The sequence below is a fragment of the Mobula birostris genome, chromosome 4, assembly GCF_030028105.1.
Source record: "Mobula birostris isolate sMobBir1 chromosome 4, sMobBir1.hap1, whole genome shotgun sequence".
Lineage (NCBI taxonomy): Eukaryota > Metazoa > Chordata > Chondrichthyes > Myliobatiformes > Myliobatidae > Mobula > Mobula birostris.
In genome coordinates, this window is record NC_092373.1 from 27151156 (window position 1) to 27223244 (window position 72089).

The following is a 72089-nucleotide window of genomic DNA, read 5'->3' on the forward strand; positions in this document are numbered from 1 at the left end:
TATTAGAAACATAGAAAATAGGTGCAGGAGTAGGCCATTCGGCCCTTCAAGCCTGCACTGCCATTCAGTATGATCATGGCTGATCATCCAACTCAGAACCCTGCACCAGCCTTCCCTCCATACCCCCTGATCCCTTTAGCCACAAGGGCCATATCTAACTCCCTCTTAAATATAGCCAATGAACTGGCCTCAACTGTTTCCTGTGGCAGAGAATTCCACAGATTCACCACTCTCTGTGTGAAGAAGATTTTCCCTAATCTCGGTCCTAAAAGGCTTCCCCTTTATCCTCAAACTGTGATATTAATCTTTGTTTTCCCAAAATTCTTTCCCTTCTCTGCTATCCCCTCAAACCCTTCCCAATCTTTCTGTACCAGTGTTTGAGATTGATGCTGAAGCCATTTTCTTCCTGATATCAAAAATGATTGATTTGGTTTATGACTTCCTTTGAACTGATTTCTTACAAGTTCCCAGTCATTTATTGTGTATAGTGATCACTTATGCATCCTTGACTCTTAGTGACAATTGCTCATGCCTTCTGTCAGTAATTTTATTACTACAGTGTTGGATTTCAGTTTATGCTTTCTGGGAAAGAGGAAATAAATATTGTTGAACATTAAGTATTGAGTTGAGATCACCTGTTCACCAAAGTTACTGGATCTTCACTGCAATACACCATTCTGAAAGTCATGCATTTTAATTTCAACTTGCAATGGCCATGTTTTACTGTGAAAATCAGGGGTAAGTTTTGTTTTTTACAAATTGTTCAATGATATTGTAACAGTACAGTAATTTGCACAGATCACCCTTGACTGAGCACAACATTTGATATAAATTTCTTGTTCATGGATTGTTCAGTAACCAAGAAAATAACCAACCCTAAACAAACTACAGCAGACATTTATTGGTAATTGTTAGTCATTGGATTTTTGTCCATTTGACTTGTTTCTGTTGTTAAACATGTTGTTAATCCTTTCAACTAATACAGGACTGTCTTAATAAAATCCTCAATAAATTGTTGAATGTTATCTAAAGATACCCAGAAAGTTTTTTATTTGAATGAAGGGTCTTTGACCTGAAAGCATTAAATCCGTTATTCTTTCCCCAGAGCATTTTCAGCATTTCCTGTTTTTAATTTCAGTCTTCCATTTTTTAAAAATTCTCAGACAATATTCCCTGTAGCTTGCTTTAATAAAAGTCCTTTTTTTCTGATTAGAATGGCAAAGTTCAAATCTAATTCATTCATTCTGCTACTTCAAAAAAGAAATAGACTGACCAAGAAAACAATATAAAGGAAATCAGGAGTGATACAGAAAATAATTTCTGATGCACTGTATTATTATAAGTACTGCAGGACCTTGGCAAGAAACCAAAAGCTAATGTTTATGCTGTAGTTTGATTTCTTCTCTGCTCAAGTGATTGAGGTGCAGGCTGTGTGGACATATAGCTCACAATGAATAGTAGGACAAAGAAAGAAGGAGGTCTTATTAAAATGTGCAGTTTTAATGTATTATACATTTATTTAGTCCAACATTGTTTTGTCCCCTCATTTTTCAGCATGAAATGCAATGCCAAAATGAAGATGGGGGTTAGACAGTGAAATTCCACTGGAAAGCAGGTCTGATATACGCGAGTCTGTGACTGCAAGTCTGAGAGTCCTGAACCAAGGACTCTGGAGGCGGCTTGTCCAGGGGTTGGAGGCCTGTATGAGGAGGGGGGAGGGGGTTGAGGATGGAAAGGGGATTGTTTTTGCTGTTGTTTTGATTTATTGCAGCCGGTGTTGCTTGTGTTGTTTTGCTGAACACTATATTGGTGGCAGATTGTGTGGAGCCACTTGCAGGCTGCTCCCAGCACATCCTTGTGTTGTGTTGGTTGTTAACATAAATGACACGTTTTGCTGCATGTGTCGATGTACATATGACAGATAAATGAATCTGAATTCAATTTTGATTGTAATAAGTGAAAAACAATTACAATTTCCATGAGCCACCCAAAGTAGGTGTGAGAAGATTAGTTTCAGCAGATCCACAAACTGCGTCTGAGCCAGGTTTGCTTTTGGCTCTAGCCACTGCCTCCAAAATACGCATTCCTTGTATCTTTTGATATTGGAAATGTAGTTTGAACATATTCAATATTCCATTTGCACAAACACCACTTCATAATTATAGCCGTGAAATCAGCTGTTGTAAAGTTTGAATGATCTAGTAATGTCTGTTGTTATAGAAACATAGAAAATAGGTGCAGGCGTAGGCCACTCGGCCCCTCGAGCCCGCACCGCCACCCACTATGATCATGGCCGACCATCCAACTCAGAACCCTGCACCAGCCCTCCCCCCATACCCCCCGATCCCCGCAGCCACAAGGGCCATATCCAACTCCCTCTTAAATATAGCCAATGAACTGGCCTCAACTGCTTCCGCGGCAGAGAACTCCACAGACCCACCACTCTCTGTGTGAAGAAGTCTTTTCTAATCTCGGTCCTAAAAGGCTTCCCCTTTATCCTCAAACTGTGACCCCCCGCTCCGGACCTCCCCAACATCGGGAACAATCCCCCCACATCTAGCCTGTCCAATCCCTTAAGGATTCTACACGTTTCAATCAGATCCCCCTCCAATCCCCCAAATTCCAACGAGTACAAGCCCAGTTCATCCAGTCCTGCCATCCCAGGAATCAATCTGGTGAACCTTCCCTGCACTCCCTCCATGGCAAGGATGTCTTTCCTCAGATTAGGGGACCAAAAAGTCCTTTGCCTAAAAAGTCCCACCACACCATCTCTTTGCCTAACAAGTCCCACCACACCATCTCTTTGCCTAACAAGTCCCACCTTGCCATCTCTTTTCCTAATTTGTTGACTATTGAATGAGCACTTGCCTTTGACACCATAATTTTTTAAGCTGATTGCAGAGACTTAATTTAAATTAACTCTCTTTTGTTGCTGTCAATTTAACTGGAGGCCATCCCTTTGCCTAACAAGTCCCACCACCCCATTCCTTTGCCTAACAAGTCCCACCACCCCATTCCTTTGCCTAACAAGTCCCACCACCCCATCTCTTTGCCTAACAAGTCCCACCACCCCATCCCTTTGCCTAAAAAGTCCCACCATGCCAACTCTTTGCCTAACAAGTCCCACCACCCCATCCCTTTGCCTAACAAGTCCCACCACACCATCTCTTTGCCTAACAAGTCCCACCACGCCATCTCTTTGCCTAAAAAGTCCCACCATGCCAACTCTTTGCCTAACAAGTCCCACCACCCCATCCCTTTGCCTAAAAAGTCCCACCATGCCATCTCTTTGCCTAACAAGTCCCACCACCCCATCTCTTTGCCTAACAAGTCCCACCACCCCATCTCTTTGCCTAAAAAGTCCCACCATGCCAACTCTTTGCCTAACAAGTCCCACCACCCCATCCCTTTGCCTAACAAGTCCCACCATGCCAACTCTTTGCCTAACAAGTCCCACCACCCCATCCCTTTGCCTAACAAGTCCCACCACCCCATCCCTTTGCCTAACAAGTCCCACCATGCCAACTCTTTGCCTAACAAGTCCCACCACCCCATCCCTTTGCCTAACAAGTCCCACCACGCCATCTCTTTGCCTAACAAGTCCCACCTTGCCATCTCTTTTCCTAATTTGTTGACTATTGAATGAGCACTTGCCTTTGACAACATAATTTTTTAAGCAGGTGAGGGATGCAGTCATTATAACAATCATGTGGGTACTTTTGCCTTTGGGCAATGATGGGAGATTGGTCAGCTATATCTTATACGCTGCATCCACATCACTGGAGAGCTGTATGATACAGATGTGAGAGGGGAGGGGAGGCGGCAGTGGAGGGAGGAGTGGGAGAGGGGACTCAGGGGGGGGGTGTGGGAGGGGTGTTGGGGGGAGTGAAAGCAGGGATTGGGAGGTGTGTGTTGGAGGGCATGCATGGGGGATTGGGAGCGGGGGAGTGCAAGAGCAGAGTGGCAGGTGAGTGGGGGGAGTATTGGGAGAGAGTGGGTATGAGTGGGAAGAGGAAGTGATGGAGAGTGGGAGGGGGTGAGGGTGGGTACATGGGAGGAGAGGCTTTTATAAAATTATATAAAAGAGTTGGGCATTTTTAATAGCAATAAGAAGTAGAATTATAAAGTGTTCTAGAACAGATGTAAAAGGAACACATCTGTGGTAAAGAGTTGCATGCTAATTAGTTTAGTATGAGAGGCAGTTCACTTAAGTTAAAGAAATCTACGGCGGAAACTTCATGTGGTAAACTGCAATTTTATCATAGGTCTGGTTTGGCTTTGCTAGAGAAGTCTCCCTGCACGATGCCCACAATAGATCGGCAGGCACATGAATGAGGACATGCAGGCGGAACTCAGCAGGTCAGGCAGCATTTTATAGAGGGAAATGTACGGTGCATATTTCATGTCATCTTGACAGTTCCAGTGTTCCATGAGATAGGCTCGTGGGCACTCAGTTGCGTAATATATTTAAGGCAGCGACTAGTTGTTTCTGGGGCATTAGAGGAATCAAGGGATATAGGATTCGTGCGGGAAAGCACACTGAAATTAAAGATCATCCACAATTGCTATCGCCAGGGAGGAGGTACAGAGGCCTGAAGATGCACACTCATCAATTCAAGAACAGCTTCTCCCCCTCTACTTTTATTCTTTAATTTCTGTTTTACACTACTTAAGTTAATTCATTTTTTTCTACATTTATCATGTATTGCATTGTACTGCTGCTGCAAAGTTAAGAAATTTCACATGTGTGGTGATATTAAACCTGATTCAGATCTGCGATTCAGATTCAGAATATGTAAATCTAAAAAGAAATTGCCAATGCTGTATATCTGAAATGATGGAAACACAGCAGATTAGACAGCAATAGGAAGAGATACAGAATTAGGATTTCAGGCCATGTTCCCTTCATCAGGACAGGCAGAGAGAGATAGAAGTAATTTGTTTTAAGTTGCACCTTGTCAGGAAAGCATTAGCAACCTGAAACATCAACCCTCTTTCATTTCCCAAAGGTAGTACCTGACTTGTTGAGTGTCTCCAGCTTTTTCAGATAATGTGAATATGCTTTGATAAATTTTGCATGCATTAATCCTCCACATGCAACAAGTTGCTAAATTTGAGTAATACATATAATATTTTAATAGTTAAATTGTAATTTACTTGAAAAGAAATAATGAATCTAGTTCCCAAGTAGAAGATGTCTGTATCCCAGATATTCCTTGTGTTCCATTTGAGTCAACTCCAACCTGATGGCATGAATATCAATTTCTCCTGGTAAAAAACATTCTCCCACCCGACCCCCCCCCTTCACCTATTCCCCACTGTAATATTTTACCTCATCTCAGCTGATTATTACCTTGTCCTGGGTCCCCTCCTCCTTCCCTTTCTCATACTGTCATCTCTGCTCTCCTATCAGATTCCTTCTTCTCCAGCCCTTGACCTTTTTCACCCACCTGGCTTCACCTATCACCTTCCGGCTAGCCCCCTTCCCCTTGCCCCACCTTTTCATTCTGGCATCTTCCTCCTTCCTTCTCAGTCCTGAGGAGGGGTCTCGGCCTGAGATGTCGACTGTCTGTTCATTTTCATGGATGCTGCCTCACATCCTGAGTTCCTCCGGCATTCTGTGTGTTGTTGTGAATTTCTAGCATCTTGCTGTCTCCCAAGTGCTGGTATATATGTAGAGGCATAAATCAGGCACTTCTAATCTGGGAAGAAGCTGTACTTAATGAATCACGGTAAGTGTTATATCAATATACACAAGGTAGAGTTCCCCGCATTAATGCATTTTCTTTCAAACTAAGTGCATATGGTTAAAGTGCTATCTGTGCAGCTCTCCCACTCATTCAATGATTTCTGTTAGATCGACTGAACTACTTTTAAGAGTCCATGCTCAGAAAAGATAATATTTTGCAAAGTTTTCAAAATAATGATGCCAAACTGCACCCTAAAAAAATTTAAAATCCAGTTTTCTTTTATTTTATTTTATTCATACAGGTTTTAAGGCATCTGCACGAAAGACATAATTCTGCAAAGGTTATAAAATCATTTATGGTCAGCCTGTGTTATCTCTGATCTTGCTTCCTAAATGTTTCATTCGTATTCTACGTGAACGTTAACCTGTGTTAAATCCATTAAATATGTACACAGCAACAGCACATTAAGCTTTAGACATTCACTTGGAGCAAAAATCACAGCACAAAAACGACAAAGACCGCCATTATTCAAAGTTAAGTAGAGCTATTTACAGGTCCCTTATTATGGCATGATGTCTTATATGTGCATAAACTGGTCCAACAGGGGGCTGGGCAGGGGCAAGGCAGGCAGCTATGTATTTAGGATTTATTTTAATACTTGATATCTGGAAGCACATGATGCCACCATAGAATGCCATCTAGCTCATACCCCCCTTCAAAGTGGTCACACATCTAAAATGGCAGGTCCAGCGCATTATAACAAAACAAGACAACAGAGTAGTCATCGTGCAAGCTCGTCCATTCATGCTATTCTGTTACATGAACTCTGAAAGCTACCCGGCCCAAGAACCTGTCTCGATCATCATTATTCTTCAGATTGGTACCAGTTATCTTGCATTCAATCATTAAATCCTTGTTGGTGTCATTGGCGCCCAGCATTAGTTTTACAGCAACCAGAGGCTGGGAATAGTTAACCTACAAAGCAGAACACAAAAGCAAAGATCAGACATTTCAGTACTTGCATGTCCCCTCTTCAGGGTACTTCCCACTGGATTTGAGGTGGTGATAGAATTCTCCTAATTCAGAGGAAGCAAACCAGCTACTTTTCATTTATCATGAGAGCAACAATAATCACTGACATGGTACCATAACATCGAGCATTAACGCTTTAGAACGGCAGCGACCTGGGTTCAATTCCCACCGCTGTCTGTCAGAAGTCTGTACGTTTGCCTTGTGACCATGTGGGTTTCCTCTGGGTGCTCCGATTTCCTCCCACATTCCAAAGATGTACTAGTCAGGAAGGATTAGTTAGTACTAGGCATGCCAGAAACGTGGCAACACTTGCGGGCTTCTCCTGCACAAACGACGCATTTCACTGCATTTTTCAATGTATATGTGACAAATAATGCTAATCTATCTTAAGTACAAGACAGGAACAGTTGCTTTGACCCTTCACATCCACACACAGTGTTTTGCCCATCTATGTAAAGCCAATTTGCCCACAATAGGTCACTGCCTTGCCTGCCTAAACATCTCTTCCCCCCACCCCCCACACTTTAAACATATGACCTCTTGTGTTTGATATCATTACCGGCGACAACAGGATTCTATCCTAACTGGGTGACAAAGATGATAGCTCAGGATAGGGCATTGAATATCCTGTCCTGATCCAGATTTTCAATCCATCTCATCCTTTCCTCCCTTAGATACCACTCACCCCACCAAGCTCTTGCAGCATATTGTTGCGGTAGGGTATTGGATGTTTTCTACGTGAAATTCAGTAAGGCATCTGACAAGGTCAACATGGTCAGCTGATTCAGAAAATTAAAATCACATGGGATCCATGGCGAGTTGGTAAATTGGGTACAAAACTGGTCACAGTAGATACAAGTGGTAGAGGTGTGTTTCATTATGATTAATGGTGTTCCATAAGAATTAGTATACAGTATAATGATCTAGATGACAATGCAAGTGACTTCATTCATAAGTTAGCACGTGACATAAAAATTAGTGGAGATACGGGAAGTGAGGGTGGTTATCAAAGCATATAGCAGGATATAGATTAGTTGGAAACGTGGGTGAGGAAATAGCAAATGGAGTTTAACAAAGACACAAGGAACTGCAAATGATGGAAATCTGGAGTGATGGATAAAGCTGGAGAAACCGAGCAGGTCAGGCAGCAACTACAAAGGGAAATATACAGTCAATATTTCACCCTGAGACCCTTCATCAGGACTGGATGAGTGTGAAATGTTGCATCTTGGAAGGTCAAATAGAGGAGGGAAGTATACAGTAAAAAGAGGCATTGATGTTCAGAAAGATCTTGTGGTGCAAAAAGATCTTGTGGTGCAAGTCCATTGTTCCTTACATGAATACAACAGTAATGAAGGTATACAGCATTTATTGATCAGGGCAATGAGTATGAAAGTCATATTGCATACTATCATTGCGTCAAATTTAGAATATTCTGTGCAATTCCGGTCGCTAAACAGGCAGGATGTGGAAATTTTGGAAAAGGTGCAGAAGGTACCATAGATTTGGACAGGGAAAGGAGAAGACCATGGAAAATATTTAATTGGGACAGAGGTAATTATGATGCTATTAGGTACGAACTAGGGAGCATAAATTGGAACTAGAAATGAACAACTGAACATGGAGGTTGTTTAGGAGCACGTGAATGGGGTTCTAGATAGATGTGTCCCATTGAGGCAAAGAAAGGATGGTAGGGGTGAAGGAATGATGGTTGACAAAAGATGTGAAACATCTAGTCAAGATGAAGAAAGAAGCATACTTAACAATTAAGAAGCAAGAGAGAGAAAATGTCACCTGGAAGGAGATTAAGATGGGAATTGGAGAGCTAGAAGGGGAACATAAGGCCTTGGCAAGTAGGATTAAGGAAAACCTAAGGCTTTCCACACATACAGGAAGAACAGAAGGATGTCTAGAGAGAGGGTAGGATGAATCAGGGATTTTAAAAAAAAGGAAATGTGCCTGGAGTCAGAGTAGGCAGGGGAAGTGCTCAATGAATATTTTGCTTCAGTGCTCACCAGTGAGAGGGACCTTGAAAAATTGGAGGTCAGCATACTACAGGCTAATATGCTGGAACATGTCAACTTTTTTTTTAAAAAAAGGACATGCTGGAGGTTTTGAAAATCATCTGGAAAGACAAGTCCCTGGGGCCAGATGGGATATGCCCCAAGTTACTACAAACAACAATGGAAGAGATTGCTGCGCCTTTGGTGATGTTTTTTGCAGCCTCTCTGGCCACAGGAGTAGTACCAGAAGTTTGGAGAATGGCAAGTTATCCCTTATTCAAGAAAGGTAATAGGGAGTATCCTGGGAAGTACAGACCAGACAGTCTTACATCAGTGGTGGGCAAAGTATTGCAGAGGATTCTTAGAGATGGGATTTGCGGGTATTTGGAGAAGCATAGTCTGACTGGGGATAGTCAACTTGGCTTGGTGAGGGGCAGTTATGCCTCACAAGCTTGATTAAATTCTTTTGAAGAAGTGAGAAAACAAATCGATGAAGATAAAGCAGTGGATGTAGTATATATGGATTTTAGGAATGTGTTTGACAAGGCTCCCCATAGTAGGCTCACTCAGAAAGTCAGGAAACATGGGATACAGGGAGATTTGGCTGTGTGGATTCAGAAATGGCTTGCTCACAGAAAGCGGAGGATGGTAATGGATGGAGCGTATTCTGCCTGTATGTAGGTCAGTGACCAGTAGTGGATCTGTCTTGCTTTTTGAGATTGTTATAAACGACTTGGATAAGGAATTGGAAGGGTAGGTTACTAAGTTTGTAAATGACACGGAGGTTGGTGGTGTTGTGGATAGTGTAGAAAGTCGTAAGTTACAATGGGACACTGATAGGATGCAGTGCTGAGATGAGAAGTGTCAGATGGAGTTCAATCTGGAAAAGAGTGTTAAGTGATTCACTTTGGAAGGTCAAACCTGAAGGTAGAATACAAGGTTGATGGCAGGATTCTTGGCAGTGTGGAGGAATGGAAGGATCTTGTGGTCCATGTCCACAGATCCCTCAAAGTTGCCGCTCAAATTGAAAGGGTGGTTAAGGAAGCATATTCTGTTGACCTTCATTAGGTGGGAAATTGAGCCATGAGATAATGTTGCAGCACCATAAAACTGATTAGATCACACTGGGACACAATGTTCAGTTCTGCTCACCTCATTATAGGAAGGATGTGGAAGCTTTAGAGAAGGAGCAGATTAGATTTACCTGGATGCTGTCTGGATTAGAGAGCATGTATTAGAAAGAAAGTTTGAGCGAGCTAGGGGTTTTCTCTTAGAAGCAAAGGAGGTTGAGTGGAACTTGATACAAGATGATATACTTGGTATACAAGATGATAAGAAGCATAGAGTGGACAGCCAGTGCTTTTACCCCAGGACAGAAGTGTTCCTCTCCCCCCCCCCCAACCCAGAGCTTGGTAAGTGCTTTGAATGCACTGCCAGGGGTGATGGTAGAGTCAGATTCATTAATGACATTTAAGAGTCTCTTGGGTACATGGATGAAAAGATAAATGGAGGGCTATGTGGGAGGGGAGGTGATTTAAATTGATCTTGGATTAGGTTAAAAGGCCAGCACAAAATCATGCACCATGGTGCCCATACTGTGCTTTACTATTGTATGTTCTATACTCTAAGAGGTTTACCAGGATGCTGCCTGGATTCAAGTGAATGAACTACAGGGAAAGACTGGATAAGCTTGAATAGTTTGGAGAGGTTGAGGAATCAGCTGATGATGTATATAAAACTAGAAGTATAGACAGGGTAGATCAGGGATTCCCAACCCAAGGTCCACAGACCCCTTGCTTAAGGGCATTGGTCCATGGCACCTAAAAGGTTGGGAACTCCTGGGATATATAGAGTCTTTTTACCAGGGTGGAAATATCAAGTACCAGGAACACAGGCTTAATTTGAGAGAGGAATGTTTAAAGGAGATATGTGAGGCAATTTTTTAAATTTAAATAGTGAGGAGGTGCCTGTACTGTATTGTTAAGGATATGGTAAAATCAGATATGATAGCAATATTAAAAAGGTATTTAGATAGACACATGGCCAGGCAGGGAATAGAGCAATGTGTAGGGAAGTGGGTTAATTAGACTAGAATCATATTCAGCACAGACATAGTGAGCTAAAGGATGTGTTCCTGTGCTACACTGTTCTATGCCTCTTATAGTTTTAATTCAGGTCACCCCTCTGCTTTATTTGCTCCAGGAGAAGCAAATATTGCCTACCCAATCTCTTCCCATAACCAAAGTCCTTCCATCCAGGCAACATCTTGGCGTTTCTCCTCTGCACTCACTCCAGCACAACCACATCCTTCCTATAATGAGGCAACTAGAACTGTGACAGTGTTCCAGAGTAAAATCTCTGCAAAAAGGAGTCCCTTGGTCCATTGGAGCAGTCATTCAGATGACTTGCAGATTTGTCACATAAAACACTTAGCTAATAAAAACATGATTAATGGACTTCAAATATAGATTTGAAGTCAAGAGAACTGCAAAAATTATACTGATAACTTAACAAGTCTCAAAAAACAACAGAACATTCAAAAATAACAGTAAAGTTGAAGTGAACTTACGTGGGCTTTTTTGCCATAATATGGAAAGTACATTTTATCAAATGATCCGAAGTACTGCATATCCACGTTTGGTTCTTTCTGCATAAAGACAAAATAGTTGTTTAGATCTCTCATTATAGTCAGTTACAATCACCCTATTGTTCAGGGCACCTTCAACACAAAGACAACAGTTCATAACTTATTACACACTGGAAGAAATAACACATTCAGGACTTACCAGCAGTGCTGCCATCCACGTGAATGAGTGAATATTTTATCCATTCTTTAAAATTCATTACAGATACTCTGATCCAAAAATAAAACCTACTTCTTTTTCCATTACAGATTCATACAGGTCAACTGCACTTTTAATGTAGTTATGTACATGTATTGAACTCGCATGTGCAAAAATCATAACTACCTGAAACCTGTCCACTAGCCTTGTTACTAAAGATTAGTACATGGACTGAAGAGCTATGTTGTAGAGGACTTATGTAAATTAATGTTGCTCTGTAAGCCATTCCAAAAGCAGGACAGGAGAAGAGGAGTCATCATTGAGGAAAGCAAAGTGTTAAACAACTCTGGATTGAGGCAAAGAGAAAGATTATTTCTGCTAACTTTAACTTATGGTCTTTGCAGAAGAAAATAGTCTCCCTAAAGTTATGCTTCTTTTGTGTGGAACATTAAAACCTGGACTTGCTGCAAATTTTGAAGTTATTACTTATTGAGTGCAAGACCCTGAAAGTACAAGTGATTTTACTTGATTGAAAGTTTACAGTGTAGAAATAAAAAAAAGTATTTAAAAAGCAATATACAATAACTCAATGTTATATTCAGCAAATATCGATAAGTATGTTAAAATTTTAAAAGCCAAATACATACAGTATTTGGAACTAAAATTGTGCAAGGTTATCAGGAACAGAATACTTGAAACTAGCTTTACAAAATGGACAAAATTTCTAATTTAATGGTTTTAGAATCCACCTATAATGAGTTACCCAACAGGCAGCAATGTAACTGGAATGCTAGATACAGATATTTTTAATTGGAGGATACAGATTCAAAACATTTAAATTTGCCATCCTAACTATTTAAAATATTCCTTAAACCAAAATATTTTCTGAAGCATTTTGAAAGAGTTGGGCATTTTCTGTGGAGAGCCAGAGATTTATATGTAGTTGTTGATGTGAAAACAAACCTCCTAATTCAGTGATTTCATGCTACTTAAGTTTAACTTCAACTATAGTTTCCAAGCAGTCACTTAGGGTTAGCTCAGAAAGGACTATACGAGCAAACATTTATGTTGTGTATTTAATATCTCAATAATATGTGAATAATTTTGCATATATATTGATTAAGCATTCTTGTTTGTTTAACTAATTCATCATGGATTATATGTATAAATGCATGAAGCACATGTCATCACGCTACCACGTGATACGTATGCGCCTTGCTTAAAGTAAACGTGAAGTTAGACTTACATTCCGGACTCCCATGTCTTCATTTGAATTAGTTTAATGTTTTGAATTTACAAAACATAACATTGGCGATGAGGTATTTTAAAAATGAACCTGAGGTGGCTAGTGACCTGTTGAAGCGCAGTGAGACGTTCAAACTTAAAAAAAATGCAGCCCAGCATGTGTTCTTTGGAAGGGAAGACACAATTGAGTTTAAAAAAGTAAGAAAACAGAAGAATTCGTGAGTTCATAAAGAGTGAGTACTGGGTGATAATAATTATAAAATAAAAAAGAGCAGAAATGGCTGGCTACAGCAGAAAAACAGACATATTTCATTACACAACAGATAACTGGACTTTATATACTGAGCAAATTGACAAGTATTTTGAAGCAAATTAAATTGCCAGCGATAAATGAGTACCAATTTTGCAGAGTGCATTGGGTTTAAAGGCATACAGTCTTCTTCAAAGTTTACCGACTCCAGCCACACTAGCAGAAATGAGCTTTGATGATATTGTCAAAGTAATGCAGGAACATTTAGAACTGAAACCATTGCTGATTACAGAAGACTTTAGGTTTCATAAATGAAATCAAAAAGATTGGGAATCCATTTCAGCGAACAAGGCTGAATTAAGGAAGCTGTCTGAGCATTGTCAGTTCGGATGCATTGAGAGATTATTTAGTTTCTGGAATCTTAAAAGAAAGCATTCAAAAAAATGGCTCATAAATGAAGCACACCTTACATTTAAAAGTGCAGTGTTTCAATGGAAACTGCAGAGATGCAATTGAGTTGCAGTCAGGAATGAAAACGAGAATGAACAAAATTGTATCCTCTAAACAGAAACCAGTCTGGCCAAACAAATTGTGTTACCATTGGGGCAGGGGCTTGCATACACCAGACCAATGCAGGTTTAAAGGCAAAACTTGTACAAAATGAGACAAAGTAGGACACATACAAAGAGATGTCGGGCAGACAAAAATAAATGGACTACACAGGGAAAAAAAAAGTCAAGTTGCATTTTCAATAAGAGCACTAATTTGTATACTGTTGATGAAAAATCTGATAATGTTGAGAGTGAAACAGAACTGGGTACCCTTGAGATTTATAACGTGAAAACCAACAACAGACAAGCAATATGACTTACACCAGAAGTGAAAGGCAAATTAATTAAAATGGAATTAGACTCTGCTTCAGCTGTTTCAGTCATTTCACAAAATCAGTTTGAGGGGCATTTCAAAAATACCAAATTGAAGCCTACAGATATTCAGCTAAGAACTTATACGGGAGAAAAGACAACTCCTGTGGGAATGACATTCGTAACTGTGAAATACAACAACCAACAAGCCACATTGAGCTTGCATGTGGTAAATACAGGAGGACCAGCATAGTGGGGATGTGAGTGGTTCAGGCAACTAAAACTTGATTGGAGATCCATCCAGTATTTGCATGCAATATTCCCTGCAATGAAGGCAATTGAAAGTGAATTAAGAAAGGTACTAGATGATGCCACAACTGTCTCCATGCTGAACACTATGAATTATTTCCCAACAGAGGACAACTAAGTGTTGGTACTAAACTCTGTGCCTCTGTTTGGAAAGGATATTGGACCAAGGGAGGACCATTATGCTCCGAGGAATTGTGGAACTGACGAAAGCAGTGTTCTGACTACAATAGGTTTTGTAGGTAACCTATCTGAGAAAGCCTCTGATACATTAATCAGGCAGTTATTTGTGAAATGTGTCTTGGTTTTAAGCTGGATGAGAGTTCAAAGAGATTCAGGAAGGTTGCAGACATTTGTCTTTTGTGAGTACAAAGAACCAGAATCGACTCTGCATGACTTCATGGGAGACAAAAAGCTGCTTGTAACAGTGGATGCAAAGACCAAGGCCCAACTGACAAATGGAAGGCCAAAAAGCAAGGAGTCAATAGAGATATGAAAACAGAGGATCCGTCAGATGGGGAAACCAGGAGGAGAGATTAAATTGTAAAGGGAGCAAACGAAAGATTAATAAGAGAAACTCCAGTGAACTAAATGCACCTTCCCAAGATCAAAATGCACAAACTAGAAGAGAAAAGGAAGAAGAAAGGTGGCTACCACTGTCAGGAGCACTTCCTGCAGTCTCAGAGACAACTCCTGTTAACCACCATGGAGGAGCCCAGAAAATGAGATTGTTCTCACTGGCCAGGCAGTGTGATTCCCTAGTCAGGAAAGGCATTATCAACACAAGAACAAGAAATCCTCCACATTGATAAAATGGGACAATTTAAAATTTACTATGCTGTGGATGTCTGTATATAGTAGTTGTATTATAAAATATACGGCGTATATAGTTGAGATGCATTCTCTATTGAGTTGGAGTTTATAGCTAAGCAGGGAGGTGTTGTGTACTTAATATTCCAATAATATGATTAATTATATATATATATATATATATATACACAATTACACATTCTTGTTCATTTAAATAATGCATTACCGGTTACATATATAAATATGTGAATTGCATACATCATCATGCTACCACGTGATTCGTTCTCTTTGGGCCTCTTCTACACATTGTGATTAACTGTTGAAGCAGTCAATTTGCCTTTGACAATCTTCCCCTTAAAGAGGTAGCAACACCAGCCTTTGCATCTTTTCAGCAGAAGTTTGGGTTGGGCGAGGGGGCAAGGGAGGTTGGCAGGGGATGCATCCTGTATATTGATGAAGTAGGGTATGGGAGTCTGGGTGGGGAGAGAGAAAGGAGAATCAAATGCAAGCCCTGAAAATTCGAAGGAAAGTACTTGTTCCTCCAGGCTCAATAGACAAGTGATGAGCTGAAAAACAAATTCCAAACCACTTGCCTAGGTTAAGGAAAAGCAGTATGGCAGGAATACTAGGGTACATACCTTTGCATTTGCATCATCAAATTTACACTCCACCCCTGTACCACTTTACCGAGGCTTGGCCTATAGATATGTTATCCATTTGAGTTTAAAGAGAGGATATAATTGGAAAAAGTTGAATCCAAAGCATATATCAGGATTGTACTAAATGGTATTCCTAGCTGGAGGGAGGTGGAGACAGTTTATGGAATATGCACCCACAGTTCCCACTTCCATCCCACTTTCCTCCAGTGTCACTAAAGACACTGGTTACTATAGATTCACAGTCCAAACCAAAGAGCAGGCTTCAGGTTTCACAACAGACATTCAGAGGCTACAGAAACGTTCCTGGAAAGTCTTAATGCTGCACTTTCTGTATTAACAATTTCCGCCTCAAAGATGCTGCCTGGCCCAAGTACTTATAACCCTGTGTCCTTATACTCAGCATGAACCATCTGACCACTTTATTGCTAGGAGGGAAACAGGGAGAGAGGAATCGCAAGGTCTTGTCAACCTCTATTAACCAGCAGCTCAATCAAGTACAGCAAAACCTGAATCCTACAAAGATAATGGCCTAAAAAGAGTGAAGCAAGAATTACTTTTTTTTGAGTGACAATGCTTAATGTAGGTGGGATAGACCTAAAGTAAGTGAATATGAAGAAACTAATGCAAGTTAATCTGTGTATGCTAAAATTGATTGTATTTTGAAAAATTAAATAACATTTCATTCATTTTAAAGGTAAAATATAATTTTACTTACCACAATATTCCTGTGGCAGGGGAACTGCTTACCTCTTCTGGTACATCTTACTTTCATTCTTTCTTGATCTGCCTCAGTCTTTCTATTTCTGATCTATTATTTACTATAGACACCTGTATCTCCAAATCTACCAATGCTGCTCACTGCTTAAGCAAATACTTGCACACTTCTGCACCCTTACTGTGTCCTTCTCATAATCATTTAACTCCCAGATGGCATGGAAAGACTTGAAGGTCCAACTCTTTAATAAGTTCAGGAGGAATCTTGATTCCTTATTACTGGGCAGCTGAGACAGATGCTCAGTATGAAGCAAAACTAGAAGCTAATTTAACCAAGAGAGCAGGGACTGATAACCATACAAGCATTATCGGTCAACTAATTGAAATGAATTAAAGCAGATCTACAGGACATGAATGGACAACTATAGAAAAGAAAAACCTCTTGATAGCTAGATGCAAATTCAAATTGATTTTATTCCAATATATACAAATATCCACATATGAAATTATATTAATACTAAATTATAATTGCATATTAGCTAACCAAATTTTCTCCGTCAGTTAACCAAAAATTAAGGAATTTTAATGTAATATAAGATCATAAGACATAGGAACAGAATTAAGCCATTCTGCCCATTGAGTCTGTTCCGCCATTCCATCATGGCTGAATTATTATTTCTCTCAACCCCATTCTTCTGCCTTCTCCCTGTAACCTTCGACACCCTGATTAACCAAGAAACTAATCAGCCTCTGCCTGAAATATCACAAATTCTAAAATAAAATTCCAGCATTATAAATCTCTCTGATATTAAGATATTTTATACAAATTACATATACAGTATACATATACATAAAATATATGTGCCAATCTCTAATACTGTTAAACACAAACCATTTCAGGACTGTAGGAAAGACTGCAGAACATGGCTGCATCTGGTCCTGGACAATGCAAAGTCTTCAGCTTGTGGTCATGCCAGGAGGCTTTAGGTCAGGCAGATCAGAAAATAAGAGCATTAAAATTAAAAGTTCAAAAATACCAAAAAAAGAGAAATAATTTAAGTTTTGGATGTAGCGTTTAAAACTGGAAGCAGTGGGCATACTAGCAAAGCTGCTTCTAAAAGTGGCAATTCTGAATCAATTTGCCAAGTTCATATTGCTAAAGTTCTGAAGTTTAACATCTAAAAGATTCTTCCGCATACTTAATCCTATATTAAGTTCATGTTGCCAATGTAGTGAATTTCTGAAGTTAAAGATTTGAAAAATTCTTCCACAAACTTAGTCCTATATTAAAAATGAAAACAGTTTCACTGGATTTGCTGGGGGAAAAGGGTTGGCGGGATTAGGTGTTGGCATTCAGGGGGAAAAAGGTGAACAACCACAGGTGTCTAACCAATTATGTCCAATTTTAGCCAAGACACGGAAGGCACACCTAAAGTTACAAAAAGATTTAACAAGAAGAGAACCCAACACACAATCAGTTTACAACTAACCTTAGACGTACAGTTCACTGTAGGATTACTTCCTGCACCTACTTCTAGTCCAATTATCTAGAACAGAACAGATCACAGCAATGAGCTCCCAAAAGCAGATGGTTCAACAACATTTCCAAGCAGATACTTGAGAGGTACTTACCCTATTCATTTTAACAAGGACACATGGTTTTCCCTCACTATAGCCAAAACTCCCATTATTTGTTCCAGAACATTCACCAAGCACCGTGCGGTTAAATTGACAGGCCTTTTTCTCCAATATATTTTCAGGCTGTGTAAGATACTTTCCAGGATGGCAAAAAATATTCTTTTGTGCTTGTATCAAATCATCATAAGCTATTTAAAAAGAAGTATCTCAGTAAATGTGAACAATGCACAAAAAAAACATTGGAAACATTTTAACTCAATCAATACTTACGCTTTAGAAAGCCGTCAAGAGCTGCCACATATTTTTCATAAGATTTAGAGTCAGATTTGTTAAATACAATTTCTAGGGAGGATCCTACTTTTGGCCTAATCATAAGACCTGTAAGTAAAGGAAATATTTCAATAAGCATATCTGATTATACAATAAATTACATATTGGAAACTTCTTTAACATTCAATTGCATTCCTTATGGGAAAGATTTGAACGTCTTCTATGCCCGCTTTGAAAGGGAGAACACAGCTACAGCTGTGAAGATCCCTGCTGCACCGGATGACCCTGTGATCTCTGTCTCAGAGGCCGATGTTAGACTGTATTTAAAGAGAGTGAACCCTCGCAAGGCAGAAGGTCCCAATGGAGTACCTGGTAAGGCTCTGAAAACCCGTGCCAACCAACTAGCAGGAGTATTCAAGGACATTTTCAACCTCTCACTGCTCTGGGCAGAAGTTCCCACTTGCTTCAAAAAGGCAACAATTATACCAGTGCCAAAGAAGAATAATGTGGGCTACCTTAACAACTATCGTCTGGTTGCACTCACATCAACAGTGCTGAAATGCTTTGAGAGGTTGGTTATGACTAGATGAACTCCTGCCTCAGCAAGGACCTGGACCCACTGCAATTTGCCTGTTGTGCCTATGGTCACAATAGGTCAACGGCAGACACAATCTCCATGGCTCTTCACATGGCTTTAGACCACCTAGACAACACAAACACCTATGTCAGAATGCTGTTCATCGACTATAGCTCAGCATTTAATACCATCATTCCCAAAATCCTGATTGAGAAGTTGCAGAACCTGGGCCTCTGTACCTCCCTCTGTAATTGGATCCTCAACTTCCTAACTTGAAGACCACAATCTGTGCGGATTGGTGATAACATACCCTCTTCACTGACAATCAACACTGGCGCACCTCAGGAGTGTGTGCTTAGCCCACTGCTCTACTCTCTGTATACACATGACTGTGTGGCTAGGCATAGCTCAAATAACATCTACAAATTTGTTGACGATACAGCCATTGTTGATAGAATCTCAGGTGGTGACGAGAGGGTGTACAGGAGGGAGATACGCCAACTAGTGGAATGATGCCGCAGCAACAACCTGGCACTCAACGTCAGTAAGACGGAAGAGCTGATTGTGGACTTCAGGTAAGATGAAGGAACACATACCAATCCTCATAGAGGGATCAGAAGGAGAGAGTGTGAGCAGCTTCAAGTTCCTGGCTGTCAAGATCTCTGAGGATCTAACCTGGTCCCAACATATTGATGTAGTCATAAAGGCGGCAAGACAGCAGCTAAACTTTATTAGAAGTTTGAAGCTATTTGGCATATCAACAAATACGCTCAAAAACTTCTATAGTTGTACTGTGGAGAGCATTCTGACAGGCTGCATCACTGTCTGGTATAGAGGGGCTACTGCACAGGACCCAAAGAAGCTGTAGAAGGTTGTAAATCTAGTCAGCACCATCTTGGGCACAGGCCTACAAAGTACCCAGGACATTTTTAGGGAGCAGTGTCTCAGAAAGGCAGCGTCCATTATGAAAGACCTCCAGCACCCAGGGCATGCCCTTTTCTCACTGTTACCATCAGGTAGGAGATACAGAAGCCTGAAGGCACACACTCAGCGATTCAGGAACAGCTTCTTCCCCTCTGCCCTCCGATTCCTAAATGGACTTTGAAGCTTTGGACACTACCTCACTTTTTTAAAATATACAGTATTTGTATTTTTGTACATTTTAAAATAATATTCAATATACATAATTAATTTACTTGTTTATTATGTTTTATTATATTTACTATTATTTTTTCTCTCTGCCAGATTATGTATTGCATTGAACTGCTGCTGCTGCTGCTGCTGCTGCTAAGTTAACAAATTTCACGTCACATGCCAGTGATAATAAACCTGATTCTGATTCTAATGTCAGAAGTTTCTTAACTGTTATGAACTGTACATTTGATGTTTGTTTTGCACTGTATAAACTTCTTTTTTTTTACTGTTTTTTTTGTTGTTGCATTGTAGAAATTTATTTAAAAATTAATAAAAAAAAGTTTAAGGTTTCACCAAAACTAAGCATTTTTAAAGATTGTTTATTGTCATACTGGTTGGTAACCATTTAATAAAAAAATAATACTTTTTATAAGATTTGTGATTTTTAAACAAACATGTATTTTCACACTCACTGGCAGGAAGTGGTATAGCAGCTAAACTAACGGTTTATCACCTTTTTCACTTTTCATTGGCCAAGTACTAGCTTATTACCCACATGATGTAATTGTTCTAATTATGTAGCCTATTCACTAATTTATCTCTATCTAAGGAAATTCTTTATCTAATCTATAAAATTGATAGATTTTTCAGAGGCATCATTTATACCCCTTTGCATTAATTCCCCTCTTGGCATCGTTTCTCAGCTGTTTATTTAGTTTGCTTAGTATTTGTATGTCTGTAGTCTACAATAAATTGAAATCTTGGAATTAAGTCTGTTCGCCATTTTTTGACTCTTGGAAGAACCCTAAGGATCAGAAATTAAGCAGAGATCCAATATACTTCAGTACAAGAGTGTAAAGAAAATCAAATGACTGTTACTCCAGATCCGATGCAGCATAAAAAATGCACAATAAGCATAAAGAACACAAATATAAGTATAAAAGTAAACCTGTAAAACGCAATGTGCAAGCAACTTTAATACATAGACTGCTTGTATGTATGTACATAAAGTGACATTAGGTGATGTGTATGTAGTGGTGGTGTATGTAAATGTATCTAAGTGTTGCTCAGCCTGACGGCTTGGGGGAAGTAACAGTTTTTGAATAGAGTGGTTCTGCATGGATGCTGTGTAGCCTCTTCCCTGATGGGAGAGGGGCAACAGTCTGCCAGCAGGGTGGGCAAGATCCTTCGTGATATTACCAGTCATTTTCCACCAGCTTTCTGTATATTTGCTGGTAAGTAGACTGGTGCTGGTAATGCATTGCCTTAGAAAGTTAAAATCCATAATATTGCTTTTTACAGCAGGAGCTGAAACACAATAACCATGATTTCCACATTATTTTGAAACATTCTGGGAATTTGACTGGGCACCTTGTGACAGAAGTCACCCCTGCACCTTGACACAATTTCTGCCTCAAGGTGCACAGTATGATGTCCTTCATGTGGGAGGTTTCTTTTGGAACACCGATTCAAATTATAGGTAGAACCCGAAACCAAATCAATGCTAGATAGGGGTCCATTTTAGGCAAGTTCCTTTACTCTCAGCTTTCCAGCTGCACATTATCTCGGACCGACCCCAATGACCACTACCCATTGTTACTGCTGGCCACCTAGTGCTTAGACCTCGGTATCCTAATTCCAAAGGGGCAATGATTACTGAATCCTCATTACTTCACATCCACCAGCACTGCAGATAGGCCCTCATTCTTTCCCAGCCTCCACAAATAAATTTCTAGAGCTGTGTCAATCACACTGAGATCACCGTAGTCACGTCTTGAAATGAAAGTGAACATACAGTGAAAAGTTGTCACAGTAAAATGTAGAAATCATTTTAAGGTGGGATAAATCTTCAAACTGCTGGCAACCTTCCATGTATGCAAGATAATTTATAGGCACCCTTCAACCTTCAGTTGAAGTGAATTAACAGATTCTGGAAAGAGTCTGCCATAAATGTCACAAATGAAAATATCGCAGGCCATGACAAAGTATGATCTATAGTTTGGTGGCCTTTCGGTGCTGACCTCCACTTTAGAATTGTTGGAATTATGTTCATCCCATTTCACAACCAATGTTGTGATTTGCTTCTGTCATAGCTACAGTATAATCAGCATCGAAGAGTTCCATGTCTCTTTTACCAACATCCTTAAAGTGGATGCTTTGGACACCCCGCTAGTCATTTGGCTTGACTGCCTTTCCAAGTAGTTTATTGCTGAGGATGTGGCCATCTTTCATCCACTGCACATGCCTGAGCCAGTGAAGACCTCGAACTCAATGAACGCTGGGGTACTTGGCTTTTTAACTCCTGAAAGGACAGCTGTGTTGGAAACATTTTCCTTCAGTGAGATGCTAAGAACACTGCAAAGACTGAGGATGGACATTGTTGACCTCTCTTTTTGATTTGGCGGCTGTACATAGTCCATGCTTACCACCGTACCTCAAGATTCTTTGACTGCAGACCTTATTGAACAGTATGTCAATCCCAAGAAGGTGCATCTTATTCTTGAAAGATACACTACGATATTTATTGTCTAGCGAGCTACAGTATTTCAAAATTCAAAAGAAAAGGGTATGAGAATACACCAGTGCAGACATCCCTAATTTCTCCTGTGGTCTAAAATAAAGTTAATGGCTTGCACACAGTAGAGGCTGTCTCACTTAAGTTTTAGTGCTACAGAGAAATTCTTAATCTACAAGCAGTGATGCTGACCCTCTTAGTCTCCAATTTCCAACCTGGTCATCTGTACTTCATTCTGCTCACTGATCAACCTCACTATTGAACGCCAATCTTGTTCTACTCTAACAAAAAACTTTGGTGTTAATTTTTTTGGATAATTTAATTATTATTGTATTAATAAATACCTACAGGAGAGTTAAGAAACCCCAGTGAACATAGTAAACCATTAATCTTTCATACCTGGTCATTCAGGAAGATGGGCTGATGTCAGAGCAAGGCTTTCTACATAATGCCGCACTGAAAACACGGTAAAAGCTTTGAATAGTTTCTAACCAACAGACATTAATTTATTTCATCAACACGAATGCTGATTTTGTTAAACATTGCAGGTGAGAAATTAAATTTTTTTGGAAAAACATTACAAGAATAAAATTGATGGACAAGGGTTTTTTTTTTAAGTTTTATTTTAGAGATACAACACAACCCTTCCAACCCTACAAGCCACACTGCCCAGCAGCCCTCCTATTTGATAGTAACCCAATCACAGGACAATTTTCAATGATCAATTAACCTCCTAACTGGTATATCTTTGGACTGTAGGAGGAAACCCATGCAGTTCACGAGGAGAACATACCTTACAGACGCCACCAGAATTGAACTCCAAAATGCCCTGAGCTGTAACTGTGTCGCAAGAACCACTACACTACCATGTCGTCAAACCCTTGAAACACAATTAACTTTAAATTAGACAGATCACACCCACAGTATTGCGTGTAAACTGCAGAAAATGCTCACTATCCTGCAAACTATCAACAGTACAACTGTGCTACCTCCTATCTGTCCATCTGTGAAAGATTATGCAGTTCTCACATTGGTCTAATTAGGCTCCTCAAAATCCACAAAGCCAAGTTTGTCATCTTATTCCAAAGGAACACTTAAACCATCAGTATCCTAATTTTCTGAGACAGTTGAAAATGAATCACCAAAGGCATGAATAAAAGATGAGGTCTTGCTCATTTTAATCCAGATTGAATATATTGTAATGATTTAACTTTGCTGACTGCTCAAGTCAAAATGACAACTTTGATTAGAAGTAGCCTTAGTTTACATAAACCTACAGGCTTAACTGTTTTTTCAGAACCTGGACCGGTCAAAACAGCATAGAAATCTGCAGCACTGTACTTTAAAGCATTTTTTAATGCAAGAATACATATTTTTTATTTCACTTGTCCAAGGATAGTCCAAATGGCAGCAACATGAGCTTTAAAAAATTCTTTTAGCAACACAAAATGTTAAGAACTTCTGACACATCGCTCTCCCCTCCCCCAACAACCTAAAGGAGTGCTCTTGACATCAGTGGATAAAGAGTTTTTAAACTAGTGTTACATAACAAATAAATTCAGTTCACACTGAAAAAATAAAAAGCACCAAGACAACTAATTTTTATTGTGCTCTCCAGGAGGATAAACAAGCCGATAATAACTGCATTTTTCAGAGTCACCCTGTCAAATCATACATTGAAAACATCTGACCTTCCACTGGAAATTAGACACATCGTGCCATTATTCCTGACTAGGCAGTCACGCCACAATTTATCTTGTATTTCACAGCTGCTGCTATTACAATCATTTAGGAGCAGTTTCCAACGATGGCAATTCAACGTTAAATTGCATGATTACATAATCCAAAGGTTATTTGAATGAAGTATCTTAAATTTCTTATTATAAATTAAGGCAATAAAACTACAAAGATTCAAAATACCCAAGACATCTTCAGAGTCATGGAATGGTACCTAGCCTTGTGCGATGCTGCATATCTGATGTGATGTGCCTGCAAGTTTCTCATTGCACCTGTGCATTTGAGTATTTCTGCACATGACAATAAACTCAACTGTTGACTTTTAAACCACAAGACACAGAAGCCAAATTAGGCTGTTTGGCTCATCAAATCTGTTCCGCCATTCCATCATGGCTGATTTATTATCTCTCAACCCCATTCTCTTGCCTTCCCCCCACAACTTTTGATGCCTGACTAATCAAGAACCTATCAACCTCCACCGTTAATTATACCCAATGACTTGGCCTGCACAACTGTCTGCAGAAGAGAATTCCACAAATTCACCACCCTCTGGCTAAAGAAATTTTCCTCATCAAAATTCAGAGGCTGTTCCCTCTGGTCCTAAACTCCCCCCACAAAAGGAAACATCCTCTCCACATCCATTCTATCCAGACCTTTCCATATTCAATAGGTTTCAATGAGATCCCCCCTCATTCTTCTAACTCCAACAAGTAAAGCCCCAAGCAATCAAGATCTCCTCATAGATTAACCTTTTCATTCCTACGATCATTCTCATGAACCTCTTCTGGACCCTCTCCAATGCCAGCTCATCTTTTTTTTTAGATAAGGAGCTGAAAACTGCTCACAATTTTGCCGTCTGACTAATGCCTTATAAACCCTCAGCATCACATCCCTGCTTTTGTATTTTAGTCCTCTCGGAATGAATGTTAACATTGCATTTGCCTTCCTTACCACTGACTCAACCTGCTATTTAACCTTTAAAGAATCCTGCACAAGGACTCCCAAGTCCCTCTGCACCACTGATTCCCCTCCATTTAGAAAATATTCCACACCTTTATTCCTTCTACCAAAGTGCACGACCATGCACTTCCCTACACTGTATTCCATATGCCGCTTCTTTGCCCATTCTCCAAATCCAAGTCCTTCTTCCTCAACATTGTCTACCCCTCCACTTTACCTCTGCATTGTCTACACACCTGGTCACAAAGCCATTAATTCCTGCACCCCTGACATACAACATGAAAAGAAGTGGTCCCAACACTGACCCCTGCGGCACACCACTAGTCACTGTCAGCCAACCAAAAAGGCCTCCTTTATTCTCATTCTTTCCCTCCTGCCAATCAGCCAATGCTCCGTCCATGCTAGTACATTTCCTGTAATACTAACAGCTCCTAACTCGTTAAGCAGCCTCATGTGTGGCACCTTGTGAAAGGCCTTCTGAAAATCCAAATAAACATCCACTGACTCTATTTTGTCTACTCTTCCTGCTTTTTCCTCCAAGAATTCCAACAGATTTGTCAGGTAAGATTTCCACTTTAGAAAACCATGATGACTTTGGTCTATTTTATCACATGCCTCCAAGTACTCCAGTACCTTATCCTTAATAAAAGACTCCAACATCTTTCCAACCACCGAAGTCAGGCTAACTGGCCTATAACTTCCTTTCTTCTGCCTTCCTCCCTTCTCAAAGTGGAGTGACATTTGCAATTTTGATATTTTCAATAGTTAATACAAGTAATATGAAGCTTGTGTACAGAATAGACAGCACAGACCTTTTGTCAAATCCATGTTTTGGAGAGGTTCTCCAAGTGGAAAGCAGAGATTACACTTAGTCTGTACTATACTGTAGCCAAACGGACAGCTGTCTAATCACCACACAATGCCATTTGCAAACCCTTCCTGAATGAGCATTGCACTGAATTATGGCTGGGCAAACAAGATAAAACACCAAGAAGTAGCAACAGGCTCTCTTTCTGAGCTTGCTTGCCCCATTAAAAGACAGATTTGTTATCCAATTATATTTATTCCTGAGAACTAAAGGGGCAACTTCAGAATATTATCGATTTTAATCAACCAAGCTGAATTTGAAAACAAAAAGAGTTGTTTTTGTGCTTTTTAGTTTTTTTCAATTTGAACTGAATTTGTCTGATGTAAAATTCTCATCCAGGTATAAAATTTAAATTAGAAAATATTGTAAACTCTAATACGCATTATCATGTAGCAAATTTAAAGTTGATTTCCTCCCCCCCCAGGCAATTTCAAATAAGAAATAATTCAAAATCCTTTGTTCCAAGTTATTTTCCAAGGAAATTATTCAAAGTTATACAGTGTCCTTAATAACCTCAATATATCCCAAAACAATTTGATCTCCAAGGTTTAATTATTGATGCAGTTATCTCTAGACTACAAATTGTTTATGGGGAAACATCGTCTTTTAAAAATTGGAGTTACTGACATCCTCATCAGTCAGATAAAAACTTGGGAAGTGGTTGTCAACAAGGATCTGGCCTGAGACCACTGTGGCCAAAACAATGTGGATTCAGGAGTCAAAATACGTTATCAAAATTTGCAGACAATGTGTTGCAAAGATAGTGAATGGAAAAGCTGAACAAAATACAACAAGGTATGCAATTAGAAAATTTAATAAAGATTAATGGGACAACAGATACAAAATAAATGAGGCATTGGAGCAGAGATCTAGTTTTAATTCCTCAATACAGGAATCAGAAAACTTATATTAAACTTGGAGTTTGGAGTACTGTGTATGTTTTGGTCTTCATATTTTAAAATAGGATATAATGCCATGTAAGATGCAAACATGTTTTACAAGAATACCACTGTTTTGTGTGTGAACTGGGGGTTGTGCTCCAGGGTAGGTTGAAGTATGACTTGATCCTAAACTTTAACTGTATGTCATGTTTGCACTTACAGGGCAAACTAGAAACAGAGGTGGGGAGAACTAAACATTAGTATAGCTTATGGACACCAGAGAATAAGACAAGCTTCGTTGTTCAGGGATTTAGATAGAATATAAAACATATTAATAAAAAACTAGGGCTTTTTAAGCATAACAACATGACTGAAAAATGGTACAAAATTATACTTTAGGTGGTTACAAAGAGATTTGTATGGAGCATAAACATGACAAGGACCTGGTGAGCAAATGTCCTCCACCGTAATGCAGCAACTTACTTTTCTTCAGGAATGTACTTCTCATAATTGACCATTTAATTATGGTCAGATCGACCATTCAATCTCTACGTCACCCTCTTTCATTAAGATATATAGTTTCAATCAGCTAATGAAATCACCAACACAGTGAGGACACCCATTTAAAAAAATCAAGTATTGATCTCTCATTATTTGGCAAAATGAGCACTGGCTTTGCACCTGGCCAAAGAATGTTATCTCAAAAAACGTTAACACCATTGCAGCAAGAGGGCAGGAGCACAAAAAGGAGAAAGCCAATCAAAAAGATGAATTAAACTATCAAATATTCGGAAGGTAATATGTTCAGCAAACAAAGCACATGATTAGAAAGCAAGAGACTCTCCATGAGACGAGGCTAACTGAAGAACACCCATAGAGAAAGAAGATTCCTGCAGTTTCACCAGGAACACACATCAAAGTTGCTGGTGAACGCAGCAGGCCAGGCAGCATCTCTAGGAAGAGGTACAGCCGACGTTTCAGGCTGAGACCCTTCGTCAGGACTAACTGAAGGAAGAGTTAGTAAGAGATTTGAAAGTGGGAGGGGGAGGGGGAGATCCAAAATGATAGGAGAAGACAGGAGGGGGAGGGATGGAGCCAAGAGCTGGACAGGTGATTGGCAAAGGGGATATGAGAGGATCATTGGACAGGAGGACCGGGGAGAAAGACAAAGGTGGGGGGGAACCCAGAGGATGGGTAAGGGGTATAGTCAGAGGGAGAAAAAGGAGAGTGAGAGAAAGAATGTGTGTATAAAAATAAATAACGGATGGGGTATGAGGGGGAGATGGGGCATTAGCGGAAGTTAGAGAAGACAATGTTCATGCCATCAGGTTGGAGGCTACCCAGACGGAATATAAGGTGTTGTTCCTCCAACCTGAGTGTGGCTTCATCTTTACAGTAGAGGGGGCCGTGGATAGACATGTCAGAATGGGAATGGGATGTGGAATTAAAATGTGTGGCCACCGGGAGATCCTGCTTTCTCTGGCAGACAGAGCGTAGGTGCTCAGCAAAGCGGTCTCCCAGTCTGCGTCGAGTCTCACCAATATATAGTAGGCCACATCGGGAGCACCGGAAATCTGCTTGAGAAACCCTCACCAGTTTAGATTTGGAACAGGAGTCCAAAAGCAAAAGTATAGATGCAGAAAATTTGAAAGCAAAACAGAAAAATCAGGATAAAAGGTCGTTAACCTGAAACAATAGCTCTGTTTCTCTCTCCACAGATGTTGCCTGAGCTGCTAAGTATTTCCAGCATTTACTGTTTTCATTTTAGATTTGGAGCAGGCTTGGGGACTCCATTTATTTCAACGGAGAGGAACAGCTGCAAGGTATATATAGGCAAGTTATGGCTAATGTATATCTTGTTACAATTAATTGAGTTAAATGTATTTTAAAACTTCTTAAGTATTTCCTAGTGTTAAAAAGATTTATTTTATTAATTAATATCTAAACTTCAATAGTGTTGAAAGTTTGTGAGTATCAGAGGCATTTATAAATATTCGAACTGTCATTTTTGAATGGCTTTGAATCTCAAAATGTGGCTTCAGAGAAAATACATCAACTTAGTTCATACAATAAACCCATTAAACCATAAGACATAGGAGCAGTATCAAGCCACTTGGTCCATCGAGTCTGCTCCACCATTCCATCATGGCTGATTTATTCTCAACCTCATTCACTTGCCTTCTCCCCACAACCCTTGACATCCTTACTAATCAAGAATCTATCAACCTGAATTTAAATATACCCAATCACTTCGCCTCCACAGGTGCATGTGGCAATGAGTTCTACAGATTCACCATCCTCTGGCTAAAGCTATTCTTCCTCATCACTGTTCTAAAGGGACATCTTTGTACTCTGACGCTGTGCCCTCTGGTCCTAGACTCCCCTACTATAGGAAACATCTTCTCCACATTCACTCTAGGCCTTTCAACTTTGATGTGTGTTCCTTTCAATATTCGATAGGTTTCAATAGGATCTCACCTCATTTTTCTAAACTCCAGCGGGTAGAGGCCCAGAGCAATCAAACGCTCCTCATACATTATCATTTGTATTCCTGGAGTCATTTTCATGAACCTGTCCAATGCCCAAAGGTGCCCAAAACTGCTCACAATACTCCAAGTACGGTCTGGTCAATGCCTTATGAAGCCTCAGCATTAAATTCTTGCATTTATCTTCTAAGCCTCTTGTAATGAATGCTAACATTGCATTTGCATTCTCAGAGCCAATTTCTGTATAGTATCATTCTGATTCCTTACCTGTACTGAAAGATCATCAGTTCAACAGTGTCTTAAAATAGCAAGACTCAATCAATAACAAGATAGTTGCCATTCCATTTGTGTATTTGAATCCTAGGATGTTCTTTTACCATAATTAGATGCAAATATCCTGCTATTAGTCCACATAATGTAGTGGGCTGCATCTCAAATAATGGTGAGTCAGAGTATGGGAAGGAGGTAGAAAGCTTAGTGATATGGTGTCAAGACCACAACCTCTTCCTCCATGTCAATGAACAAAAGAACTGGTTATTGACTTCAGAAAGGGGGCAGTGCACATCCTCCTGTCTACATAAATGGTGCTGAGGTTGAGAGTGTCAAGTTCCAGGGTGTGAACATCAGCAATAGCCTGACTTGGTCCAATCATGTTGATGTCACGGCCAAGAAAGCTCACCAATCCCTCTACTTCCTCAGAAAGGTACAGAAATTTGCTACATTCCCATCGACCCTTACCAGTTTTTCTTGATGCACCATAGAAAGCATTCTGTCTGGATGCATTAAAGGTTGGTATTGCAACAGTTCTGCACATGACCATAAGGAACTGAAGAGCTGTGGACACAGCTCATCACATCATGGGAACCAGACGCCCCTTCATGGACTCTGCCCACACTTCTCACTGCCTCAATAGAGTAGCCAGCATAATCAAAGACTCCAGCCAACCCAAGCATTCTCTCTTTCTCCCCTGTCCCATTGGGCAGAAGAATCAAAAGCCTGAAAGCACAAACCACTAGGTTCAAGGACAGCTTCTATCCCACTTATTGGACTCTTAAACAGACTTCTTGTACAATGAGGTGGACTATTAACTTTACAATTGACTTCATTATAATCTTGCACTTTATCATTTACCTGCACGACACTTTCCCAGTAGTGCTTACACTTGATTCTAGTTCAATGCACAGTAATAACTTGATCAGTATGAACACTACGCAAGACAAGCTTAGTATATTTTGAATAATAAAACAATATACCAATGCCAAAACCAAACTGATGCTTTAAAAAAAGTGATATCTGTTCTTCAATTAAAAATAGAAAAATCTAAGTATCAACAAGGCAATATATGGGAGAGTTACCTGGACTGGAAACTCTATCACGATACTTGGGTGTGTATTCATCCAGCATCTGGAGCATTACCCACATGGTGAAGCTGAACAGACCAGCTAGGAAGCCGTAAAAGACCAGATAGAAGAGAAAAATCAAAGCTGTATGAAAGGAATTAAAACAAAAGTTAAATTGTGTTTCCAAAATGCCTCTATTGAACATCACCGATGGCATTTTATAGCTCATACTTGGAAATTTTATACAACAAGCAGCAGTCTGTGAGTGGCTGAAAAATTTCACTAGTGCTAACTTACCTGTCAACCAGCCTACATAACAGAGTGCCATTTCACATAGCACCACAGCTGTAAGAAGCCTAAACCAGCTGTGGCACCCGTTTGGAGTGTGAACTGGGAAAAGTGGATGATGGAAGAGAACAGATAAGCACTTTGAATAAATGCTGAAGCCCTTTGTGCCAGGAATCATTTCAAAGGATTTGATATGGATATTAAAACAAAGGTTTTTGAGACTATCTCTGTACCAATTCTTTGCCAGAACAACCTCAAATCTAATTACCTCTTCTGTTTATTCCACCAAATCATGTACATTCTGCTTCTTCAGATATTCCTGAAATACAACTTTTAAGTTTGTTTAGTAAAGGCATCTGTTAGTCTTGCGAGATCATGGATCTGCGCCTGGAAAGTCTTCACCCTCCAGGGCGCAGGCCTGGGTAAGGTTGTATGGAAGACCAGCAGTTGCCCATGCTGCAAGTCTCCCCTCTCCACGACACCGATGTTGTCCAAGGGAAGGGCATTAGGACCCATACAGTTTGACACCAGTGTCGTCGCAGAGCAATGTGTGATTAAGTGCCTTGCTCAAGGACACAACATGCTGCCTCAGCTGGGGCTCGAACTCAACGACCTTCAGATCGCTAGACAAATGCCTTAACCACTTGGCCACGTGCCCACACTATGTTTGTTTATTTATTCATTCAGACAGGATTGCAAGGGCCTCCCAGCAACCACTGATTTAACACCAGCCTAATCATGGGACACTTTACAAAGGCCAATTGACCTACCAACCAATATCTTTAGTATTGTGGGAGGAAACCAGAGCACCATGTGACCATGGGGAGAACATGCTCTCAGGGTAGATAGAAAACATTAACTTCACCAGCAACCAATCCTCAGACATGAATGAGGAATGGAGAGATCGAGTTTGAAATGCAACCCTGAACAAATAGTTTTCCTGGACGTGTCAAATGGAGTTGATTGAAAAGCAGACCAACGCTGAGCAACATTAATTTTGGGTGTCTGTACATAGAAGGAGGTGTGCGCAAACTATAAAGTAAGCATTGTAGATACATCGTAACAATGCAATTGTCCTGCTGTTACCTTTGACCTTTAGCATATAAAAATATCAATATTGGGTCGGAAGGCATCTTCCTCCAAGAATGTCTCATTTTGTTGAATAAAACATTCTGCATCCATAAGCTCCCGTCTCTCTGGTAACTTTGATCACGTTACAACAGTACAAACTTCTTACAGCTAGCAGCGGGAATTGAACTTGGCTCCCCAGTACTGCAATGTGCCTCTACACTACTGTGCTGCCCGTAAATAATCTGCCACAGAGTATTATGTTTTGAAGCAACCCTCTGAAAACAAACACAGAGTTGAAAATCTTCATCTCTCTAAGTAGTGACCTTAAATTTCTCATTGAGTCAGCCTCTTAGGCTGTACTTTCACCATTCACTATCAAAATTGGATCAAAGTTGTGTTTTTCCAAGTCTTCTATGCTTCTGTGGAAGACCATCCTCATTGTGAGAGAGCATTGGTTTTCTACATGGAATTGTGATGTTGTTGCCACCTTGCTCCCTGAGGGGTAGGAGAGGACAAGCAGTTTCTGGGTTTCATTGTTTTAGACATAATACAAAGGGGCATGGAAGAGGTGCAGAGATTGCACTACTGAAAAGTGAGAATGCAGGGTTCATCCACAGAGGCCATGTTATAAAGGTCTCTATCACCTTATTGTGCTCAATGTCATAACATCAATGCTTCCCCATAATGTTTGCAAAACAGAAGAGCCGGCGATTGACCTTCGAGGGGCAACGGTGGTGCAGTCCACATGCTCCTGTCTTTATCAATGGTGCTGAGGTCGAGAGGGTTGAGAGCTTCAAATTCCTAAGATTGAACATCACCAATGGCCTGCGCTGCTCCAACCAAGTAGATGCCACAGCCAAGAAAGCTCACCAATGCCACTCCTTCCTCAGGAAGATAAAGAAATCTGGCATGTCCACTTTGACCATCACTGATTTTTATTGCTGCATCATAGAAAGCATCCTATCCAAATGAATCACAGCAACTGCTCTGCCTTAACTTAAACTACAGTGAGTTGGCACACAGCTTAGCCCATTATGGTAATCAGCCTCCCCTCCATGAACTCATCTACATTTCTTGCTGCCTCAGTTAAGCGGATGATATCATTAAAGACCCCATCCACCCCAGCTGGACATTCTCTCTTCTCCCCCTCTCCCAACAGTAGAAGATACAAAAGCCTGCAAGCCCACACCACTAAGCTCAAGGGATGCTTCTACCCAGATGTTATAAGACTATTGAATGGAACAATACAGTGACCCTCATTATGATCTTGCAACTTATTGTTTACATGCTCACACAAACTGCTGGAAGAACTCAGCAGGCCAGGCAGCATCTATGGAAAAGAGTAAACAATTGATGTTTTGGGCTGAGACCCTTCATCAGGACTGTTGAAGGGTGTCAGCCTGAAATGCTGATTGTTTACTCTTTTCCATAGATGCTGCCTGGCCTGCTGAGTTCCTCCAGCACTTTGTGTTACCTTGATTTCCAGGATCTGCAGATTTTCTCCTGTTTGTTTCCACCCACTGCAGTTTCTCTGTAGCTGTAGCAATCTATTCTGCATTCCACTGTTGTTTACCTTGTACTACTTCATGTGTAACGAGTTAGTCCATTTGAATAGTATGCACGACAAGCTTTTCACTGTACCTCAGTATGTGTGACAATAACAAACAGTTTGGCTGGAGCTCTGAAATAAGAAAAGTGCAACTACATTGGTGGGATTATGCTGCAGGCCCCTCCCACCGCACCCCCACTACTGGATAAAAACCAAGGCATGGAGCAACAGGTATCTAGACAGATTATGGAAAAGTGCAGAGACAATAGGGTAGTCATAGTGGGATCTTTTAACTTCCCCATTATTGATTGGAACTTCCTTAATTCAAAAGGCTTAATGGTGCAGGATTTCTTTATGGTTTCAAGAATCCCTCTCAGATGCATTCTGTAGAGAGTCCAACTAGAGTAGCAAACATGCTGGACCTGCTTTTGGGAACTGAGCCAGGCCAGGTGACAGACCTGATCGCCCTGACAGTGAACTATGAATTATGTTTTGATATAACTATTAGCAAGGATAAAATTGGATATTGCAGGAAGATACTAAATTTGAGGAGGGCGAATTATGACAAGACAAGACAGGAGCTTGATTGGGAGCAACTGCTGTTGGACAAGTCCACGTCTGACATGTGGGAGCTCTTTAAAGACCAGCTAAACAGAGTTCAGGGTCATCAGTAAGGAGTAAGGACAAGGATGGTAAGGCAAGGAAAACTTGAGTGACCTGAGAGTGCCTAAATTTACTTAGGAAGTAAAAGGAAGCATACAAAAGGATTAGAAAGCTAAACTCACTCTGGGCTCTTGTGGGATACAAAGATAACAGGAAAATGTTCACAATTAGGAAGGCCAAAAAGGGCCATGAAGTGTCCTTGGCAAGCAGGATCAAGGAGAATCTCAAGGCATTTTATATTATGAATGAGAGGAGAACAAAGGAGATTGTAGATCCATTTAAGCATAAAGGAGGACATTTTTGCTTGAAGTTAGTGCTTCAACTACTTGCTCTAAATAATTATTAAATGTTAATATTTACCAAGGAGAAGGATTTGGAGGATAGTGTGTCTGGTGTACTAATGTGTTATGACATTCTGAAATTAAAGAGGAAGTAGTGCCTTGTGGTAGGTGGATCCAGAAGATGAAGATGAATGGAATCCAGGGTGATTTGCAAGTTTGGATTCAGAACTGGCTTTCCTATAGAAGACAGAGAGTCAGGAGGGAAGGTTGAATTGTGGCTGATGGGGAGATCCATGACCAATCGTGTTCCTTAATGTTCGGTGCTGGGATCTCTATTGTTTGTGAAACACAGTATATCAACAATTTGGATGAAACTGTAGATTGGTGAAGATGCAGGAAGAAAGTGGAGTTTAACCCAAGAGTGAGGTGTTGCACTTTGCAAGATCAAACGAAAGGAGAAAGTACGCAGTTAATGGTAGATCCCTAATAGCACTGAGGTACAGATGAATTTTGGGATCCAGATGCATAATTTACTGAAGTGGCAACGCAAATGGTTAAGGTAACAAAGAAGGTATATTGCATGCTTCATTGGTCGGGGTGTTGAGTATAAGAATAAGGAAGTCATGCTGTTGCTTTACAAAACTTCAACCAGACCACACTTCAGGTATTGTGCACAGTTCTGGTTGCCCCATTATAGGAAGGATGTGAAGACTGTCAGAGGGTGTGCAAGTGGTCTACCAGGGTGTTACAAACAAGGGAAAATGTGCAGATGCTGGAAATCCAAGACAGTCACGGGCACACACACCTGGAGGAACTTTAGCAGGTCAGGCAGCATCTATGGAAACAAAAAAAGTAAAGAGTCAACATTTCAGGTCCAGGCTCTTCAGTCCTGATGAAAGCTCTTGGTGCGAAACTTTGAATGTTTCTCTCTTCCATATTTGCTGCCTGGCCTGCTGAGTTCCTCCAGAATTTTGTGTGTATTACCAGGATGCTACTTGGATTAAAGCGCAGGAGCTAAAAGTTGGACAATTCACGTCAGAGCTCTGTCAAAAGAGCAACTGAGATTTCAAACTGAGAGTTTCGCCGCAGTTTCTGAGTTGACGAGTGACCAATCAGCAAGAGGGATTCATTAGAAAAGGCCAACAAGAACAATTCAAGTGCAAGCAGAGCGGCCATTATTTGAGCAGCTATTCTTTTGAGTGTGCCAGTCTTTATCAGGCAAAGACAAGATCAGGCTTGGGTGAGGTATATTGTCTTGTAAGTTTCTCCCTCTGTTCTTATTTGTACATTACTCATTTATTAGTACATTACATAATATAGTGAGAATGGCTCTGGGGTAGGGTTTTGTACTCTGTGCGGGACGTGGGATAAACAGATCTGTACCAGGAGCACCAAATTGCAGCTCCTGAGAGAATGTATTAAGGAGCTGGAGCTGCAGCTCGATGACCTTCGACTCATATGGGAGAATGAAGAGGTGATAGACAGGAGCCAGAGGGAGGTAGTCACCCCGAGGTTGCAGGAGACAGGTAACTGGGTGACTTTCAGGAGAAGGAGGGGAAATGCACAGCCAATGCAGAGTACTCCTGTGCCCATACCCCTCAATAATAAGTACACAACTTTAGATACTGTTGAGGGAGACGACCTACCGGGAGGAGTCACAATAACCGGGTCTCTGGCACTGTCAGCTGCTGCAGCTAAGAAGTGCAGAGAGGTGAAGAGGAGTGCAGTGTTGATAGGAGATTCCTTAATCAGAGGAACAGAGATGAGGTTCAATAGAGATATCCGGATGGTATGTTGCCTCCCTGGTGTCAGGATCAGGGATGTCTTGGATCGGGTCCATGGCATTCTCAAGGGCGAGGGTGAGCAACCAGAACTCTTGGTACATATTGGCACCAGTGACATAGGTAGATAAGGTGAGGAGGTCTGGAAGAGAGATTTTAGGGAACTAGGTAGAAGGCTGAGAAACAGGACCTCCAGGGTAGTAATTTCCGCATTGCTGCCTATGCCAGTGAGGGTAAGAACTGAATGACTTGGCAGGTGAATGCATGGCTGAGGAACTGGCGCAGGGGGCAGGGGTTCAGATTTATGCATCACTGGGATCTCTTCTGGGGAGGGTATGATCTGAACAAAAGGGACGGGTTCCACCTGTACCCGAGGGGGTCCAATATCCTTGCGGGCATAATGGCTAGAGTTGTTCAGGTGGGTTTAAACTAAATTGGTAGGGGGAATGGAAACCAGAGTGATAGTGCTGAAGATGAGGTAATTGGTTTACAAACAGAGGCAATGTGTTGTGAAACTCTTAGCAAAGAGAGGCTGATGATCGGCCAAAATTGCAGTACACAGGATGAGCTGCAACGAAATTGAAAAGGGTGAATACAGAACTAAAGATGTTATATTTGAATTCGCGCAGTATACAGAATAAGGTAGATGAAATTGATGTTGTAGGAATTACTAAACCATGGCTGAAAGAAGATTATAGCTGAGAGGTTAATGTCCAAGGATACACATTATATGGAAAGGACAGGAAGGCAGAGAGGCTCTGTTGGTAAAAAATGAAATCAAATCGTTAGAAAGAGGTGACACAGGGTCAGAAGGTGTTGAATCATTGTGAATAGAACTAAGGAACTGCAAGGGTAAAAAGACCCTGATTGGAGTTAAAAACAGACCCCCAACCAGTAGTAAGGATACGGTCCATAAATTACAACAAGTGATAGGGAAATGTTACTATTATCATGGGGGATTTCAATACGTGGGTGGATTCAGAAAATCATGTTGGTGCTGGATTCCAAGAGGGTGAATTTTCAGAGTGACTTTGAGATGGCTTTTTAGAGCAGCTCATTGTTCAGCCCACTCGGGGATCAGCTATTCTGGATTGGGTGTTATGCAAAGAAATGGAATTGACTAGAGAGCTTAAGGTAAAAGAACCCTTAGGGGTAAGTGATCATACTATGATCAAATCCACCCTAAATTTTGAGAAGGAGAAGCTAAAGTCAAATATATCAGTGTTACAGTGGAGTAAAGGGAATTAGAGGCATGTGAGAGGATTCGGCCAGAATTGACTGGAAAAGAACACTGGCAGGAATGATGGCAGATCAGCAATGGCTGGAATTCTGGAAGCAACTTGGTAGGCACAGGATATATATACGTCCCAAACAGGAAGAAGTATTCTAAAGGCAAGATGACACAACCTTGGCTAACAAGAGAAATCAAAACCAACATAAAAGCCAAAAAGAGGACATATGATAGAGCAAAAATTATTGGGAAGTTAGAGGACTGGGAAACTTTCAAATAGGCGACTAAAAAAAGGTCATTAAGATGGTAAACATGGAATACAAAAGAAAGCTAGCCTATAATATCAAGGAAATACCAAATGTTTCTTCAGATGCATAAAGTGCAAGAGAGAGGCGAGAGTGGATATTGGACTGCTGGAAAACGATGCAGGAGAGGTAGTAATGGGGGACAACTAAATAACACACTAACTGGCACACTTCAGGGGTACGTGCTTAGCCCACTGCTCTACTCTCTGTATTCACAACTGTGTGGTTAGGCATAACTCAATTACCACCTACAAATTTGCTGACGATACAACCATTGTTGGTAGAATCTCAGGTGGTGACAAGAGGGTGTACAGGAGTGAGATATGCCAACTAGTGGAATGGTGCTGCAGCAACAACCTGGCACCCAACGTCAGTAAGACGAAAGAGCTGATTGTGGTCTTCAGGAAGGTTAAGACAAAGGAGCACATGCCAATCCTCAGAGAGATCAGAAGTGGAGCGAGTGAGCAACTTCAAGTTCCTGGGTACCAAGATCTCTGAGGATCTAACCTGATCCCAACATATTGATGCAGTTATAAAGAAGGCAAGACAGCAGCTATACTTTATTAGGAGTTTGAAGTGATTTGGCATGTCAACAAATACACTCAAAAACTTCTATAGTTGTACCGTGGAGAGCATTCTGACAGGCTGCATCACTGTCTGGTATGGAGGGGCTACTGCACAGGACCGAAAGAAGCTGTAGAAGGTTGTAAATCTAGTCAGCTCCATCTTGGGCACTAGCCTACAAAGTACCCAGGACATCTTTAGGGAGCTGTGTCTCAGAAAGGCAGCGTCCATTATGAAGGACCTCCAGCACCCAGGGCATGCCTTTTCGCACAGTTACCATCAGGTAGGAGATACAGAAGCCTGAAGGCACATACTCAGCGATTCAGGAACAGCTTCTTCCCCTCTGCAATCCGATTCCTAAATGGACTGAAGCTTTGGACACTACCTCACTTTTTTTAAATATACAGTATTTGCTTTAACATATTTTTAATTATCTATTCAACATACATAATTGATTTACTTGTTTATTTTTTTCTCTCTGCTAGATTATGTATTGCATTGAATTGCTGCTGCTAAGTTAACAAATTTCACGTCACATGCTGGTGATAATAAACCTGATTCTGAATAAGTATTTTGCATCAGTCTTCACTGTGGAAGACACTAACAGTAAGGTGGAAGTTCCAGCTGTTATGAAGTGTGTGAAGCTACCACTACTAGGGAGAAGGTTCTTAGGAAACTGAAAGGTCTGAAGGTAGATAAGTCACCTGGACCAAATGGTGTACACACCACTGTTCTGAAAGAGGTGGCTGAAGATTCTGGAGGCATTAATATGATCTTTCAAAAATCACTAGATTCTGGAAGATAGGAGAATTCCAAATGTCACTCCATTCTTCAAGAGAGAGAGGCAGAAGAAAGGAAACCATAGGCCAGTTAGTCTGTCCTCAGCAGTTGGAAAGATATTGGAATCGATCGTTAAGGATATGGCTTCAGTGTTCTTGGAGACATGATAAAATAGGCTGTAGTCACCATGGTTTCCTGACAAATCTATTGGAATTCTTTTAAGAAATAACATGCAGGAGAGACAAAGGAGAATCAGTTGATTTTGTGTATTTGGATTTTTAAAAGGCCTTTGACAAAGCACCATATAAGAAGCTGCTTAACAAGCTACGAGCCCATGGTATCACAGGGAAGATTCTACCATGGATAATTCAGTGCCCGACTGGCAGGAGGCAAAGAGTGGGAATAAGGTGGCTTTTTCCTGGCTAGCTGCCGGCGTCAAATGGTGTTCCACAGGAGTCTGTGTTGGGACCAATTCTTTTCATGCTATATGTAAATGATTTGGGTGATGGAATTGATGGCTTTGACTTAGTCAGTTTAGGAGAATGGGCAAAGAAGTGGCAGATGGAATACAATGTCAGGAAGCGTATGGTCACGCACTTTGGTAGAAGAAATGAAAGGGTTGACTATTTTCTAAATGGAAAGAAAATACAGGTGCAAAGGGACTTGGGAGCCTTTGTGCAGGATTCCCCAAAGGTTAGTCTATGGTGAGGAAGGCAAATGTGATGTTAGCATTCATTTCGAGAGGACTAGAATATAAAAGCAACCATGTAATGTTGAGACTTTATAATCCACTGGTGAGGTTCACGTGGAGTATTGTGAGCAGTTTTGGGTCCTTTATCCTAGGAAAGATGTGGACAAGGTTCAGAGGTTCATGAAAATGATTTCAGGTTTGAATGGCTTGTGATAGGACAAGTGTTTGATGGCTCTGGGCCTGTATTCACTGGAATTTAGAAGAATGAAGGTGGATGTAGAGAGGATGTTTTCTGTGGTGGGAGAGTCTAAAACCAGAGGACACAACATCAGAATAGAGGGACATCCTTTTAGAACAGAGATGAGGAGGAACTTCTTTAGCCAGAGAGTGATGAATCTGTGGAATTCATTGCTGCAGGCAAGTCCGTATGCATATTTAAGGCAGAGGTTGATAGATTCTTGATTGGTCAGGGCATAAAGGGATAGGGAACGAAGACAGGAGAATGGAGCTGAGAGGATAAATGGATCAGCCATGATGAAATGGCGGAGCCAAATGGCCTAATTTTGCTCCTATGTCTTATGGTATTATGGAAAGGTTGAACAAGGTTGGGTTGTTCTCCTAGAGCACTGGAGACTGAGGGGTATCCAGCCAGCAGTTTTTATATATTAGGAGAGGCAGAGATAGGCCTCTATACAGTCAGAATCTCTCTCCCCCAGAGTAGAAAGGAAGATAATGAAGGATATGGATGTACACCGGGTTGGGGGGGGGGGGGAACATTTATTTAAATTGGTATCAAGATCAGAACATTGTGTGCCAAATGGTCAGTCCAATGTTGCACTGTTCTATGTTCTATAAATTCTATAAACCACTTCTTCCACTTTGTCATGGTGGTACAAACAGCAACAGGCTGATGGACATGCAGATCTCTATAACCAAACTGACTGTTTCTGTAGTGTAATACTGCTTTATCTCCTCAAGGAATCCGCATCATATCCACATAAGGAGAATTACTCTCTCATGGGCAGATGAAAAATAATTATAGTTCTGCAATCTAAAATGTGAGAATAAATTCTTGGTGTTCTTTGCCCTCTCCCTTGCCATCCCCATCCCTGCCATTGCATTATGCAGTTTCAACTTATATATGGATGAAAAATATACCTTACTGCATTTACATCAGAGATAGCATTATTCAGTGAAAGAGGTAAATAACAGTTAAAGACTGAAAGCAAATTATTTCTCTGGTCAGTATATATTTATCCTTTAGTTCTCCCTATCTGGAGTTATTCTGTCAAAATGCATACCAATCATGTTATGTATACCTACAATGATGTGTATATGGTCAACTTTACAGTCATAACGGCACTTAAAACTCTTACACAATAACAAATATTGCATTACATTATTCAATGGGTGCTTGGCACACCTTAGACATACTGTAGCACTGAAGATCAGCAAGTTTAATTTTAGGTATGCTTGTTTACTGGATTTAGAGCTTATGGTTGGTGATGTGAAGGGATAATTGGGTCTTCTAAAAAGATCCAAAGTTGTTGATGATTTATCTGCCATGGAAGTACTCATTTGTCATAAAATATTAAATGGTACCAAAACAAAGCCACCTCCCCCTCCCCAAAGGTTTCTTGCATAGGACTGGCAATCCTTAGAGAATTATTAGTTAGATGTTCCTGAAGTCCTCCAACAAATTTGAGGAGGGTATCAATATTTCATGCAAAAAGGAAAATATTATATACATCATTAAAAATGCAAAAAAATTACCATTTGCAAGAAAATAAAAACAGCACAAAATTACCTTTGAAATCTTTTTCTGTCAAAATATTAGGTAATAAAGACAGAATTCATCTTAGATAATAAAGATAGAATTCATCTATATTTTGATAAGCTCAGGAGCTCTTAAAACATCTTACAGTCAATTAATACTTTTACAGCCACATCTTCAATATAGGAGCCAATTTAGATACAGTAAGTTCCCAAAATGACATTGTAATAATATCAAACAATTTGCATTCAATATAACTTGTATTAACTGCTAATTGAGATAAATATTGGCCTCCATATCAGGAAATTTTTCCTTTGCCTTCTTTGAAGTAGTTCTGAGGGATCTTGTTTATCTACGCAAAGGTATCAGCAGAAGCTTAGTTTTAACATCTCAACCATAATAGAAATCTCGGGTAGTGTAGCATTCAGTTCATGCCTAGGTTGCTGTGCTCAAGCCTAAATCAAAAGCAAAAATGCAACCATCAGAGGCACAAAAAAATCACATACTTAAATATAATGAACACCGATTTCATATTATTTTATGTGTGTGGATTATAATGTCTTTTGGATACAACTTTATTCAGAAAATAGATTGCAACCAAGAATTTCAGGTTTTAAGCTCTAAAATAAAATCTATTTTGCACCTCCCATCCTGAAATGTTTTAGAACTAATTATGTATTTATTGAAGCACAGAGACTGTTCTGATGCAGGAAACATGACAACTAGTTTGCGCACAGTTCTGGCTTTTGTTTTAATACAGTATATGATTGATGAGTAGATACTGGTCAGAAGCACATCAATTACTGTTTGTCGTTCTAGAATGTACTGCAATAGTTACTTTTACAGATGAAAAAGCAGACGGTTCTTAACTTTTACAACCCTTCTATAAAATTCACTTGTAACACTGCAGCAATCTCAGGGCTGAATTAGAGTGGCAGCTCAAGCATTTTTGATATAATCTTGGAGCTATTTGGAGGTGAGAATGCCACCAACTGAGCTGCAATTGACAAGGCAAACACTTGCAAGAGTAATTTTAGAAAAAGGTGTATTTAATTCATCTATACCGACCTTGTGACGTTGTACACAAAATCAAAACAAGTAGGGTCTGAAGGTGAAACAAGGTACTTCATTTTGGTTATAGGTACTCTATTTTAAATAATTGCTTCAATTTTATGATTGATAAGTGAAGCTTTTATTAATTAAAGATGCAAAGAAATAAAGAATATTTGGAGCATTGAGATTTCTCTAACACAGGTTCAGATATAAACTTGATGCACTGCAGTGCCACCAATGGGAGGAATGTGTAATTTTATGTGAATTAATCTTCCAAAAATTGACAGTTTCCTTGCAAACACCTCCATACAAAGTGATTACTGTCAGAAATAATGATTGAGTGGAACATTTTGTACACACTGGTTTCAAAAATGATTTGTTATAACTATTAGCAAAAACCGAACAAAAATTTTTTGAAATTTTACATCTCTTGCCCATGGACTGTTTGCAGTAAATTGCAATGAATTATTTACACTTGTTGATCTAAAACAGGAGAAGTTCTGGATGAGAATATTTATTGATTTATTGATTGATTCATTGAAACAGTGCAGAACAGGTCCTTCCGGTCCAATAAAACACACTACCCAGCAAACCATCGATTTCTCCCCAGCAAAATTGCAAGACAATTTACAATGGCCAATTAACCTACTATCTGGTATGCCTGGTAGGAGGAAATCTGAAATCTGGAAAAAATCATTGTGCTCACGGGAAGAACGTACAAACTTCTTGAACTCTGATGCCCCAACTGTAATTAATAGTGTTGTGCTGCCAGCTATGCATTGCACAATCTAATTCATTGGCATCAGCAACTTGAATAACTTCACTGGACTGCAGTGGCTGAAGCTGCTAATTAGAGCTCTTTAAATTGCTCACGATTTTCATAGTGTGTGACAGGTTGACTCCACAATGGTCAGAAGTTGAGAACAGAAAGGGTAACTTGATGAGATAATTTGAGACCAAAATGTTCCACCCGTGTGATTTTCCCCTCCCTCATTCACGATACATGCCTTTAACGTGTTTAGCTTACATTTTTGGGCTTGTAGCTTCAAAGTGACTACCGTGGCACACAATTTTATTCATCTATTTACTCATTTGAAAGAAAATTATTTACTTAATTATTAACTTTAACCAAACCGCTGAACCAAGAAAGAATATATTAGAGCAGGTAACCAGATAGGTTGAAGAGGGGTTTTTAAAGAAGGCCTGGAAGGAGACCCAAATACCTAAAAACAGAACGAACACCATAATATCACCTTACTGCTGCCACCTCGTAGCTCCAGAGACTTGAATTTGTGGAGTTTGCAAGTTCTCTGATTTTGTGTATTTACCCTTAGTAGTCAGATTCCCTCTCACTTGATAAAGATGTGGAGGAGAGTGACAGAAAATGCCTCAAGCAGGAGAATTAACGAGGATGAAAGTGATGAGTGTGAACAGTGACGATGAGTTGGTGCGAATGCAATGGGCTGTGGAGTCTGTTCTGTGTAGTCTCATTCTCTGTGACAACCACCTATGATGGGGTGAAGAAATCGAGTGATGCACAGGAGGCCAGAGCTTTAGGACTGGAGAAGGTTACAGAAGCAGGTGCACCAGGAGAAAATGCAGGGATCTGAAAAAGGCTGAACATTTTAAAAGTCAAGGCTGCACAGATCAAGGGGTAAATGGGGCCATGTGGATTTCAATGCAAGTAGCAGAATTTTGGAAGGACCAAATATTAGATTTTTTAGTATAATCAGAATCTAATATGCTCCTGAATTAGACGAATTAGATTCTGGTGAAAACTAAAACTAAAATATGACTTCAGGATTCAGTGGAGGGTGGGCTAGGACAAGAATAAAGATCGACTATTTTACAGCAGGTGAAAGTAATTAATCTTGACGAAGATGACAAGCTGGGAATGTAATTAAAATTCAGTATTTCCAGCAAACAAATCCTGAAAACATTTAATACCCAATCTATTCCACTCTTTAGAAACTACATCAGTCATAGAAGTTTTAAAAAATAGTTAGAAAAATGGGACTTGAAAGTGAAAAACTCAATAAACCAAAATATTTTCTAAATTGTACCCAAATCCTCAAGCAACACACATCAAAATTGCTGGTGAACGCAGCAGGCCAGGCAGCATCTGTAGGAAGAGGTGCAGTCGACATTTCAGGCCGAGACCCTTCATCAGGACGAAGGGTCTCGGCCTGAAACGTCGACTGCACCTCTTCCTACAGATGCTGCCTGGCCTGCTGCGTTCATCAGCAACTTTGATGTGTGTTGCTTGAATTTCCAGCATCTGCAGAATTCCTGTTGTTTGCGTCCAAATCCTCAAGGTGTGTTTAACTACAAAATTATCAGTTAGATTACTTAAAGATGAAGGAATTGAGGATCCGAGAAGAGAAATGATAGAAATTTTCTCTCTTCATTTGAACAATTATCAACTAAGTATAGCCTACCCAAAACCCACTTTTTTTGATATTTACAAATTAGAGACTTTTTGCTTTCTCAAGTACATACATTTCCTAAAAGTCCAGATAAGAATTTACTTGATACAATTTTTAATTTGAAACCCTTCCATAATGGATCTATATCTAATATTTATGGTATGTTATTGGGAACGAGAAATATTCCTTTAGACAAAATTAAAAATCTCTGGGAACAAGATTTACAGATTCCAATTTCTGAGGATACTTGGAATGAAATTTTTAAATTGGCTAATACCTCATCGTTATGTGCCCATCATTCCCTTCTACAATTTAAACTGGTTCATAGGGCCCACATGACTAAAAACAAGCTCTTGTTTTTATTTGGATATATCTCCCTATTATGATAGATGTAACAATGGAGAAGCTTCACTAATTCATATGTTTTGGACTTGTCCGAGACTTGAAAAATATTGGAGGAAAGTATTCCAAACTTTTTCGTGCTTTTTAAAGTAAATTTTAAACCTAATCCTTTGACTGCCTTATTTGGTATTGTTGGAGGAAATGACATTATTTTGGAGTCACATGATTTGCAAATTTTGGCCTTTATGTCTCTTATAGCCAGGGGGCCTTGTTGTTTAAGTGGAAGGATGCCACTCTGCCTACTCATACTCATTGGTTAAATGATGTTATGTCTCGCTTAAATTTAGAGAAGATTCGCTGTTCAATTTCTGAACCTAGACAAGATTTTTTAACATTGTGGGGACCCTTTTTGAATTATTTTCAAAATCTTTGATTTGCTATTAAACACAGATGTTGGCTAACAATATGTTTTATTATATGATAAGGATTTTTTCCTTTTCTTTTTTTTTTAAACCAAACAGTTGTTCTTTTTTCCTGGTAGTGGGTTTAGATTTTTTTGTATAATAAAATTCTCTTTTCAATATTATGTTTAAATTTAATGTATACTGATATGGGATAATGAGACTATATTTGTGATTCCAATATATCCATCCATCTGTGATATTGAGTGAGTGTCTGTATCACCATTTGTAGAGCCCCAGCTCATTATCCCATTTGAACCGGCTTCATCCTTTTACCTATCCACCCCTTTTCTTACCTTCTCAGAGGGGCATCTCATTGAAACCCACCTGGTTCAGGAATGCCTGGACAGAATGGAAGTGGACGGGGTGTTTCCATTACAGGAAAGGTCTGGGATCTGAGGACACTGCTTTCAGAACCGAGGGATGACCCTTTTAAAACTAAGATGAGGAGGAATTTCTTCAGCCAGAGGGTGGTGAATCTGTGGAATTTGTTGTCACAGAGAGATATGGAGTCCAAGTCATTGGGCATATTTAAGGCAAAGATTGATCGATTTTTAATTGGCAAGGGTTTCTGGAAGAAGCCGGGATTGAACGGCAGAGCAGACTCAATGGACTGAATGGCCTAATTCTGCTCCTATAGCTTATGGGTCTATCACAAAAGATGACTCGTGATCAATTTAACACTTCCTTGCCACATAACTCTCCATTTTTCTTTCATCCATGTGCGTATCTAAGAGTCTCTAAAATATCCCTGATCATTCTGCCTCTACCACCGGCCCTGGCAAGATGTTCCATGCACCTACCACTGTAAAAAAATGTACCTCCAACATCTCCCCATACTTTCCTTCAAACACATTTAAAAGTATGCCCCCTTTTATTAGCCAGTTCCAACCTCGGAAAAGCTGTCCACTATCTATGCCTCTCACCATTTTGTACACCTCTATCAAGTCACCCCTCAACTCCATCTGCTCAACCTATCCTCGTAAGAAATGCTCTCTAATCCAGGCACCATCCTGGTAGATCTCCTCTGCATCCTCTCTAAAGCTTCCACATCCTTCCCTTAATGAGCCAACCAGAAACGAACTGAACACAACAGTCCAAGTGTGGTCTAACCGGAGTTTTAGAGCTACAATACATTGCAGCTCTTGAACTCAATCCCCTAATAAAGGCCAATACAACACATGCCTTTTTATTCACCCATTCAACTTTGAGGCATCTGTGGACGTGAACCCCAAGGTCCCTGTTCCTCCACATCGCAAAGAATTCTGCCATTAACCCTGTATTCTACCTCCAACTCTGACCTATCACTTCATAGTTTTCCAGAGGAGACTCCGTCTGCTACCTATCAATGATCTGCATCCTATCAATATCCCACTTAACCTACAACAACCTTATTCATGATCCACAACACCACCAACCTCTGTGTCCTCTGCAAACACACTAACCCACCCCTTCACTTCTTCATCCAAGTTACTTATAAAAATCACTAAGTGCAGGGTTCCCAGAACAGATCCTGCAGAATACCACTGGTCACTGACCTACAGGCAGAATATGTTCCATTAACCATCGTCCTCTACCTACAGTGGGAAGCCAATTCTGAATCCACACAGTTTAACTTGTCTCCTGACTTACTGAATGAGTTCAACCATGTGGAACCTTATCAAGCACCTTAATAAAATCCCTATATACTACACATCCACTGCTCTACTTTCATCAAAGTTATTTTGTCACTTCCTTGAAGAATTCAGTTCAGTTCAGCTCACATATAAGCCAAGTTGATTATCCTTCTCCAAAAGCTCGTAATTCCTGTCTCTAAGAATCCTCTCCAATAGTTTTGCCCACCACTGAAACAAGACTCACTGGTCTTTAATTCCCAGGATTATCCCTACTCCCTCAGTTGAACAAAGGAATAACATTTACCACCCTCCAATCTTCTGATACTATTCCTGTGCCCACTGAGAACACAAAGAACATCGTCAAAAGCACAGCAATATCTTCTATTGGTTCCCATAGTAACCTGGGGCATATGCCATCCAGCCCAGGGTTTTAATAGTTAGTCATTGACCCAAGGCTTAACGAGACTAACTACTTGTGGTTACATTTCCTGGCAAGGGCATGCTTGGGAAGGTGACTCCTTAACAGTTTCATCATCAGCAATACAAAAGTCAGCAAAGTGTGCTAGTAGCAGAGATAGTTATGAATGTAGAATTGGGGTTCCACTCAAATCAGTTGTAATATCCCTGAATTGCAGAGCAGTCTTGAAGGGCTGAATAGCCTGTTTTTGCTTCTGTTGTGTTATTCCTTTTCATGTCTTGTGGTGCGTCGGGCAGCATTTTTGCCATTTCCGTAGCATTTGACTTTTCTTTTTAAAAACCGAGACCAAGTTGCTAGCTTGACTCAGATGGAAAGTGTGCAAGGAGCCATTGGATTTGAACTCGAGACCATTTGCCTCAAAGTCCAGTGTTGATGCCACTAAACCACCAGCCAGCCTAATATTCTTGCTTCTGATACACACATATACACATCTCCATGGACTTTCACCAGGGTAAGCCCTGGTTAGAATTCCATAATTAACATTATTACCATTTTTCCATTTAAGGAGCATTCCATAAATCTCCATAGTAACGATCTGCCAAGGTTTCTTTAAAAGCAACTCCCAAATCTGCACCCTCTATCATATTGATCAATGTGTTGAAGAACTGGGTAAGAAGCTCATCTACAATATTCTCTCCATGTCACACACCATCCAGAGATCTTGCTGTTCACCGAACTAAACACGATTATAAGGACTGAAGCATGGGAGTTACTGGAAAGAGGAGTGTAAACTTGGGGCCAGGAAAGAGAGGCTCAATATGTCTCCTTTGACTGGAAGGGTCGAGGTGACTTATTGAAGGAGGGAGTGAGAAGAGGGATCTGTTGACAATAGGAGTTAAATGGTGCTTGTAGAGAAATCTGAGTGGTCAACAGTTTAATGGAAATTAGTGCAGGAGGTGGGTCCTGTAGATAATAGTTAATTCACAATGTATTACAAGCATTTACAAATCTCAGAATTGTATTCATGCCTTGATAAGCAATGATACAGATAGCTATTCAGTCCCCAGTACTGAGGAAGTACAAATGATAGCAGTATCATTAAATTAACTCAAGCTACCGTTTAAGGCCCCTCTGAACTCTGGAAACCAAAATACAAGACAAGTTATGCTGAGCAGAGCAAAATCAAGAGACAGGAATGAGTTAAGCAGAAAGACTCAAGGGAACTTTCGACCTTGAAAAATGATAACTGAGGGATGACCTTAGAAGAGCTATAAAAATTAAAAAAGTGACATAGAAAATATAAACCAGGAGTACCATTTCAGAACAAACTAATAGTAGGACTACGGGAATAAGTTTAAATTGTAAAACAAAGATTTCAGACTGATATCAGGATGTTTTTCATCACACAAAGATTGAACACATGGAATTGACTCCTACCTAGGGTGGTGTTGGTAAACCCTGGAGTCACAAATATTTGGAAGTTGAGTTGCAATGGATATAATTATGCAGTCTTTCTGTTTGGATGAGCCAGGATGTGCCAAATGGCCTTCCTCATCTGTATCCATCTGGCTATTTTGCACATCCCTGGAAATACATTTCCACATGCATTGTTTAAAACAGCATTTAATCAAGACAACAGCAAGTCAGGGTTACAATAGTAATGGGTTTTTCACTGGAGCACCATCAACCGCAAGGTCTCCAGTCGCTCAAGAAGTCAACCCACCGCCATCGTTTCAAGAGCAACTGGACACAAGTGATAAACACTAATTTTGCCCACATCCTGAGAATTAAAAATCTTTTTACAACCCGAGTGTTAGATTTAATACAGAAACTGAGACAGGATGACCAGCTCTATGATTGGTTATGGGGAGCAGGTAGGAAAGTAGATAGAGTCCATGATTAAATTGGCAATGATCTTACAGAATCCGAGAGCTAACTCAAGGAGTTGAATGTCTTGCATTTGCTCCTATTTAGGTTCTTAGACATGTATTACCCAGGTAATGCTAGTACTGATAATGGCTATTTATTATCCAATGTCAATATTGGCTTCCATTTCAAATCGAAATACCATCCAAGAGAAAAATAGTAAATACGTGAACAGATTAAATTAGAAGGCAGTATCACCATTTTATTTATTAATCCCCAATCACTGCAAACACTGGTATGCTAATTATTTAGCTGTTGAAGTGGTCAGATTTCTTCTCATTGGTACATTTGCCTGTGCACAGTTTAACTCTATAGACCAATCTCTCACGTTTCCTACTCTCCACTTCTCCTTCAGACAAGGTGCTGCTCAGAGAATATTACTTAAGATCAATAGATCCAGTAGTCACATTGCTACTTCCACTGTCTACTCAGAAATGAGGAAGCAGCCACTATGAGGTGTGAGAAGATCAGCTCAATGTGATAAGAGGCACACGCACCCAAAATTCAGTCAAGAGTCAAATTCAAAAAAGGAGTGACCGCTAATATCAATGTTACTGCAGTTTGTCTAGAAAACGCACTCCTTTGTATATTTCAACAGGTGCATCACAGTCCAGATAAAAATAAAGAACATACAAATACTTATTACAATGTGCAAGGGAAAAGAAATATTTACTTTCAAACAGTTAAAAGTGTTTGGCTTCATGTTTCTGGATGGCGCCCTGCTCTGGTTTGCTGTGGTAGTTTCAAGGATAACTACTAAACAATACAACATAAGGAGGAGAAATAGATAAGACCTGCTTTCTTTTCTGCAAATTGATTGTTATACAAGACGAGTTTCCATATATGACAGTTTTAAACTGTCCATATATGCATTTTAAAACTAATGGATAGAATTATCCTTAACACTTAAAGAAAATATCCAATGATCCTTGGGCAAGATTTCCAAAATGGAGACATAAACATACCATGGTCAAAGTTATAGTTTCTACATCTCAAGTAAAAATAAAAATTGATGGTATATAATGACGTACAGGAAATAATCTATACAGTTACAACTTCCATAGATGTTGCCCAACATCTGTAATTGTTAAGTTATTTAAACGATTTAATACAAGTAGCATATAAATGTTTCCCTTTGCATTAGGCAATGCAAATTTAAAGTCGATCATATTAAAGCATTTGCCTTTGGAGACCTTAACTAGCCGTGCTTTTCTAATTATTCATCTTCAGAGATTCCGTTTCGATGGGGACTGCATTGCTACAATCCATCTATGATGAAAATCACAACTTTTCAAAAAATGATTACTTTCCTGTTGCCAAAGGTACAGTTAAAACAAAAAGATTGAAATCTTTGATCGCGATTAATAATGATTTATATCCGTGTTTCCACGCAATAGGTATATACCCACAGGATTATTTTAGAATGACAAGCTTTCATTTCTTGTTGCTTAAAAATAAGAACACTTAAAATTATAGGAATTTATTTGGCATCCACTTCAAGCATTTACAGCAATGTGCTACAAACTCACAACAGTTTGCAGCGTGCGTGATTGACTGTTTGATGTTCAAGTAAATCTCAATAAACTGACCAAGGTCTCATTGGAACGAAAGAACAGGAAACCTGGCGGATACGACTAGTCATTCATATCGACCATTAGGAGTTTGCTCACGTTAACACTGAGCATCGTGATTGACAGTCACTGCATAATGCGCAGGTCTCTCCCAATTACCTCCCGCCTGCTTAGCTTCCTTACCCCCCCCCCCATACATTTTGTCATACCAGCAGAATATTGCTTTGGACAAACACTATGAAATTACACCTCGTCTTTTCCCTGACTTAGTATTTGTTTAACCGGCCTTATCAATGGTGAGTCTGGCGATTGTGTATGGGTCAGAGAAAGAGAGAGTGTGTGTGTGTGGGAAAGAGCAAATGTCAGTTTATGTGTATGAGAGACGGAGAGAGCAAGAGAGAGAGAGAGAGAGAGAGAGAGAGAGAGCCAGAGAGAAAGTGAGTGTGTCTGTGCGTGAGAGAGACGAGACGAGAGGGGGATCCCCAGTTACTCTCTGCACATTCTGTCCCCAGTCCCTGCGGGATGCTGCCCGGCCTGCTAACATAGGAAATGCAGCACTGCGGGCGAAGCGTTTGAGAATGGTTCATCCTCTCTGTTCCAAACGCAGCGATCGTGACCCGGGTGAAGACCCTCTCACTCAGCCATAAATATCTAGAAATCCTGATTCTAAACGCACACAATAAAAGGAAGCAATTTATAGATCATTCAAGATGTAGCCTTGGGAATATTTTTTTCCCTAAATAAAGAGGCTTATTTTGTGTGTATGCAGAATACGCACACCATTTCTCTTCCTCTCTCCGTGCTTCCTTACCCCAACTGCTGGCCGTCCTCCCCATAAACTGGCCGGTTCCGGGGTTGTAGATGAAGTTCTTCCATCCTCCTGCTTCTTGTTCGAAATCCTTCTTCACATCCTTATCAGCCATGGTGTTCAAGTTAAACTGGGAGGGCTGTAACAGTCCTTTTAAGCAGACGAGGGGTGAGGGGTATCCCTTATCTTTGGATAATATTGTGGGTTTCTCTTTCCCTTTTACCCCCTCGATCCCACTTGCGCTACCGTCGCCCTTCGATGCTGCAGTGAAGAACCGCAGCGGCTACCCCGCGGCTATAAGGCTAACCGAGCATGCGCCTTGCGCAAAGCCGGCGCGCGACGGAGCGCGGCCCCGGGCTGGCACGCGCCGCGGCGTGGCTGCTGGTGCGTGGGCGCCGAGGGGGTGGGAGGGGGAGCGCGCGCGCGCGCGCCGGAGCTGGCGTCGCCCAATCGGGAAGCAGGGGCAGGTGAGCCCCCGGAATGCGGGGACGGCGGTAACGTTTGCGATCTGTTGCACGATGTCCCGCGCGCATGCGTAAAACCCTATTCCCGTCCCGTGGAGGAGGGATGGAGAATTGATGAGACCAGTGCTTTAGTGGAGAGGTACATGTGCAATCACCTACTTTAGCGCGGGAGGGTGAAGGAATCGCGAGCACGCGCGCTGCACCATACCACGGTGGCGTGTTTGCGCACCCACCTGCGGATGGAGGGGTGTAAGTGTGTAGGGGGGTGAAAGCCTTGAGATTCTTATTGCAACTGCAGTATATTTGTGCGAGGTTGTGGATGAGGGAAGGGATAATATTCCTTGCATCCTGTGAACACCGATACGTTTCGCCACAGCTGGCACACTATGAAACGCGTACACACACGTGCCGTCTTCCGAAAACATATTATCGTTAGCTAGACAGAAATCCTATTTGCGCTAGTTTTTACACAGGAGAACGGGTAAGCTCAGAATTCTAGACTGGTTTATCCCCTATCTCTGAAATCATCAGCACCGCATTACAGTACCAACTTCCATTTTGATAGTTCTCCCATAACTGTGAGTAACATCCATAAGCAAATTAGTGCAAATGTTGAACAGCTGGTGTTGAAAGGAAAGCTGCTAGAAAGAATCAGCGGCTGTGGAGAGTTAACATTTCATTTCTCTGGCTGTTAGAGGAAGTGAGAAAAGTTATGGGTTAAAAAAGTTCCGGGAGGGGGGAGGTTAAAGGGCTGAACAAGAAAAAATGTATGATTGTAGCATCCTTAAGTTTCTCATTCATATACAATGGTGCCAAGTCTTGAACTGAATGGGATGATAATACTGTATAGCCAATGGGGCACATCCTGATTCCACCAACCTGAACTTAAATCTTTTGTTTGTGGATCAACCTGACCTCAGTACTGTACATGGCTGGGACCTGTTGGACTTGGGGTGTGTAAAATAGCTTCAGAAGGAACTCAAACCTCGGTCAGATCCTTCCTGCTTGTGTGGAGAATTACCTCCTACCATGCACTGCTCTGAGATGGTTGCTGACCTCTGTGGACTGTGGGTGTGCGAAGAGGGCGCAGGGAAAGATGCAAGAGGCTGTGTCATGCGCGATTGAGAATTCTCTGATCTAAGGGCTGTCGCCCGGGGCTTACAGAGAGATGGACATCAAGTGCTGCTGGAAGATCACCAGCTCTTCTGTCTGCCCAAAGCTTGTTGGTCTCCAGGCACATCAAGATGTCTGTAGACAAATGCTGCTGACTGGCACAAACCAGGCTATAATTAAACAAGCATTGATTTCTCTAACTTTTGATCATTTCTCCCCAATGCTCCTTCTCTTCTGCATTTCCCATTCTGGCTCCCCTCTTATCCCTTCTCCTCTCCTTACCTACCCATCACCTCTATCTGGTACCCCTTCTCCTTTTCCCCATGGCCCACTTTCTAGTATTTAAGATTCATTTTTCTTCAGCCCTTTACCTCTTGCCCCCATCACCTCCCAGCTTCTTACTTCATCCTTGCCTCCCTGACCCACCCACCTTCCCCCTTACCTGGTTTCACCTATCACCTGCCAGTTTATACTCCTTTCCCTCCCCACATTACCTTATTCTGTTTTCTGTTCCCCTTCCATTCCAGTCCAGATGAAGGGTCTTGGCCCAAAATGTTAACTGTTTATTCCTCTCCATTGATGCTGCCTGACCTGCCGAGTTCCTCCAGCACCTTGTGTGTGTGTTCCAAAATATAGGGTTCCTCTGCTACAACACAGGGAAGAGTCGGGTTGGGTTAGGAAGCCCCACAATTATTGTAGCATTGTATTACCCCAGGAGACCGCAGATGATATTAGTTTTAAATGTGATTGAACAGCTTTACTATGAATGTAAGAATGAAAAGGCATTGCATTGCTTATTGTAAAAAAAATTTATTATGAAAAATGGCAGATGGAATTTAATGCAGACAAATGTGATGTGTTGCACATTGGGAGGGCAAACCAGGTTAGGACTTAAATGGTGGGTGATAGGGCACTAGGGAGTTTGGTGGAATAGAGGGATCTGGGAGTAGATGGTTCACCATTCTTTGAAAGTCATGTCACAGGTAGATAGAGTCATAAAAAGAGTTTTTGGCACTTTGGTCTTCGTAAATCAAAGTGTTGAGTACAGGAGTTGGGATGTTATGATGAAGCTGTATATGATGTTGGTGAGACCCAATTTGGAGTATTGTGTGCAGTTATGATCACCTACTTACAGATGAAATATTAATAAGATTGAAAGAATGCAGAGAAAATTTACAAGGAATTTGCCAGGACTTGAGAACCTGAGTTATAGGGAAAGATTGAATAGGTTAGGACTTTATTGTCTAGAGCATAGAAGAATGAGGTGAGATTTGCTAGAAGTATATAAAAATGTAAGAGGAATAGATAGGTTTTTCCCACTGAGGTTGGATGAGACTAGAACTAGAGGTTATGGGTTATGTGTGAAAGGTGAAATGTTTAAGGGGAGCATGAGGGGAAAGTTCTTCACTCAGAGGGAGGTGAGATTGTGGGACGAGTTGTCAGCGCACATGGTGGATGTAGCTTTAATTTCAACATTTAAGGGAAACTTGTAACGGCCCAGGTACAGATTGATGGGACTAGGCAGAATAATAGTTTGGCATGGACTAGATGGGCCAAAGGGCCTGTTTCTGTGCTGTAGTGATCTACAAATACATGATTCTAAAGTTTGTTTTGGTTAAAATAATGCAAGAGTTGATAGTGCCAAGCTCTGATAAGTTGTAGTTTGAGGAACAGAAAACAAAAGCCACATCAAGTATAAATAGAAATGCGTCTGAGTTTTGCTGACAGAATGACAGGGAGATGCAGCTTGGAAACAGGTCTGTTGGCCCATGGATTCTGTGCTGGATGTTAAGCGTCAGTTTACATTAATCTTACACTAAACCATTTTATTCTCCCTGCATTTCCGTCAACACACTCCAGATTCTAATACTCACCTACACCTTCTGGGCAGTTTACAGTGAGCAGCTGACCTACCAATCCACACATTTTTGGGATGCGGCAGTGAACTGAAGACATCTTTGAAAACCCACATGGTCATAGGGAGAATGTGCAAGCTCTACACAGATGACATTGGAGGTCAAGACTAAACCCGTGTCGCCACAACAGCTCCACTCTAGCAAAGGAAACGGAGAGAAATGATGAGTGCTTTCTTTTAAATTGAATTAGAAAAATTGACAGCAGTTGATTCAATGTCAAGGAGGATTTCAATGTAAGTTGAAGTCTTTTCCAAAGCTCTTATACTAACATTAAAATAGAAGTTAAAAATTATTCATGTGTTAATGATGAGTAATTATAAAAAGCCACACTGGAGACAGTGATGTTGTACTAGTGTAATCTCTTGAGTCGGATATGTTCTCCTGAGGAATGTCTGTGCATGACATTGTGGGGAGGCTGATGCACGGGCAGCCACCGTACAGCCCCTGACAGATTGGGGTCAGGGTCCAGTGACATGGAAAGCAAGGTGGCTGGGGTCCCTTCACTCCTGCAGCCTTCCTCCACTTCGCCGCCATGGTGATGTGTCATCATCTTCGCCGCCATCGTGGTGTGTCATCATCTTCGCCAGCTCCACCATTGAGATCTTGGTTGGATCAGTCTTTGTCTGGAGCTCAGTTCCGGATGACATTGCTCTTGAGATCTCAGGATCCCATCATCACAATCCTAGGAGAAGATTGTGATATAAAGCTTGGTGTCATAAGGTGCATAAGATGATAAAAGGCATTGACAGTGTGGACAGCCAGCACCTTTTTCCCAGGGGAGAAATGGCTAGTACAAGGGAACGTAATTGTAAAGGGAGTGGAGGAATGTGTTGAAGTAGGTGTTTTACAGAGATGCATGGAATGTGCTGCCAGAGATGATGGTAGAGGCAGACATACACTATCATGGACATTTAAGAGACTCTTAGATAGGCACATGGATGAAAGAAGAACAGGGTCTTTGCAGGAGATTAGATTGATCCTGGAGTAGGTTGGCACAATATCATTGTCTGAAAGACCTCTACTGTGTTGTCGTGTTCTGTGTCAACCACTTACATGCAAATTCATTTGCTCTTTTGTATTTCCTAGTATTTACTATTAGATTAATGAAATTTTAGCCTTTCAGATTGAGAATCCCATCTAATTAAGGGTTCTGGAGCATTCTTTCTGTACCCTAATTTGAAGAGTATGTTTTTGTAGCATCCCTTCTTCTCTAACAGCATCAAATCAAATCATTCTTCGTAATTGATTCTTTCTTCTACCTTAGTCAAGAGTCTGCCTCACCCATCCCAATAAATTAAGTGCACAGGTAACTGTTAGTATTAGACTGAAAATTCAGTAGAGTACCAAGTGAGTGTAGTATAGTTGTCAGACTTAAGTGTCGAGACAAGATTTAAATGAGAGATTCTGATAGTTTATTACAAGGTTTATAAAATGTTACATCCTTTCACGTATGCAGGGAATTGTGGGCATTTCTCATCCAACTAGCTAACTCGTCTTTTTTATTTGAAATACAGTACACTATTCAGCATATTTTCATTTAAAAAAAGATGTACTGACAGTAACTTTCATTCCTTTTTCGAGACATTCCCTAGCACTTTGCAACCAATGTTGTAATATAGTTAACTGTTATCAATATTTAATATATCAATTAAAGGACCTTCTGCTCCACTGAAGACACAGTGTTTGCCTTTGATGCTTCTGGTTGCATTAGAATTTGTAAACTGTCAAATTTAGCTTGAGTCATCAACCCACACAGTGTCTCTCTATATCCTTGAATCCCATCAGCTTAAAAGAATTGGAAAAGCCAAGGAAAGTTCATTTACCTACCCCAAATAAGAAAACGTAGATGGTACAGTACCATAGAGGTTAGCATAACACTATTAAGGTGCCAGCCATTGCTGGTTAGGATAAAGTTCCTGTAATTGTTGCCTGTAAAGCGTTTGTATGTTTTCCCTGTGACTGCATGGGTTTCCTCTGTTTTCCTCCCACATGCCTAAGACATATGGTTAGGGTTAGTGAGTTATGCTATGTTAGTGCCAGAAGCATGGTGACACTTGTGCCTGGATTTGATTTGATGCAAATGACACACTTTACTATATGTTTTGATGTACATGTGACAAATAAAGATAACCTTTTATCCTTTCTATCTATCATATTTGAAAAGTCCACTTCTGCCATTCGTTAGTATTGATTACCGTGGGTGAAAACAACATCTCAATTCTTGTATTGCATTTTCTTTGTGACTTGTTACATTCATCTGCAATGATTAAGATCAAATTATTTGAATTAGACATTATTTACTCTAAGCATCAGATTATTGACTCAAGGATTTGGGCATTACCATCCATGTAATATATTCATCTTGAGATTAGAAGGAGACACGATGCTAACCAAAATCATGGCAGTGGTATAATGGATATTCACTGCCCAGAGCAGGGAGGCCTTTCTTTTTTACCAAGTTCCACATACCAGCTGACACTTCTAGAGATCAAATAGTTGTTTTTGAGTATATTAAATGTCCAACCAACATTCTTTGTTCAGCTTCTTGTCATAACTGGGAGCCAGACTTCAGTTCTTAACGTAACTGGCAAGCAATAATCAGTCTGAAGTTCAAAGAAGGCCTTTAGAAACAAACAACACTGTCTATAGAGCACAGGATGCTGGGCTACAGCTACATCAAAAGATGCAGTGCAAGACAATGGTGTTATGTTAAATGGCCTGTATCAAACCAGTTTGTATATTCTCCTTGTGACCGTATGTGTTTCCTTTGGGTGCTCCAGTTTCCTCTTTTATACCGAATACTTACAGATTAGGGTTAGTAAATTGTGGGCACGCTACAATACTGCAGGAAGCATGGTTACACTTGTGGGCTGCCCTCAGCACATCCTTAGAGTATGTTGGTCATTGACACAAATGTTGCATTTATCTCTATGTTTCGATGTTCGTGTGACAATTATTCCTAATCTTTGTTGTTCTTGAGATCATCTGAAATTATGCTGTCCATATCCTAACTTTTATCAATCAAGACCTGTTCACGCAACACCTCTGTGTTTGCTGACCTGTAGTTATTTTGAAGTTGACACTTACATTTTGAAATTATTCTATGGCTACTCTCCTCCTTTTGTCTGTTATCAACTCCAGCTTTGTAATTCTCAAAGATATTTTTGGTTAAGGCGTTGATGTCTCCCATAATGGAACTCCCATGATCACTGTTGAATTTAATTGCAAAGCCTTAAGCTCTGGAACTTCCTTCTCCCTCCTCCAGTCCTCCAAGACCTAGACATCAGTACCTCCTTGTGCAACTGGATCCTCAATTTCCTCACTTGCAGACTGCAGTAAATTCAGATTGGCAACAACATCTCCTCCACAATCTCATCAGCACAGGTGTGCTACAAGGCTGTATGCTTAGTCCCCTGCTCTACTCGCCTTACACTTAGGTCTGTGAGGCTCAGCACAGCTCCAAAGCCATACTTAGTGGTGACGAATCAGTATATAGGAGGGAGATTGAAAACCTGGCTGAATGGTGCCACAACAACAACCTCTTACTCAATGTCAGCAAAACCAAAGAACTAATTATTGACTGCAAGGAAATTTACAATTACGAAGAAGGCATGGTGGTGCCTCTACTGTTTTAGAAGTTTGCGCTGATTCAGCATTTCACCTAAAACTTTTGACAAGTTTCTATAGGTGCGCGGTAGATAATATACTGACTGGTTGCAACATGGCCTGGTATTGAAATACTAAGTGCCCTTGAATAGAAAGACCTACAATGTCCATCGCAGGTAAAGCCCTCCCCACTGTTGAGCACACCTACAAGGAGTGCTGTTGCAGGAAAGCAGCATCCGTCTTCAAGAACCCTCACTATCCAAATCATTCTGTCTTTTCACTGCTGCCATTAGGAAGGAGGTACAAAAGCCTCAGGTCCCACACCACCAGGTTCTGGAACAGTTATTACCCCTCAGCCATCAGGCTCTTGAACTAGAGGGAATAGCTTCACTCACCCCAACACTGAGCTGTTCCCACAACCTGTGGACTCACTTTCAAGGACTCTTCATCTCATGTTTTTGACATTTATTGCTTATTTATTTATTAATTATAATAATATTTTATTTTTTGGTTTTGTATTTGTACAGTGGTCTTTTGAACATTGGTTGTTTGTGTGTAGTTTTTCATTGATTCTATTGTATTTCTTTGTATTTACTGTTAATGCCCACGAGACAGTGAATCTCAGTGTAGTATATCGTGAACATTTATGTACCTCGATAGTAAGTTTACTTTGAATTTTGAATCTTCCTTTGACAATATTCCTTAAAACTAAGCTTTTGGCCATCATCCTATATATCTGCTTATATAGCTTTGTTTTGAATTTCATGAAGAGCCTTATATGCTTTGTTTCATTAAATGCAGTTGTTGTTATGGGTGCCAATAAGGCTGGCAAATATTGCCCATTTCCTAAGCCGGGCAGGGGCTTTCTGCAACATTTCTGTGGGTGGTTAGTATGTTGATATCAGATTATCATCACATACTGACTTGTCTGGATGGCAGTCTTCCTTCCCTAGTGAACTTCAGTGTATCAGTTGTACTTTAATACCCTCACGATACCAGTTTTATTTCTCCCCACATATTTAAAAATTGAATTCAAATACTCAGATTGCAATGTTGAGAGCTATACTCACATTCCAGTCAACTGGATTACCACACTAGTAAAGTGAGCTCATTGCTATGGTAGCCTAGTTGAACATGGAAGATTACGGAGAGTGTTTCTTTGGCTGATCTGAACAGCAGTGCCTCTGCACCTGGTGTGGTCTTCGTTATCTGTTTGGTGCCTACATGCACGGTAATGATTGTGTTAAATGTCAAACAATTTCAATCAATGAATTTCTGTAAATATGAATAGTTGATGTGGTTAAAACTTCCTATGCACATTTTTATTAATGAATCTGCATTATCTAGACTGACTACACTAAACTATACAGCACATAACACAGCACAGAGCAAAATATCACGCCAGCAAGCACCATCAGACATTTTCATTAAATGACACATTGCCACTCTCAGCTCTGAAGGTCACAAAATGGAGTGGAATTGTAAATGCAGGATGATAGACTCCAGAGATTTAAATTTCAATATGTTGTTTGAATCATGAATTTGAATCAAGAATAAAATGAATCAGGCATTATTCAAGATAGTATGTCCAAGCTTAATACTGTGCTGTAACAGAATGGTTATAGTTGCCACCACCACATAGTGACTGTCAGCTAATACAATGGTTGCAGCAAATCCACACTGTCCCTTGGCAGATGAGGCAAAACAGCAACCTGTGGAAGCATTTACAGCAGGAATAAGATTTGCACTCTAAGCAGCTGACAGGCATGGGGAGCTGACTTTTCATCATTTCCTAAGAATAATTTCTCAGAGGTGAAGATTTCTATGTCTCAATAATATTGAAAAGTAAAATATATTTCTTTCCTCATTTCTGCTGAAAGATAATCACCTTGATGTGTTAACTCTTGCTTGCTCTCCCTTCTCTTCCCATTTCCCCTCTCTCTTCCTCCAGAATTCCCCATCCTCCCATCCCCATCCCCTCTCCCTATCCCCATCTCCCTCCCCCTCCCCCCCTCCTCCCCTCCCCCTCCCCCCCTCCTCCCCTCCCCCTCCCCCCCTCCTCCCCTCCCCCTCCCCCCTCCTCCCCTCCCCCTCCCCCTCCCCCTCCCCCTCCTCCCTCCTCCCCTCCCCCCTCCCCCTCCTCCCCTCCCCCTCTCTCCCCATCCTCCCTCCCTCTCCCCTCACTCTCCATCCCCCTCCCTCCTCCCCCTCCCACTCCTCCCCTCCTCCATTCCCCTCCTTCCCCTCCCTCCTCTCCTCCCCTTCATCCCCTTCCCTCTCCCTCTCCCTCTCCCCCTCCCTCTCCCCCTCCCTCTCCCTCTCTCTCCATAATTCCTATCCTTTAAAATAGTTCCAGCATTTATCTTACTAATTTTATCTATTTTTCTAAACGTTCAGAAGAGTAAGGAAAATATGGAAATGTGTCTCATTCTAACAAGATCCCATAATACAGAGGATTACTATGCCTTCATAGATATTTGCCTGCCCCTCCCCATATCTGTTCCTGAAAAGTTGCCCAACCCATTCAATAAATCAATCAGCCAATACCTAAAACTCATGAAATGGTTGTTCCCATTTGTGGGATATTTTACAAATTGCATTCCTTATATTAAAACTGTGACAATCTAAAAATGCATTAAGTATAAAGTATGTGGTTGTGAAAGGAAATATATTAATATATGTTCCTCCAACAGTGGTTTTACTATTTTTATGTGGATTCCCTGTTGGACCTAATCTTCTAATTTCCCTTCTCTCCTACCTCAAAATAACAACTACAAGTCAAAGTCCTTTATTGGCTATGAAACGTTTTGGAAACTTTGAGGCTTCGGAAGGCACTTTGCAAATGCAATTTTATTTGCCATTATATTCCAATAACTTAGGTGATCTTTACCACTTACAGTGTCTTATAATCCTTCCTCTCCTCCCACCTTTTCATTAATAAGAAGAGATAAATTGATTGTAAAATCTAATATCGGAGGTAAACTGATACTACTGTCAACCAGAAAAAAAAAACAATTTCTTAAATAAGCTCTTAGAAAATAATGATTTGGTTCTGCTGCAGTTCTGTGGAGTGAAGGATGCCTGTGTTATAACTCTTCTAATGTGGGGTGTGACAAAGCTCAGAAATAAAAGAATTTACCACTTGTGAGAAAATGATAATTATTAATACTTTAATATTTAATAAACAACCAATATATTTGGCAGATCATGATCTAATATTTATTTAAGCTTTTAACTATAATTTGCAATATTTATAAAAGTAGCATACAGATTTCAGTGTCATTGGCTACAGTCAACATGTAAAACAAAAAACGGCATTTATACTTGACATTTAAGAAAATTTTTCTTGTACTATGAATATTGAGCATGGACTCTTCATTATCAAACATCACATGATTGACATGATTTCTAATGCTGTATTTACATTAATTTCACCAGATACTAGCTCAGTACTTAACATAATGAAACAAAATCCTACATTAAAAGTTGACATTGCAAATGGCTCATTGTAAATAATCAAAGTAATAAGCAGGGGATGGGAGTGCATTGTACCTTTAATAGTTAAAAGCAAATGGAGGGAGGAGACTACAGTCAGCACTCACATAGCCATCCCGCAGAATGTGTTGAATACTGAGTATCAGACAATCAATGGGGTGATCCATTATGAAGGTGCTGTAACCACTCCTCACTAAATATTTGGATGGTTGATATAGAACTCTTAAGTAATACTTGGGTTAGAACAGGAATAGAACAAGGCAGAGAGAACCATAATGCATGACTTTACTGATGATATTAGTACTAAAATATTAATCAGCGGATAATTAGGTAATGAGATGTAGGAACATGATGAAATGGACATGGATTGGTTAGGATGGGAGCCCTCAACAACTCATTCTCATAAACCTACAGGTGTTAGGAAGGGTCATTTCCCTACTGCCTTTGAAAATATTGAACGCAGCAAATGGACATGTAATGAACTCAATATGTGGAAGCAAAATGTAACTTCGAGCAAGCTCTGGATGATTTAAGCGCCAGGCCAGATTGAACAGGACATGGTGTCAGGGCCAGAGGTGAGGGACGGGCCAGTTCAAATTGTTGTTTCATGAGATTTGCTCGACTCTGCACTGAACTTCAGCTCGTTGCTCCACAAGGTTTACTCACCTCTGCACCAAACTGTGGCTGTGACCTGCCACTATCACAGCGTGGGCTCACTATTGTGGGCTTCAAATCTGAATGCTATTTGCTTACTTTTATTGTTTGCACATTTTTTTTCTTTTTTCTCTCTGCATGTTGGATGTGTGATAGTCTTCTTTTGTTTTAATGTGTTCTATTGGGTTTCTTTTTTTGTAGCTGCCTGCATGACAAATCTCAAGGCAGCATAAAGTATACATGCTTTGGCATTAAATGTACTTTAACTTTGATATCAAGTAGCTGTTATCAACACAAAACGTCTTGCTACTTCATTTAGGAGTAAGAGGTTTGATCTAAAGCATGGCAGGAGGAGAGAGAGCAGCACGCCGCGCGTGCGCAGCCCTCCGGTGAAAAATGATATCGTATCCATTAAATAGGGGCCGTGGACAATTCTGATTTGATGGAGATGGACGTGAAAGCACACATCTGGAAAAATTTCTGAAACGCTTGTTCACAGCTGTCATTACTGCGTGGTCGGGAATCTTTCGGAGGGAAGGCCTCAAAATGTGCTGTTGGCGGCCGAGATGGAGGTCGAATTGTTCAGACAGAGATGGCGTTCAGTACTCGGTGTCGGAGAGCTGATCAAAGTTCGAAGTTTTCGGATGACTCAGAGTCGGACCGTGGTCGGGTATGGCAGGGAGAGTTTTTCTTCCTTCTCCCGTCTGCGTGAGATGTGGGACATTTGAAAGACTTTGAACTTTTACTGTGCTCATGGACTTCTTCATCAAGTTATGGTATTGTTGCACTGTTGTAACTATATGTTATAATTATGTGGTTTTGTTAGTTTTTTTTCAGTCTTGGTCTGTCTTGTGTTTTATGATTATCACACCGGAGGAAATATTGTATCATTTCTTAATGCATGCATTACTAAATGACAATAAAAGAGGACTGCGTGTCTTCATAATCTAATCTAATCTAAACCATCAGGAACAATGTATTTGTGATTCAGGATGTACTCTATTTATCCGGTCTGCAAATGGTGTTGGACAGTGTATTGACATGTGGAGGAAATGAGAAACTTATTATTTAGTTGCAGTTCCAGACTCTGTATGTGAAGGTATTTGAACATGGCATTAAAGGGAACTTGCTCCACCAGGTAGATGTGATGCTTATCTTTGAGAACACTTTATATGGATAGGCAGTCAAAAAAAAACTTCAGATTGTTCTTAAAAACGCAAACACGAGGAAATCTGCAGATGCTGGAATTTCAAGCAACACACATAAAAATTGCTGGTGAACGCAGCAGGCCAGGCAGCATGTATAGGAAGAGGTACAGTCGACGTTTCGGGCCGAGACCCTGATGAAGCAATTTTTATGTGTGTTGTTCAGATTGTTCGTGCTCAGCTAATACACTTCCTTAATAGTAACATGCTCAGATATTCTATAGAATTTGTGTGTTTTTAATGCAGTTTGTGTAGAGAGTTGAGTAGTATAATATGATTGGAATTTTAAAGTATACTGTCAGTTGGAAAAAGTCCATGTGCCTTTCATGCCCTTTCTAGATCAGGGGTTCCCAACCTGAGCTCCATGGACCCCTCGCTTAACGATAGAGGTCAGTGGCATAAAAAAGGTTGGGAATTCCTGCTGTAGGTGTTGATGGGAAAGTTGCTGAATTTGGTTGCTTGTTCAGCATGACATACAAAGATCATTTAGTTGTTTCATGTACCTGTGAGCTACTCTTTGACTTGTACTGCTGAAGACCAGCCTGATTAAGCAAAGTTATTGTTGCATTGGGATAATCTCAATAATTCCTGTTGCAGTTTAACTGGGAGTCAAGTTCTGGCATAGCCAAAATGCCAAAGCTCCACTAGTGAATATTAAAATCCAGTGCAAGTATACCTCTGCTGAACATATCCACAATTTGAAATAGTAGAAACTGTGAGATGCTATCAGACCAGCCAGATTTTTGTTCTTTTTTCCTTTTGCACTTTTTCCAAAACAAATATTCTTATTAGAGTGACTGTGGTCCAGATTTTAATGGTATGAAATTAAATGAATCTTCCCAATGTCTTTGACTCAAATATTATGATAAATACAAGAATCTAAAACAAAACAGTCTAAAAAAAATCAATTTTATTATATACCAGGGTCTAAAAATAAAGACATCCAAATTCCTCAATTCTGGTTAAATTTTCGCTGTTTGAGAACATCCAATTTTATTTGTTTTTAGCAATGTTAGCATTACTGGTATTTAAGTAATTAGAAATAAACATTTAAACTCACTATATTAAAGTGAAACAAATGGTTGGCAAATACAGATTCCATTGATGTAAAGCAGGGGTTCCCAACCTGGGATCCACGAACCCCTCGGTTAATGGTCGGGGTCCATGGCATAAAAAAGGTTGGGAACCCCTGGTGTGAAGATATAATCCACCCTGGACTTCAGAAATATTTGCCTAGTGTGAAAGATAAAAATTGCCTTGGATCCATTAATGTTGAGTGATTACATGAGTTAATTACTTTAAAATTACTCTGTACTCTAGCCATGACAATGCTAAAGCAAAGACATCCCATAGAAATAGTTACCCTGTTATAGATTTCTCAAACTTCCAGAAATACCTCCAAGCCCCCATCCTCTTTCCCTCTCTCATGTTTTCTCCTTGCCCACCCATCGCAACCCCCCCCTTCTTTCTTCCATGGCATTCTGTCTCTTTCACTAATCAACTTCCTAGCTCTTTGTTTCATCCCTCCCCCTCCAAGTTTCACTTATCACCTGGCATTTTTCTCTCTCTCCTCTCGGACCCACCTTTCAAATCTATTCCTCAGCTTTTTTTCTCCAGTCCTGCCGAAGGATTTCGGCCTGAAAAATCGACTGTACTGTTTTCCATCGATGCTGCCTGGCCTGCTCAGTTCCTCCTGCATTTTGTATGTGAAACTGTTGTAGATGTGGCTATTTTGAAACTATTTTAACTGTATCCATTTATATGTACAGCCGACAGGTTTTTATACACACAAATTTAGTGCTCAAACATCTAATAAAATGCAGCAAATAAAAAGAGAAAAGTAAAGCTCTAATCATACTTGAAAATCACTGGCAGGTACACTTTGTTTTTTTATCTTACCATCTTACTGATTAACACACTCTACATACACCATCTAAGATTTTTCATTCGTCAGTGAGTATTGGAGTTGAAGTACTGGGATTTTCAATGACTTTATGTTTTTATTTATTTATTGATTGATTGATTGATTGGATATGGGTGTTGCCATCTAAGCCATCCATTGCCCATCCCTAGTTGCCCTTGTGAAGGTGGTGATGAGCTGCCTTCTTGAACCGCTGCAGTCCCTGAGGTGTAGGTACACCCACAGTGCTGTTAGGGAGGGAATTCCATGATTTTGACTCAGTGATAATGAAAGAACGGCGATATGTTTCCAAGTCAGGATGGTGAGTGACTTGGAGGAGGATTTCCAAGTGGTGGTGTTCCCAGGTATCTGCTGTTCTAGTCCTTCTAGATGTAGTGGTCATGGGTTTGGAAGGTGTTGCCTTAGGAACTTTGGCATATTGTGGCAGTGCATCTTGTAGATAGTACACACTGCTGCAACTGTCCATGAATGGTCGAGGGATTGGATGCTTGTGGAAGGGCTACCAATCAAGTGGGCTACCTTGTACTGGATGGTGTCAAGGCTCTTGAGTGTTGATGGAGCTGCACTCATCCAGGGGAGTGGAGAGTGTTCCATTACGCTCCTGACCCGGGCCATGTAGATGGTGGACAGGCTTTGGGGAGACCAGAGGTGAGTTACGAGTCACAGGATTCCTAGCCTTTGACCTGCTCTGGTAGCCACAGTGTTTATATGGCTAGACCAGTTCAGTTTCCTGTCAACAGTAACCCCCAGGATGTTGATACTAGGGGATTCAGTGATGGTGATGCCACTGAATGTCAAGGGACGATCGTTAGATGGACCTCCAGGGTAGTAATTTCTGGATTGCTGCCGGTGCCATATGCCAGTGAAGGTAGAAACAGGATGATTTGGCAGATAAATGTTTGGTTGAGAAGCTGGTGCAGGAGGCAGGGCTTCAGATTCTTGGATCATTGGGATCTCTTCTGGGGGAGGTATGACCTATACAAAAGTGACGGATTGCACCTGGACCTAACGGGGACCAATATTCTCGCGGGCAGGTTTGTTAGAGCTGTTGGGGAGGGTTTAAACTGACTTGGCAGGGGGTGGGAACCGGAGTGAAGGGATTCAGGAAAGGACAGATGGTAAATAAATAAAGATAGCATGCATTCAGATTGTCAGGAAGGGCAGGCAGATGATGGGACTTAGTTGCAGCCAGCAGGGTGAGTATCAGTACATTAGGGATGCAAAATTGAAAAGAGTAGCAAATACTGTGCTTAAGGTGTTGTATGTCAATGCGCGGAGTATAAGAAATAAGGTGGATGATCTTGCTGGACTATTACAGATTGCCAGGTATGATGTTGTGGCTGTTACTGAATCGGGGTTGAAGGATGGTTGTAGTTGGAACTGAATGTTCAAGGTTACATGTAGTATCAGAGGGATGGGAAGGCAGGCAGAGGGGAGGCGTAGCTCTACTGGTAAAGAATGGAATCAAATCAGTAGAAAGATGTGACCTAGGATCGGAAGATGTTGAATCCGTGTGGGTGGAGTTAAGAAACTGAAAGGGTAAAATGACCCTGATGCCAGTTATATACAGGCCTCCCAATAGTAGCTGGGAAGTGGACCACAGATTACAACAGGAAATAGAAGAGGCATGTCAAAAGGGCAATGTTATGATAGTCATGGGAGATTTTAACATGCAGGTTGATTGGGAAAATCAGGTTGGCAATGGATCTCAGTATGAGTTTGTTGAATGCCTATGAGATGGCTTTTTAGAGCAGTTTGTCGTTGAGCCTACTAGGGGATCAGTTATACTGGATTAGGTGTTATGTAATGAACTGGAGGCTTAAGGTACAAGAACCCTTAGGAACCAGTGATCACAATATGATTGAGTTCAACTTGAAACTTGATAGGAAGAAAGTAAGGTCTGACGGAGCAGTATTTCAATGGAGTAAGGGAAATTAGAGTGGTATGAGAGAGGAGTTGGCTAAAGTAAATTGAAAGGAGATACTGGCAGGGATGTCAGCAGAGTAGCAATGGCATGTGTTTCTCGGAAAAATGAGGAAGGTGTAGGATATGCGTATTCCAAAACTGAAGAAATACTCAAATGGTAAAATAGTACAACCGTGGCGGACAAGGGAAGTCAAAGCTAATGTAAAAACAAAAGAGAAGGTATACAACAAAGCAAAAATTAGTGGGAAGATAGAGGATTGGGAAGTTTTTAAAAACTTACAGAGAACAACTAAAAGAATCATTAGAAGGGAAAAGATGAAATATGAAAGCAAGCTAGCAAATAATATAAAAGCTTTTTCAAGTATGTAATAAAAAAAGAGGGTTGAGAGTGGATATAGGACTGTTAGAAAATGAGGCAGGAGAAATAATAATGGGGAACACGGAGACGACAGATGAACTAAATGAGTATTTTGCATCAGTCTTCACTGTGAAGACACTAGCAGTGCACCAGATGTTATGGTGTGTGAAGGAAGAGAAGTGGGTGCAGTTACTGTTACAGGAGAGAAGGTGCTCAAAAAGCTGAAAGACCTAAAAGTACATGTCACCTGGACCAGATCAACTGCCCCCTAGGGTTTTGAAAGAGGTAGCATTAGAGATTGTGGTGGCATTAGAAATGATCTTTCAAAAATCATTGGACTCTTGCACATGTCACTCCACTCTTTCAGAAAGGGGAAAGGCAGTAGAAAGGAAATTATAGCCTAGTTAGCCTGGGAAGATGTTCAAGTCAATTGGTAAGGACGAGGTTATGGAGTACTTGGTGACACAGGACAAGATAGGACAAAGTTAGCATGGTTCCCTTAAGGGAAAATCTTGCCTGACAAATCTGTTGAATTCTTTGAGGAGATTACAAGTAGGATAGATAAAGGGGTGTAGTGTATGTTGTATATTTGGACTTTCAGAAGGCCTTTGACAAGGTGCCATACATGAGGCTGCTTATCAAGTTAAGAGCCTGTGGTATTACAGGAAAGTTACTAAGATGGTCAGAGCATTGACTGATTGGAAGAAGGCAGCGAGTGGGAATAAAAGGATTCTTGTCTGGTTGGCTGCCAGTGATTAGTGGTGTTCCACAAGGGTTGGTGTTGTGACCACTTCTTTTTATGTTGTATATAAATGATTTAGATGATGAAATAGATGGCTTTGTTCCCAGGTTTGCAGATGATATGAAGATTGGTGGAGGGCAGCTAGTGTTGAGGAAACAGGCAGTGCAGGAAGACGGATTAGGAGAATGGTCAAGAAAGTGGCAAATGAAATATAATGTTGGAAAATGCATGATCATGCACTTAGGTAGTTGAAATAAATGTGTAGTCTATTTTCTAAACAGGGAGAAAATCCAAAAATCTGAGGTGCAAAGGGACTTGGGAGTCCTTGTGCAGAACCCCCTAAAGGTTAACTTGCAGGTTGAGTCGGTGGTGAGAAAGGATCAGCCATGATTGAATGGCAGAGCAAACGATGGGCCAAATGGCCTGACTCTGCTCCTATTTTATGGTCTTGTTGGAGATGGTCATTGCCTGGCACCTGCGTGTCTCAAATGTTACTTTCCTCTTGTCAGCCCAAGCCTGGATATTATCCAGGTCCTGTTGCATTTGTTTATAAACTGCAATGTCTACCAATGAAGTCTTATTTATGATAAATGTAATTGATCACATCTAGATGTTCAGGTAGTCACATTGGACCAGTAGTGATACATTGGATAGTAATGCAGTGAAGTACTGAATCTCCATCTGAAAGACTTAAGTTTGGTTGGGTTGAGTTGTTCTCCAATCTTGGCAATTTATTTGCAAACGTTGTATCACCATACGAGGAGACATTATCAGTGTGCTGTTAAATGCGGTGTGTCTTCCGAATGTTTGGCCTTTATATACCAATAAAATTCTATGTTCCCGGAGCAGTCGGGCTGTCATTTCTGAGATATTTTGAATTTATGGAAGGACAACAGGTTTTGTAACGTCTTGGTTGGTGCATTGTCAACGTCGTAGGTATCTTCATATGAAGTTATGTGGTCGACAACATACCAGCTAAGAATCGACCAAACATGTTGTCCTTCCATACATTCGAAATATCTTGGAAGCGATAGCCCGATCTGTCAAAGAACATAGAATTTTGGTCGTGCATAAGTAAACAGCAACATTGAAGAGGGTGCTTTGTGGACCAAAGCAATGAACCAAGCTATTGGACAAGACTATTGTAGTCTACAAAACCCAATGTGGGGGTTGCAGCAAATAGCATCGGCCAGACTGGGAGAAAACTATTCACAAGCATCCATGAACATCAACTGGATGTCAAGCACCATGTCTAACTCTCCATGGTCTCTACCCATGAAGATCAAGAGAGGCACAAATTTTGACTGGGCATCAGTGAAAGTCATGGTTCAAGCAAATACGCGGCATGTGAGAGAATTCGTAGAAATATAGTTTCCCGCGAACAATTCTGTAAACAGACGTGTAGACCTTGAATCTACTTATGAGCCAATGTGGGCAAAGTTCTAGACCACAGCATGGAAAGTTCGCCACACAACCAATCAGTGACGAGATCTTCTCCATACAGCACAATTGAGTTTTTGAAATTACGTCCAGTCAGCTGATATAAGGGCCAAGCATTTGGAGGACACACCACAGTTAACAGCGCACTGATGATGTCCCCTTATATGATGAGGAAACATTTGCAAGTAAATTGCCAAGATTGGGGAACAACTCAACCCAACCACTGACCACCTGGGCTACACATTTTCCAAATCATTTCCAGACTCAAGTTTGAATATGTGCAGTATTCCAAAATGCACTAGTTTTGCAAATTCCTATCACCATAACTATCCGAGAAGAGTTAGATTATTCTAGTGAATTAAGATTATTCCTGTATAATTTACCTGTAGCTCTAGGAAAAATGAGAACCTTGGCAAATTCAAAACCCCAGATTACTTTGTTTTCAGTCATATTTCAACACATAAATTTTCTTTAGCCTTTATTTACCAATTACTGTAATTGACACCATACATATGCAGTGGAACAAAATGTATTTCAGAACAGGACCACTTCTATTAAGTGCTGCTTTCATTGACTCACAGCAATTTGACAGGTACTTTTGGAGAATGTATCATTTAATTTTTTTCATCTGCAACTAGATTTGTGGTTTTTTATGTTTCCATTTCTCCACAGAGTTATGCCAGATGTTTATATACAATGCATGTCTTTTTCCATTGGTGGTGCTGATCAGGAGCTAATGTCTGTATGTAAATTTCCCTAGCATGAGAGAGAAGCAAATTCTAATTTCTAATTAATGAGTAATCTGCAGAGCGTGTAATCGCAGAAAGATAAGGATAGATTTTCCCTTTCACAGAATCATACAAACACCTGACTTAGCCTCATCAGTGCC

At 40.5% G+C, this 72089-nt stretch overlaps 2 protein-coding genes across 2 annotated transcripts in view; both read right to left on the minus strand.

Moving 5' to 3' along the window:
• Positions 1-5950: 5950 nt before the first annotated feature.
• atp1b3a (ATPase Na+/K+ transporting subunit beta 3a) lies at positions 5951-52678 on the minus strand. The gene is made up of 7 exons (XM_072255045.1): positions 52364-52678; positions 30777-30905; positions 18264-18371; positions 17988-18181; positions 17846-17902; positions 11295-11372; positions 5951-6665 (listed from the first exon to the last, which is right to left on the minus strand). The coding sequence occupies exons 1-7, from the start codon at positions 52473-52475 to the stop codon at positions 6498-6500; spliced, it is 846 nt and encodes a 281-aa protein (XP_072111146.1). The 5' UTR covers positions 52476-52678; the 3' UTR covers positions 5951-6497.
• A 19369-nt stretch (positions 52679-72047) lies between these two features.
• LOC140196224 (rhodopsin kinase grk7-a-like) overlaps positions 72048-72089 on the minus strand; it is a 34710-nt gene continuing 34668 nt past the window's right edge. The window contains 1 exon segment of the mRNA XM_072255037.1: positions 72048-72089. This exon segment is cut by the window's right edge and continues 310 nt beyond it. Within this exon segment, the coding sequence (XP_072111138.1) occupies positions 72048-72089 (42 nt within the window).

Bases quoted from the DNA above. Each gene is read 5' to 3' on its own strand.
- atp1b3a (XM_072255045.1), bottom strand. From the start codon at position 52,475: ATGGCTGATAAGGATGTGAAGAAGGATTTCGAACAAGAAGCAGGAGGA. The intron at 11,373-17,845 runs GTTAGTTGTAAA...GTCTTTATGCAG, and splicing joins CAGTGAACTGTACGTCTAAG to AAAGAACCAAACGTGGATAT. The intron at 6,666-11,294 runs GTAAGTTCACTT...TCTGCTTTGTAG, and splicing joins ATTATGGCAAAAAAGCCCAC to GTTAACTATTCCCAGCCTCT.